The following is a 59,127-nucleotide window of genomic DNA, read 5'->3' as shown; positions in this document are numbered from 1 at the left end:
TTTAAATTTCATATATGTTCTTGATCATAATGTAGAGAGCAAAATCACATAGAACATAATGTCTTGCCCTCAACCTTCAATAACTCGAGCAAGTATTCTCTAATCATTGTTAACAAATTACAAAATGAAAATTGTGTCTTTAAACATAAAAGGCTTATAAACATCCTGTAAGATTATCGATTTATAGTTAATAAGTGTACAAATTGATCTATCCAAATAAGAAAAATAGGCAGCATATCATTTTTTTTGTTACATAGTTATAGTTATGTTTATGTTAGAATTGAGCGGTGTGAGACATATATATATTGTACAATATTATTATAAATTGACACGTCTTATATTAGTTTAACTCTAACATAAACATAACTACGTGTAACATATTATGAACATGCAACTCCTTAATTTACAACATTCCTCAGTTCAACTAAAAACAACCACTTTTATGTTTATACAATTTATACAAACTACAATCAAGCTTTTCTTGCCTTAATCAAGTCCTATAAGTAGAAGAAATTAAGGTAGAAGAAGATTTCCTCTACAACTCTCACCACCTCAACTTTGATTCTTAAGAATCTAAGCTCCACAATCTTCATTAGGCTTTAAGATCTTCCCTAAAGCTAGACATTTGTTGATCTTAAAGCCTAAGGAAGATTGTGGAGCTTAGATTCTTAAGAATCAAAGTTGAGGAAGTTTTGGTGAGAGTAGTAGAGAAAGTCTTCTTCTACCTTAATTTCTTCTACTCATAGGGCTTGATTAAGGCAAGGCAAGCTTGATTGTAGTTTATATAGATTGAATAAGCATAAAAGTGGTTGTTTTTAATTTTTTTTCTAGAAATCTTGAGTTATGAATTTATATAGTTCACTTCTCAAAATTTGCTTTATATACCTCAACCTTCCTTAGTCCCACTCTTAGAAACTTAAGTTATATCACCTATAACTTAAGGTTAGGATCATTTCAACTCTAATCCTCGCCCGTAATACAGGAAAAATAACATATAACAACTCAAACAACTTAAAATGATATAAAAACATTAATATTAATTATATACATATAAATATAAATAATTAAGAAAATCATGGTGTTACAACTCTCTCAACAATAGAAATTTTCATCCAAAAAAATTTAGTTACCTGGGAAAAGGTCTGGATACTAATGTCTCATATTTTCCTCTAGCTCCCATGTGGCCTCACCCATGATGTCATTCCACGCCACCTTGACCAAACTAATGGACTTTCCTTGTAGTTCTTTTACTTTATGATATACCATCCTTACAAGCTTCTTCTCAAAGGTCAAAGTCTCTTTGACTTGCACAACATCTGATTCCACCACATGGTTGAATCAAACATGTACTTCCTCAACTTGATAATGTGAAACAGATCATGTAGGTTGGACAAAAAAGGTGGTAAAGTGACCCTATATGCCACTAGATCAACACACTAAAGGATTTGATAAGGTCTAATAAACTAAGGAGATTGTTTCTTAAACTTTATTGCCCTCCCCACCCCAACCGTAGGTGTCACCTTCATGAAAACATGATCTTCCTCATCAAACTCTAAGGGCTTCCTCCTCTTATCAACATATAATTTATGTCTACCCTAGGCATTCTTAATCTTTTCTTAAATTTGTTTCACTTTCTCAATTCTTTGCAATACCAACTCTAGTCTCACTAGCAAACTCTCACCTTCCTTGTACCAACACAAAAAAGTTTGACATCTCTTATCATATAAGGCCTCAAAAGGAGTCATACCTAAAAGTGACACACACAAACATATAAACAGTGACAAGTCTCAAAATTTTAAGTTGTGGGACTTATACATAAATTTGAAATATTAAATATATTACATATCACTTTCAAAAGTATAAATATACATCATAATTATTTTGTACAAGTTTTCACATCTATTAATACGACTAAAATCAATATAATCATAATTTAATTTCATATTATAATTTAATTACTTTCATTTTATCTGAATTAATATTATTTATTTTATTAATCATTTTAATACTAAACTAACTAGAGTTATTAATAATAAGAACTAAAAAAGAACAATAAAAAATGTCAAGGACCTAAAAATGATAATTTATTTTATAAGGAATAAAACAAGACAAAATGATATTTGTTGGAACTTAAAATATATTTAAGTTTATTTCTTTTAAGAATAGAAATAGAAAACAATATATTTATTTTTAAAAAAAATATTTTAACTTTTAACTAATCTAACTAATAAAAAATAAAAACAATAAAAAATAAAATTAATTTATATTTTATATCAAGTTTTAATGATTCAATCGATGAATTAAAAAAAATTCTTCATAGATCAATTCTGCAAATTTTTTTAAAAATTTGAAAACTGTTTGATATTTAGTTTCATTAATTCAAATTAACGGATAATCATAAAAATATTTTATACATTAATTTGAATTAATGAAACGAAGTACAAAATAGTTTTAAAATTAAAAAAAATGACTTAATTTATACATTAAGAACTTTTAATTTAACGGTTGAATCATAAAAAATTGATGTAAATTGTAACGACTCAACTTGATCCCTACATGATACAACATAGCAATTAGCAGTAGAAAACACCTAACTTAAGGCTATGGATATATAAATACCAGAACTTGTATTATATTGCAAGTATATAAGGAAAAACAACTAAATAAATAGATGCAATATAAATATATTAATCCAGTAATGTAAATTATACATACTAAGTTATCAATTAAGCAACTACATTGTCTATACAAGACTACCACTGATGGAAATCTAATCCCCAAGGATCCCTTTGAAAGAGGTAAGACCAAGAAGGATGAAGGTTGACCCATAGGATAGCTCACACTCAAAGACCATTGGGCCTTTAATTAGGTCCATGGTTAGGAGGCTAGAGGAGGCTTCTATAGAGGAGGTGCTTCTTTGACCTATGCTCAATATGAGCATTGAGTATGATTCCTCTTTTTAGTCTCATAGTCTCTATTATACATACCTTGTATAGTTTGAATTCTTGTACCTTGTATATAGTAGATACTTGTATAGGTAATTGCCATTGTATTTGTGAGGCACTTTCTTTCTTTTCTTATAGGATTTTAGGGTATGTTACATGGAGATTTTTTCTCCATTTGACCTTGTATTAAGGGTCATTGATTTTCATTTTTTTAGTAGTAGAAGTGGGATGACAAATAGTAGAGTGTGTAGGTGTAGCTAGTAATTGGGCCTTTGGTGGGCCTAGGCAAATTTTTACATATTGGGCTTGTTTTGTTCCATTTAATCCAAGGAATTGATTTAGCTAGGTCTCACCCTCATTAGGTGAACCTAACCAAACCAATTCCAACATTTTTGGATTGGATTAAGTGAAGGAAAACAAGCTTGGCCGCCTAGCTCACCTTCCTTGGCCGAAATTACCTTAGCTTCTCCCACACACTTGGATGACTTATGCTACAAGCTTCTAGCTTAGCCTGCTTCCCAAGCTTCTAAGTTAGAAGCTTGTTCCACAAGCTTCCAAGTAACTAGACCGGTTAGATTGAGTGTAAGAAGGCTAACCATGGTTCTCCTTCAACCATAGTTAGTCTAGCTTGCACCACAAGCTTCTCCCTCACTATATAAGTTTTTTCCTTCACTTTGTAAACACTTTTGAAGCATATATTGAGAGAATTTTGAAAAATTGTTCAGATTTTCTCTCTTCCAAAAGTCTTAACCTCTTTGATTTTAATCCATTTCTCTTACCATCTTCATACAAGAGTGTGGTGAGATTTGAAGTGTCTAATCTTCCTCCAAGGAGTGGCACCACTTGAGAGTGTTCTTCACCATTGAAGGTGAAATCCGAAGCTTCTTCATCCATTGGAAGCTTTGGAGAAGCTTAAGGAGAACCAAGGAGCCAAAGGTCTAGGGAGAACTTGAAGAGGAATCAACATCAATCTGGTTCCAAAGCAAGTTTTCATCAACCACCAATAGGTAGTCATCAAAATGCCCTCCAACTTGAACGCCACTAGGTGGCCTCCACAGCTACTCTCCAATCTTATCCCTACCCTACTCCCATACCACTATGATCATCATTGTCCACAACACATGGAAACATGCAAGGATAAACTAGAATAAAAAGGAAATAACATAAATACATCATAGAAACATCACATCATCATTTCATCTTGAACAACACAACTGAACAACATAATATACAACACAAATCAACACAGTGCAACTTTGATTATCAATAGAACATCATAGATCATCTCAACTTAACATAGCATATGAACAACACTGTCAACTCAACACATCATATTATCAACATGACAACTCATATACATCATCACGTATTTCAACTAGGAGATCTCCTACAACACAAGGTGACCAATTTAAGTTGCTTGATTCTACTGATTTGACAACATAGAGTGATCTTTTTGGGCTTGCTAGATTAACAAGAAATTGGATATAAATTTACAACACAACAATTCAACTTCTCAGATGGAACTACTTAAACAAGGAAGTATAGTACTAATGTTAGGATAAAACAATTGGGTATGGGCCTACCACAAAATTAGCTAACTTAACCAAGCCTTCTATAGGATTATCCCACTAATTACCCTCTAAATTCTACAACCTTCTAATACTTGATTAGGAACTAAGTTCTTGACTTCGTACTTTACTTGATTGGTTACTTGTAATTGGTATAACTTGACTTGACCCCTATACTATGGTCACTTTATACACATGTGTCTTGACCTTGTCCCACACATGGTACCAAAAAATTCCTAGAGGAGAACAACAAGCATTCACTTTAGGGGTCAACATCCCAAGAAGAGTTTTTCAACAAATTGGACTCTTTGAGCACCATAACTTAATATGCACACAATGGGATATGCAACTTTCGAAAAAATCTCCTCTAGTTCTAAGTGGTCAACACAACATCTCATTATATTTTCAACACAATCAACATACAACTTTTCAACTTATATCTCTATCATCACAACTCATTTAAAACTCTATAATCAACATATATTTCAACAACACATCATACTTTCAACATAACTACGCGATCAACACACAACATGGTCAACACACAATGCCCAACTCATAATTAACTCATCATATTGTATTTCATCTCTACAACTCATTCATCATATTATCATATAACAACTCAAACCAATAGGAAATCAAAACTTTATCAACCAAAGCTTCATGTTTTACTTCAACAACTCACACTCGATAATACTCACCTAGCGCCTGGCGTCATCCAAGCAGGGAATTATCTGCCTCACCCATGCCTAGTGCTATACGACTTGTGCCCAACATGGGTAAGGTAGAGGCCCTTGAGAGCTCACGTTTGGTGTAGTAAAACACCACACCTAACTCCATCTAAGGTAGAAAGTCTTTGCCTAAGTCTCACCCGTCATCACCACCTTGACGCCTAGTGAAATCCAAAAAAGAAAAGGTTTGGCTCAGCCACATTAGGTACCACACAACCTTAGGTCTAGAGTCACCAAGCCATAGAGCTCTCAAGGCATCCACATTTGGCGCCATATAACTGTTAAGTCTCAATTATACTTCTTTTTGGACAACACTTAGTGAACAATTCCACTCATTCTTTAGACCATTGCAATATAATTGTTCTCTTTTTGATTCATTTTGTGTGCAGATATAGCTAACCCATAATTTAGCTAACAATACCCTAATACACCTTATTTTTTGTGCAGGTATTGAGCTAGAGAATTGAGGATTGAAGACCCTTAGGATTGGAAATCTAAGGAGTTAAGGAGCAGAGCAGAGTGGCTGCGCCAGGCGCAAGATGACCCGCGCCGGGCTTGAGAAGAACGGAGTGTTTCACCTCTGCAAGTCACACCTGCGCCGGGCGCGAGACTACCCTCGCCGGGTGTGATCGAGACAGAGAGTACCTTAAACTCTCTGGAAGGTATTGCGCTGGGCATAAAAGGAATTGCACTGGGCGTGTTTTGAGGCAGAGAGTAACTGACCTCACTGAAAGGCCCTGCGCTGGGCATAAAGACTTATGCGCCAGGCGCGTAACCCTAATTTGACTCCCCCAAGCTCGTATTTGAAGACATTTTCGAGGGCTTCTTCCTTGTCGCAACCCGAAAATTTCCGATCTTGCGACCTATGGTTTAGACATCCTTTTAAAGATCTCATCAATTAAGGAATGCCCATACACCAGACTAATCCTTAATCAATGGTTTTGAAAATAGGTTCTATGGAGTCGCCACCAATGTTTTACTCAAAACATTGGAAAAAGAAAAGGTTTTTAAAAGTCCAATAATGGCCTTGATAACCAGAATTGGGTTCGGGGGTCGGTTACGTGTAGGGAAGGTATTAAGCACCCCTACAGCGCCCTAAATCGGTACCCTATGATGAAGTTAACGTAATAAGAAATAATAAATTAAATATTAGATCCCTTTTTATTAATAATTATTTACATGCTTAAAAAATTAAATTACACAATTAATCCTAAAATATCTACATGATTGCTTTTATTATAAACAATATTTATTAAAAATAAGAAATAAAATAAAGAGAAGAAAATTGACTGAAATACCTCTTGAATGAGCTCTATTGGATCTTCAAAAAAAAGGTGCTTTGTGGCAACCCTTCACACTACAATGCCTCACAAAATCTCAAGAAATACAAAAGAGAGGGGAAGAGAGAAAAAGAGAGAAATTTCGAGCTATAGGAAGCCTGGATGAAATTTCGGAGTCCGGAGAAATGAGCCCCAGCTGTCTATTTATAGACTTCAGGAAGGGGGTCCAGAACGGCCCGTTCCAAAACTGGAACGGCCGTTCTGGATATGGCCGTTGTGCCTAAATTTTGTACCCCAGAACGGCCCGTTTTGAAATCGGAACGGCCTGTTCCGGGGGGGACCAGAACGGCCCGTTCTGGATTCAGAACGGCCCGTTCCGGGGCCAGAACGGCCCGTTCCAAAATCGAAACGGCCCGTTCCGGGGTAACCAGAACGTCCCGTTCTGAAATCGGAACGGCCCGTTCCGGGCCCCTAAAAAAATCCCTAATTTGTCTTTTGGGTCCCTGACGTCCTATATTGTTGTTTTGTACCTCCCGGACGAAATTGGGTGTCTACAGCTGCCCCTCTTTACTTGTCCTTTGGAATAATTGTGTTGCTTTTCCAAAGGCAAGTAAAGACGTAGACATTTCGTACGGGTCTTCTCTTTGTCTCTTTGTGTGATGCTTCTACGTTGCTTCCCTTGGATAGATGTATTTGCTCGTATCATCACCCTTTAGAGCAGTTGCATACTCTTGGGTAACAAGGCTGACAAATTGTACACCTTATCTTCATTCTTCGAGTAGAAGCTCCATTGTTTTTCTTGTGATAGTGAGGTGAAAATTCGGATCTTCACTCTTGCTTTGACAATGGATACCTTCACATTGTTTCCTTTGGGTAGACGGTGTTCCCTATATCCCTGCCCCTTGAAGCAACTAAGTGTTAGGTTGTATGCTCCGTTGGGTGTTAAGGATGGTAAACCGAAACATCCAGCCTTCAAGATCCATGTGAATGCCCCATGCCGCTTTCTGTGTCCGAATCCTCTCCTTTACTTCAGCAGTATAGATGCTCCCACATCATTCCTTTCGGGTAGATGGTGTTTACCTGTATCCTTGTCCCTAAGAGTAACTGAGTGTTGGTTTATGCTCTGTCGGGTGATAAGGATGGTAAACCGAAACATCTAGGCTTCTGGTCTTGATATAGACGCTTCTTACTGCTTCTGCTTGTCTCATGGTAGTGTGTCTCTTTATTTGTGGCTTGTTAACGAGGGAGTATATTCTGAGCTCAGCCTCTCCAAGCTGGACTGATATTTAGGGCTTCAGTCGGCCCACTCTAAGGTCAGGTAACCCACTTTGTACTAGTTTTGGGGATCTAGCAACCCTTTCACTAAGGTCAGGTAACCCAATTTGTACTAGTTTTGGGGATCTAGCAACCCTTTCACTAAGGTCAGGTAACCCAATTTGTACTAGTTTTGGGGATCTAGCAACCCTTTCGCTAAGGTCAGGTAACCCAATTTGTACTAGTTTTGGGGATCTAGCAACCCTTTCACTAAGGTCAGGTAACCCAATTTGTACTAGTTTTGGGGATCTAGCAACCCTTTCGCTAAGGTCAGGTAACCCACTTTGTACTAGTTTTGGGGATCTAGCAACCCTTTCACTAAGGTCAGGTAACCCAGCTTGTACTAGTTTTGGGGATCTAGCAACCCTTTCACTAAGGTCAGGTAACCCAATTTGTACTAGTTTTGGGGATCTAGCAACCCTTTCGCTAAGGTCAGGTAACCCAATTTGTACTAGTTTTGGGGATCTAGCAACCCTTTTGCTAAGGTCAGGTAACCCAATTTGTACTAGTTTTGGGGATCTAGCAACCCTTTCACTAAGGTCAGGTAACCCATTTTGTTCTTGTACTTGATGTCTTCTTATTGGTGTTGTGAGATGAAAGACTGCCCCCAGGTTGATGGGCAGACGACGTTTGATGTGCCCCTGTGTTGGTGGGCAGGAGAAGTAGATGGTTGACAGGGATTCCAATGTTGCCCCTGCCACTTGAGTATTGTGATGCCTCTCCAGGCGCCTGCTTGCGGTAGGGTTTTTTCTAAATTTCATTTTTTTAGCTTCGGCTTTTTCATGTTTGAAGCTTGCCTTTTCTGCTATTTTTCTAAATGCTTCGGCTTTTTTCAACATTTACGAAGCTCGCCTTTTTCTCATGTTTTTTGCTCTTTTTTTGTGTCATCATTGATGGAGGGATCTATTCCCACGATGATGTTATTTGCTGAATCTTGATTGATGAGTATTATTTTGGAAGCCACTCCTGGCTTTGGTTAGGGAACCATTTCTAGTCTTGGCATTCTCTTAGATCATCCTCCATTCAGTTGAGGAGTAGGACGCGATGGCCTCTTCATGCTTATGAGTCTGCTTATTTGGTTGATTCTATTCCACTATTGATATGTCTTTGCTTAGTGGGCACATAGAATCACTTCATGTTGTCGTTTGCTACTGCTTGGCTCATGCTCGGCTATTTTGCTTTGACGAGTGTTTTGTCCTGATGGCTCCTTCTGACCCATAATAAGTAGAATGCATGGATGCATGGATGTAATGAAAATGCAAGACAGAATTATTCTTTTATTTATATTTTTGTGTAACGTCCTTCCATATGCCCATAACTCATATGCATGCGATGCAGTTTAAGCTCATGTGTTTATTCCTAAAGATGCAATTCCTCTTTTTTTTTTTAATGTCGGGAAATTAACCTGTACGCATTAAGGTTAATGTTGACGATTGCTTTCTATCCATGTCAATCTTGATTACTATCGGGATATGTTCTTCTGAGTCCAAGCTTGAGTGGCTCCTTGACTATCTAGTCGACGTGTGGTCAAGCGTCTCTAACCTCTATTTGAGGACATCTCGGCCTTCCTTCTGTGAGTATTCACTGTGCATTTTCCGTGTATCTTTTCAGTGTTATTTTAATGCCATAAGGGTCAAGAGAAAAGAAGAAAAGGGATGTTTGTTTTTTTTTTTTTTCAAAAGGTTGTTAGAAGGGATTTTTTTTTCAAAAGGGGTTTTTAGAAGAATGGCTGGCCAAGGTAGGCTTTGGTGTTTAGGGTTATTAAACAAAACGTATTTGCTACAAAGAAGCTATCATTGTGTTTAGCCTTTTTGGAAAGTGGAGTGATGACTCGGGGTCGTACTTTAATTGGATGATTCTTCTGAGCCGCCTTTGAGTTTTCAACTCAGGTTGCTGTTTTAACGTCCTAACTTTTGCCTAGGTCACTTGAGATGTGTTTCCTAGCGGACATTTTTCTTTTGATCTTTTTCTTTTGCCTAGGTTACCCATTTTTACTTGTGGATTGCCTAGCAGATCTTGCCCTAACTTTTGCGCAGCCCCCTTAGTGGGTTTCCTGCCGGGCCTTCTTTTTCGCAGCATTTGTGTGGGACGACTTTATTTTTATTGAACCCTAGTCATGTCCGATTTTCTGATTGTTCTTTTGTTATCCTTTCCATGCTATTTTCGAGTAACATCTTTGTCGCAAATATATTTTGTTTATTAAGGGTTGATGGATGAGGCCTAGAGTGAATATTTTAAAGGGAGAAGAGAAATGAAAGAATGTTATGACATTTAAAACAGTACTTCCAATTTACACGTGCCCCTTTAGCAAAGCTCGGAGGCCCGGGCATGCCCCGAGTTCGTGATTCATACACAGAGAGATTAACCGAGGTTGCCCCCTAGAGAGGCATGGTTGACGATTGGTTGAACTGCATTATGAATGCATTCCCATTTGCTTGAATGTGGGTGTTTCGACTTCGGAGTGCAACCTTCATGAATTCTTTCTTTCTAAAGGGAATACTCAAGCCGCCTTTCGTTTTTTTAACTCAAGTAGGCATTACTTTTTTTTTTTTTATGTATCCCTAACTTTTGCATAGGACGTATCGTATCGGGATTTTGATTTTTTTCTTTACCCTAATTTTTGCCTAGGACACCCTTTATAGGTTTTCATCCTAGTGGGTTTTTGTCATGCAATGCCTTTATTCTTCAATTGAGTTGTTGTAATTCCCTAGAAGCAAGAATTCATTCATTCTTGATTGTTCCTCCTATCCCAACAGTTGTCATTTCGTCATGGGAAAGTCTCGCTGTTTGAATCGTCGATTTGGGCGTGTGATGCCCCTAATTACTGATAAGTGTTTCCCGATTTGATGTATCAGGTTCGCATTTGATTACAGTAATTTCCATTATCCGGCTAACACGCACAAATTAGATTTCCCTTTTTATTCGTATTTATTATTTACAAGGAAGACGTGTTATCTATATGAAACGTAAAATAGGATGCAAAGACATATGAGAAATTCAACGGATATCATTCTCATTGATTTTTGTTTAGGGAACATTCTTTGCATACTATTACATGAGTCTTCCATTTCTAATGAATGTATGCTAATGTACTATCCTAGGAGATGCATGATATTTATTTTTTGCCTAAATTTTATCATGTTTTTTTTTTTAACTAAGAGTTATGATGCATGATTTTTTTGCTATATATATATATTTTTTTTTTTTTGAAATAAACTACCCTATATGATGCTTTAGAGTTAGGGTATACAGAAGGGAATTAAAATTTTTATCATAATTTTTTTTTAATATTTACTTGTTTGTAATTCTTGTCTATTTGAAGTAAATAAACACAAACAAATGCAACACGCATATGCTCAAACAAATGTACACCCGCGAACAGTCACGTTTAAATTCTTGGTCTGTGGTCCCTGCGAGAAAAGTGCATTGTATAGGACGGTTCTAATCTCACTGGTCTTAAGGCCCCCAAGGTGCCCCCATTATAGGGACCCAGTATCTCTGTCGCCATCACCAGGCAAACTCTAAGGTTTGTCGCAGTATTTCGGGCTAGAGTAACCGGTTATCACCTTGAGTGTGATTTCCGACAAGGCTCGCAGGCTCCAAGGCCAAACTTGGGCCGGTCGTACGTCAACCACTCCCTATGTTTATTACCCTCATGCCCCCGGGTGTAGGGGGAACTGTTGTGTGCAAAGGTTTGTGTACAATTTTTATTCAAAAAGATGTAGAATTTAAACAGGCAACAGATATTAAAGCCAAACAAATAAAATAAACAAATTAAAGTAAAGGGGAAAATATTTAAATTATTATTTTTATTTTATTAACTTCATCAATTAAATGGGTCTGACCCTCTTTAAACCTCCCCAGTGGAGTCGCCATCTGTCGCAACCCGAAAATTTCCGATCTTGCGACCTATGGTTTAGACATCCTTTTAAAGATCTCATCAATTAAGGAATGCCCATACACCAGACTAATCCTTAATCAATGGTTTTGAAAATAGGTTCTATGGAGTCGCTACCAATGTTTTACTCAAAACATTGGAAAAAGAGAAGGTTTTTAAAAGTCCAATAATGGCCTTGATAACCAGAATTGGGTTCGGGGGTCGGTTACGTGTAGGGAAGGTATTAAGCACCCCTACAGCGCCCTAAATCGGTACCCTATGATGAAGTTAACGTAATAAGAAATAATAAATTAAATATTAGATCCCTTTTTATTAATAATTATTTACATGCTTAAAAAATTAAATTACACAATTAATCCTAAAATATCTACATGATTGCTTTTATTATAAACAATATTTATTAAAAATAAGAAATAAAATAAAGAGAAGAAAATTGACTGAAATACCTCTTGAATGAGCTCTATTGGATCTTCAAAAAAAAGGTGCTTTGTGGCAACCCTTCACACTACAATGCCTCACAAAATCTCAAGAAATACAAAAGAGAGGGGAAGAGAGAAAAAGAGAGAAATTTCGAGCTATAGGAAGCCTGGACGAAATTTCGGAGTCCGGAGAAATGAGCCCCAGCTGTCTATTTATAGACTTCAGGAAGGGGGTCCAGAACGGCCCGTTCCAAAACTGGAACGGCCGTCCTGGATATGGCCGTTGTGCCTAAATTTTGTACCCCAGAACGGCCCGTTTTGAAATCGGAACGGCCTGTTCCGGGGGGGACCAGAACGGCCCGTTCTGGATTCAGAACGGCCCGTTCCGGGGTAACCAGAACGTCCCGTTCTGAAATCGGAACGGCCCGTTCCGGGGGAACCAGAACAGCCCGTTCTGAATTCGGAACGGCCCGTTCCGGGCCCCTAAAAAAATCCCTAATTTGTCTTTTGGGTCCCTGACGTCCTATATTGTTGTTTTGTACCTCCCGGACGAAATTGGGTGTCTACATTCCTCATTCACACATTGGGTGCTTTTTGGGAGCTGAGGAAGGGATTCCCGGAGCTTGGAGCCGTTCGTGTGTGGGTCTTTCCTTCGGTTCTTCATTCTCTCTTCATCTCTATTTTGTATTTACCCTCATTGTTTTGAGTGGTTCTACCCATTATTTTGTGGGGTTAGATGTAACCAATGAATTCTATTGTAATACTTACGTTTTCAATGATATATATATATATATATGTTGTTCATTCATTGTTGTGTATGTTTCTATTCTTAATGCTTGCTTTGGATTGAATCTCCTTGCATGATATAGGTTCCATTGGGTATTGGAAAATAACCATTGAAACTAGCTCTGAAACAAATACCTAGTGGGAAATGTATCTAGGAATAGAGCTTAGCCCATTAGTAGTCTTAAACCCTAGCCCGTAATGCGGGTGTAGGTATTGGATACTCAAGGAATTGATATTCAATATCCGCACCTAGGCTCTTGCTCTAAGGGATTAGGTTTGAGTAAACTTATGGGTTGACTAAGCAATGTTTGTTACAAGAGATTAAGGATTCATTAGTGTAACGTTTGTTGAAATCTGACCCCACAATCTCACAAAACCATAATACCATTTCTACCCCTTTTCCACAAAAAAATCAATATTTTTATAGCTTAACATTCCAGTAGTCATACTCTTCAATTCACATTTGCATGACAAACTACAAAATTAGAATTATTCTTTAGTCACGAATAGTCAATAAATGCTTATTTTACTTACTAATCCCTGTGGATACGATAATTTTACTACTTGAACGGCCAGTATACTTGTCGTGTTTGAGACCGATGATAGAACAAAAGTGATTTAAAGTGATAACAAAAAAGATAGTTTTAAGGGAAATCTCAACAATAACCACACCCGACCTAGTTTTAACTTAAGATGAGTTTCTCTCCTCACACTTGGCACCACCAATCCTACACTGGACATTATCGAGACAAATAGCCTCAAATTAGAACAATGCCTAGCGCCTTAAAGGCATGCATGGTGCGACATCAGAATTGTGCATTTGTAGAAACCGATTTTGAGCTACAACTTGAAATCCAACACATGCAAAAATAGATAATGTCTATACTCAACTCAAACAACTCAAATCATGCACAAAAAGCAACATACAAAAACAACATAAGAAAATCATCATATCTTCCCCCTTCATGCAATTCAACCTCAACCCTTACACATTTTTTCAAGATTTTCATGAATTCAACAATTGTAGTTTGCAATCCACACAACATTCAACACAAAAATCACCCAACAACTTCATCACACAACAAGGAAAATAGAAATCTAACTTCTCTTACGTCAGGTGACTTAAGTATGTGGTAGAAGAAGAACAACTAGCTCCATAATGAATTCAACAGTCTAATTTGAGGTTTCCTTCACCTGAATCACAACAATGCAACTTAGTAAAGAATCGAGAAGAAGAAGAGAAAGAGATTGATAGAAAACGAGCTTATGAACCAGAGACCTTCTCCTAGAATCCTCTCTTTGAGAACCTGAGGAAAATGAGTTTATGAAGTTTTGTTCAAAATAAAAACTTTATATACTTTTCCCTCTAGGTGAAATTGGGTGTCTACCCAAATAACCATCTTCCAACACTACTGAAGCTCAATAGGGATCCTCAGACTCCTGAGCTTCTCAACACTAAACAACTCAACTCAACATCATAATACAACTATGAGTAATTTAACACTATTGTAACTCACATTATTACATAAATCATAAGTTAGAGTGGAATAAATATAAGTAGACTTGCTCTTGTGAATCCTTCCTTTCTCTATATATAATAATTGGTAAAAGTTACACTAATATCGTTTAAACCCTCCTGTATATGAGAAAAGTTCAAACGATAGTGGTGTAACTTTTACTGACTATTAAACTGCTCAATAATTTTAAATTAAATGTGAATTTTTCAAAATTTACCATTAGATTAAAAGTTCCTTACTTTTAAATTATATATACAAAATTTTATATTATCCAATGTTATTTGATACTTCATTCTTATAGAACAAAATTGATATACTATATCCATTTCAAAATATACTAAAATATGAATACTTTAATTACCTTCAAAGTGTTGTTCAATTTTAATAAAATTTGATATAAATATACAAGGTGATATAAAATTATAATTCAATAGTTGTGTTAACAAAATTCACATTTAATATTAAGTTATTATACCATCCTCGTATATATATATATATATATATATATATATATATATATATATATATATATATATATATATATATATATAGTATTTTAGTTATTATATATGATAAATTCTTTTTTTTATATAATTAAAAATTCAAATCAAAATTTTAATTTTTAATAGTTTATTAAAAAGTATTAAAATTCAATTAAAAATAGGATCAAAATAATAGATTAAAAAATTCATTTACACACATAAAGAGAAATTATAGAGAAATATAATTTGACATAAATAAGGGAGATTTGTATTAGTTAGATTAAAAAAAATAATATGTATAATCATATTTAAAGAAAAGAAGAAAAATAAAATTAAAAGTGTTTAATGTGCTTAATAGAAATAATAAAACTAAAATAAATTCATATAGAAATATTTATGTTCTAAATTACTTTCTCATATTTTAAATTATAAAACAATTGTAATTATAGTATTTATAAATAAAAAAATATTAGTAGGGATATCTTGCTTCAAGAGTAAGTATACTTAGATTTACTCTGTTTAATACTTTATGTTCTACATCAAACTTTAATGATTCAATTGTTAAATAAAAGATTTTTAATGCATAAATCAAGTTTGTAAATTTTTTAAAACTTTGAAAATTATTTGATACTTTATTTTGTTAATTCAAATTGATGGATTATCATAAAAGAATTTATGTTGATTTGAATTAGTAAAATAAAGTATCAAATAGTTTTCAATTTAAAAAAAAATTGTAGACTTAATTTATGCATTAAGAAATTTTAATTGAAATGTGATGTAGAACATGGATTATTGTTGGATTACAAAGTAGACATTTGGAGCTATAGTTTAGACTCAAGAATAATTTAAAAATGTTAAGGAATAACTGAGTTATGTGAGTTAAAAGATGAGTCGTATATTCTGTGAGTGAAATATAACATGCGTACATTGTAAGCTTTTTGAGTAGACTTAAATGACATAATTAGGTTTTGTGATCTGAATGAAAATTGTAGCCTTGGATGTTAGCTTTTAAATTCCGTTGGAATCACCTAAAAAAGAGGTCTAAAAATCAAGTTATGATCAAATTAGTGAGAAAAGGTCAAACAAATAGATTTAGGCTGAAACGTTGTGATTTTATATTTATTTAAAATAGTATATGGAATATTTAGCTCTTAAGGTTAACATATAAGTTGGAGATAATTGTATTAGCTTTCTAATAAAATTAAGATCAACTTGATATCATGTGTGTGTGTGTGTATAGGACGTTTGGATCACACGATGTCTTAAAAGGTTAAGTTGTGGAAATGTAGTTTGTAATGAGGATGATAAATAGCTTTACCCTTTAAGTATTTGATCTTATGAATGATTTTAAGTACTTATATCAATGTTTAGGAAGGATGAATTATGATAGAAAATAATTGTTAATAGGTTAAGATGTAAGTTGATTGTTAATGACTTGAGGTGTTATAATGATAACAATATCTAAGGACTTCATGTGTGACAATGATAAAGTTGCAAGAAATTCTTAGTGACATTGATCTTAGTGACTATGCTTAAGGTGCTAATATATGATTAAACTATCTCGTAATGATTCTTGTTTGAGGTGTATTGGATGATGTTGTGTAATCATTGTATTACTTAATATCTGGTTATAGTGTATGAGTATGTCATTGATATGACATATTATGATTTATGTATGAATTGATTGATGTGCTTTGACATTTATGCATTTGATATGTATGGATCTTGTGAGGCTCATATGATGAGAAGTCCAAGTAAGACTTAATCATGATATGATATGATAAGATGTGTGATGTGTTATGGTATAAAACCATGTGAATGTAATGCATAGAGTTATTTTGACATGCATCATATGCATTAAATGTTTTTAAAGGGTACGATATGGAATACACCGCCAGAGAATGTCCCTTATGTAAAAGCTTGGGAACCAACCTTGGGGATAACTCGATTTGGAAGTCTTAGTCCTGCTCTCGTGAGCATAGGATGTATCTTATGCAGCTTAGTTATCCCAACCAGACCCAGTGGTATGTCCTTCTAGTGAGAGTGTAGAGGGTTTGACCTAGCATGTACTCCTAGACTACTCTACATATATTGCTAACAACAATGCACAAGTGTGATATGTGATGTTTTTAATGGCGCTACATGCATGATAACATATAGTTCATGTCCATTGCATATGCATTATAATCTTATTTGTTGTTGGTTACTACATTACGAATGAGTTAAATATGATGATATGTAACTATGTATACTATATCACGTTGTGTGTTTGTCTAGCCAATTTACATTCTTGCACCATGAGCTAGAGTGAGATATTTCTCACTCCTTCTATTGTGTTATCTTCTTGTGGTTTTTTGCAAGTAATCATTAACATGGTACTAAGGATGTCGCTGATGAGACTTAGTCCTCAATGTTGGGTTTTACTCTGACACATGATATGGAGAATTAATTAGGACTAGTTAGGATTTAATTTATATTATCTACTTTGAGTAGTTTAATTTTAATTCTTTCATAATTTAATATTTTCACTAAGTTTAGCTTATGTTAAAATATGATTCTCTCTACCTATATGAACTTTGAGTTTATTTATTATATTGAGTGATGGCATCCTTGCTTGCATTGATGGATTGGTGATCAATGTGAGGACACCTTGACTTCTTGGATCAAGTCCCTCAAGGGTGGTGTCAAGTTTGGAGAAGGAATATGGTGGAATGGGCGGAAATGGAGAGTGGGGTGAAGGTGTTTGATGAAAGGCTTGAACTCTAGGATTTGGCTCACTCCATGGATGATGAAGACCACTTCTAGGGTTTCTCTCAAGGTGAAGATAGGTAGGGTTTGGCCAAATATTAGCCAAGAGTTACTAAGGAAAATATCAAGGCACAAGGCTCACTCAATATTATAAATTCTAAAGTATTTACAAGGAGGCTAGCCTAGGGTATTTATAGAAGGGAGGATGCATTTAGGGTTACATTTGAGAGTGCATGGCCAAGTAATGCAATCCAAATGCACTTCAAATGAAACCTAAATTAATCCTAGATGCTACTTGGTGGCCAAGGATGGAATCTTTGGGTTTGGTTAAGCTACATCTAGGTGCATGTAAGACCATGCAACCTAGGTGCCCTCCACTTGGGCCTAAGCCTTGCCAAGTTCAAAAATAAATCCAATGCCACCAAAAAACATGTTTAGGCCTAGTTTCCAACCTTAATAAAATACCCTAGCTATAAAATAAAATCTTATAATCTAAGACACCCCATAATACAAGGGTAAAATGGGAAATACAAGTAAAAATAAATCCTATGACTAAGACACCCCAAAATACAAGGGTAAAATAGGAAATAAAAGAAAAATAAATCCTATGTCTAAGGTACCCAAAATACAAGGGTAAAATAGGAAATTAAAGACAAGGGCAAAAATAGGAATAAATCCTATACTAATAAAAACTTAGGAGCTAAGTGTAGACACCCAATTTCGTCCAGGGGCATACAAACAAGGACATGGACCTCTATTACGAAGGGAAGGAGCTCCCGAAGCATGCCAACAAGAAGACAGGACTTTAGAGGGCCCAAAAGCACAAATTAAATATTTTTATTGGCCCGAAACGGGCCGTTTCAAAATCGGAACGGACCGTTCCAAGGTCCAGAACGGGCCGTTCCGAGGCTCCCAAAAGGCCAAAAACCCTAATTTGGAACGGACTGTTCTGAAATTGGAACGGGCCGTTCCAAGATTGGAATAGGCCGTTCCAAACTCCTCAAAAAGGGCTAAAATGGTTATAACTGGAACGAGGCTGGAATGGGTCGTTCCTAAAACGAACGGGCCGTTCCTAAACCGGAACGGGCCGTTCCTAAATCTGGAACGGGCCGTTCCAAGGCCGTTCCGGTCTAAGAAATCACATGTTATTCTCAATACTGGAACGGGCCGTTCCGATTTCAGAACGGGTCGTTCCAGTATACGAATTTTACATGCAACGACCATATCCAGAACGGCCGTTCCGATTTTGGAACGGGCCGTTCTGGACCCCCTTCCCGAAGTCTATAAATAGACAGCTGGGGCTCATTTCTCAGGACGCCAAAATTTCGTCCAGACTCCCTAGAGCACGAAATTTCTCTCTTTTTCTCTCTCCCCTCTCTTTGTATTTCTTGAGATTTTTGTGAGGCATTGTAGTGTGAAGGGTTGCCAAAAAGCACCCAAATCTCCATCTTTGAAGATTAATAGAGCTCGTTCAAGAGGTATTTCAGCTAATTTTCTTCTCTCTCTTTTATTTCTTATTTTTAATAAATATTATTTATAATAAAAATAATCATGTAGACATTTTAGGGTCAATCGTATAATTTAAATTTCAAGCATGTAAATAATTATTAATAAAAAGGGATTTAATATTTCTATTATTATCATTTATAATGCTAACTTCATCATAGGGTACCAATTAAGGGCGTTGTAGGGGTGCTTAATACCTTCCCTACACGTAACCGACCCCCGAACCCAATTTTGGTTATCAAGGCCATTATTGGATTCTTTTTAAAAAACCTTTTCTTTTTCCAATGTTTTGAGTAAAACATTGGTGGCGACTCCATGAACCATTTTTCAAAACCATTAATTAAGGATTAGTCTGGTGTCCGGGCATTCCTTAATTGATGAGATCTTTAACAGGATGTCTAAACCATTAGTCGCAAGATCGGAAATTTTCGGGTTGCGACAGATGGCGACTTCACTGGGGACGTTTAAAGAGGGTCAGGCCCATTTAATTGATGAAGTTAATAAAATAAAAACAATAATTTAAATATTTTTCCCGTTTACTTTGTTTGCTTTATTTGTTTGGCTTTAATATTTGTTTGCATGTTTAAATTCAGCATTTGTTTGAAATAAAAATTGTACACAATCCTTTGCACACAACAATTCCCCCTACACCCGGGGGCACGAGGGTAATAAACATAGGGAGTGGTTGACGTACGACCGACCCAAGTTTGGCCTTGGAGCCTGCGAGCCTTGTCGGAAATCACACTCAAGGTGATAACCGGTTACTCTAGCCTGAAATACTGCGACAAACCTTAGAGTTTGCCAGGTGAAGGCGACAGAGATACTGGGTCCCTATAATGGTGGCACCTTGGGGGCCTTGAAACCAGTGAGATTAGAACCGTCTTATACAATGCACTTTTCTTGCAGGGACCACAGACCAAGTATTTGAACGTGACTGTCCGTGGGTGTACATTTGTTGTGTTCTCTCTTTGTTCATTTCAAATAGAAAGAAATTATAGACAAACAAACAGATATCAATAAATAAATAAAAACTAACGCTCTTCTGTATACCCTAACTCTAAAGCATCATATAGGGTAGTTTATTTAAAAAAAAACAAAAAATATAGCAAAAAAATCATGCATCATAACCCTTAGTAAAAAAAAAGAACATGATAAAATTTAGGTAAAAAAATAAATATCATGCATCTCCTAGGATATTGCATTAGCATACATTCATTAGAAATGGAAGGCAGATATAATAGTATGCAAAGAATGTTCTCTAAATAAAAATCAATGAGAATGATATCCGTTGAATTTCTCATGCGTCTTTGCATCCTATTTTATGTTTCATATAGATAATATGCCTTCCTTGTAAATAATAAATAAGAATAAAAAGGGAAATCTAATTTGTGCGTGATAGCCGAATAGTGGAAATTACTGTAATCAAATGCGAACCTTGACACATCAAATCGGGGAACACTTATCAGTAATTGGGGGCGTCACACGCCCAAATCAATGATTCAAACGTGAAGACTTCCCCATGCGGAAATGACAACTGTTGGGATATAAGGAATGATCAAGAATGAATGAATCCTTGCTTTTAGGGAATTACAAAAAACCCAATTGAAGAATAAAGGCATTGTAGGACAAAACTCGCTAGGACGAAAATCCATAAAGAGCGTCCTAGGCAAAAATTAGGGTAAAGAAAAAAGAATCAAAATCCCGATAGGATACGTCCTATGCAAAAGTTAGGGATACATAAAAAAAAGTAATGCCTGCTTGAGTCGAAAACCGAAAGGCGGCTTGAGTATTCCCTTTAGAAAGCAAGAATTCATAAAGGTTTCACTCCGAAGTCGAAACACCCACATTCAAGCAAGTGGGAATGCATTCCTAATATAGTTCAACCAATCATCAACCATGCCTCTCTAGGGGGCAACCTCGGTTACTCTCTCTGTGTACGAATCACAAACTCGGGGCATGCCCGGGCCTTCGAGCTTTGTTAAAGGGGCACGTGTAAATTGAAAGTACTATTTTAAATGCCATAACACTCTTTCGTTTCTCTTCTCCCTTTAAAATATTCACTCTAGGCCTCATCCATCAACCCTTAACAAACAAAATGTATTTGCAACAAAGATGTTACTCAATAATAACATGGAAAGGATAACAAAGGAACAATCAGGAATTCAAACATGACTAGGGTTTGATAAAATAAAGACACCCCATACCTCATGAGTGCTGCAAAAAAAAAAAATGAAGGCCCGGCAGGAAACCCCCTAAGGGGGCTGTGCAAAAGTTAGGGCAAGATCTGCTAGGCAACCCACAAGTAAAAATGGGTAACCTAGGCAAAAGAAAAGATCAAAAGAAAAATGTCCACTAGGAAACACATCTCAAGTGACCTAGGCAAAATTTAGGACGTTAAAGCAGCAACCTGAGTAGAAAATCGAAAGGTGGCTCAGAGAAATCATCCAATTAGAATACGACCCCGAGTCATCACTTCACTTTCCAAAAAAAAGCTAAACACAATGATAGCTTCTTTGTAGCAAATATGTTTTGTTTAATAGCCATAAACACTAAAGCCCACCTTGGCCAGCCATTCTTCTAAAAAAACCCTTTTGAAAAAAAAACACTCATTCTAACAACCCTTCTGAAAAAATACAAACATCACATTTCTTCTTTTATCTTGACCCTTATGGCATTAAAATGGTACTGAAAAGATACACAGAAAATGCACAGTGAATACCCACAGAGGGAAGGCCGAGATGTCCTCAAACAGAGGTTAGAGGCGCTTAACCACACTGTCCTCAAACAGAGGTTAGAGGCGCTTAACCACACATCGATTGGATAGTCAATGAGCCACTAAAAGCTTGGGTTCAAAGGAACACATCTCAACAATGATCAAAAATGACATGGATAAAAAGGAATCGTCATCATTAACCTTAACACGTACAGGTTAATTTCCCGAAAAAAAAAAATGAATTGCATCTTTAGGAACAAACACACGAGCATAAACTGCATCACATGCATATGAGTTAGGGGCATATGGAAGGACGTTACACAAAAAAAAAAAAAAAAGAATCATTCTTGTCTTGCATTTTCATTGCATCCATGCATCCATGCATTCTACTTGCGATGGGTCAGAAGGAGTCATCAGGACAAAGCACTTGTAAAAGCTCAAAAGCCAAGCATGAGTTGAAACGATGGCAAACAACAACCCCACGTGATTCTATGTGCCCACTAAGCAAAGACATATCAACAGTGGAATAGAATGGAATCGACCAAGCAAGCAAACCCATAAGCATGAAGAGGCCATCGCCCCCTACTCCTCAAATGAATGAAAGATGATCCAAGAAAATACCAAGACCAGGAATGATTACCTAACCAAAGCCAGGAGTGGCTTCCAAAATAACACTCATCAATAAAGATTCAACAAATAACATCATGGGATGTGATCCCTCCACCAATGATGACAACACAAAATAAAACAGAAAAAAGGTAAGCTTCGTACATATAGAAAAAGCCGAAGCATCCAAAAATAGCAGAAAAAGGCAAGCTTCAAATGTGAAAAAGCCGAATCTAAACAAATAAATGAAAAGAAAAAAACCTACAACAAGAAGACGCCTGGAGAGGCATTACAATACTCACCTTGACAAGAACAACACCAAACTCTTACCAACCATACCACAAACAGCTCCTGGAGAGGCATCATAATACTCACATGGCAGGGACAACACTAGAATCCCTGTCATTCAACATCTCCTGCCCATTCACTTAGGGGCAATCTTTCATCCCACAACACTAACAAGGAGACATCAAGTACAAGATCAGTAAGGGTTGCTAGATCCCCAAAACTAGTACAAGATCAGTAAGGGTTGCTAGATCCCTAAAACTAGTACAAGATCGGAAAAGGTTGCTAGATCCTCAAAACTAGTACAAGATCGGTAAGGGTTGCTAGATCCCCAAAACTAGTACATGATCAGAAAAGGTTGCTAGATCCTCAAAACTAGTACAAGATCAGTAAGGGTTGCTAGATCCCTAAAACTAGTACAAGATTAGTAAGGGTTGCTAGGTCCCTAAAACTAGTACAAGATCAGTAAGGGTTGCTAGATCCCTAAAACTAGTACAAGATCAGTAAGGGTTGCTAGATCCCTAAAACTAGTACAAGATCAGAAAAGGTTGCTAGATCCTCAAAACTAGTATAAGATCAGTAAGGGTTGCTAGATCCCTAAAACTAGTACAAGATCAGTAAGGGTTGCTAGATCCCTAAAACTTGTACAAGATCGGTAAGGGTTGCTAGACCCCAAAACTAGTAGTAGGCCGGCTGAAGCCCTAAATATCAGTCCATCCTGGAGAGGCTGAGCTCATAATATACTCCCTCTTTAACAAGCCACAAATAAAGAAACACACTACCATGAGACAAGCAGAAGTAGTAGGAAGCATCTAAATCAAGACTAGAAGCCTAGATGTTTTGGTTTACCATCCTTATCACCCGACGAAGCATATAAACCAACACTCAGTTCTCTTAAGGACAAGGATACGGGCAAACACCATCTACCCGAAAGAAATGGTGTGGGGGCATCTACACTGCTGAAGCAAAGGAGAAGATTCAGGACACAGGAAGCGACATGGGGCATTCACATGGTTCTTGAAGCCTAGATGTTTCGGTTCACCATCCTTGACACCTAATAGAGCATACAATCCAACACTCAGTTGCTCCATGGGACAAGGATATAGGGAACACCGTCTACCCGAAGGAAACAACGTGAAGGTATCTATTGTCAAAACAAGAGTGAAGATCTGAATTTTCACCTCACTATCACAAGGGAAACAATGCAGAAGCACCAAAGAGACGAAGAGAAGACCCGGACGAAATGTCTACGTCTTTCCTTGCCTTTGGAAAAGCAACACATTACTATTTCAAAGGACAAGTAAAGAGGGGCAGCTGTAGACACCCAATTTCGTCCGGGGGCATACAAACAAGGACATGGACCTCTGTTACGAAGGGAAGGAGCTCCCGAAGCATGCCAACAAGAAGACAGGACTTTAGAGGGCCCAAAAGCACAAATTAAATATTTTTATTGGCCCGGAACGGGCCGTTCCAAAATCGGAACGGGCCGTTCCAAGGTCCAGAACGGGCCGTTCCAAGGCTCCCAAAAGGCCAAAAACCCTAATTTGGAACGGGCCGTTCCAAGATTGGAACAGGCCGTTCCAAACTCCTCAAAAAGGGGTAAAATGGTTAACTGGAACGGGGCTGGAACGGGTCGTTCCTAAAAAGGAACAGGTCGTTCCTAAAAAGGAACGGGTCGTTCCTAAATCGGAACGGGCCGTTCCTAAATCTGGAACGGGCCGTTCCAAGGCCGTTCCGGTCTAAGAAATCACATGTTATTCTCACTACTGGAACGGGCCGTTCCGATTTCAGAACGGGTCGTTCCAGTATACGAATTTTACATGCAACGACCATATCCAGAACGGCCGTTCCGATTTTGGAACGGGCCGTTCTGGACCCCCTTCCCGAAGTCTATAAATAGACAGCTGGGGCTCATTTCTCAGGACGCCAAAATTTCGTCCAGACTCCCTAGAGCACGAAATTTCTCTCTTTTTCTCTCTCCCCTCTCTTTGTATTTCTTGAGATTTTTGTGAGGCATTGTAGTGTGAAGGGTTGCCAAAAAGCACCCAAATCTCCATCTTTGAAGATTAATAGAGCTCGTTCAAGAGGTATTTCAGCTAATTTTCTTCTCTTTCTTTTATTTCTTATTTTTAATAAATATTATTTATAATAAAAATAATCACGTAGACATTTTAGGGTCAATCGTATAATTTAAATTTCAAGTATGTAAATAATTATTAATAAAAGGGGATTTAATATTTCTATTATTATCATTTATAATGCTAACTTCATCATAGGGTACCAATTAAGGGCGTTGTAGGGGTGCTTAATACCTTCCCTACACGTAACCGACCCCCAAACCCAATTTTGGTTATCAAGGCCATTATTGGATTCTTTTTAAAAAACCTTTTCTTTTTCCAATGTTTTGAATAAAACATTGGTGGTGACTCCATGAACCATTTTTCAAAACCATTAATTAAGGATTAGTCTAGTGTCCGGGCATTCCTTAATTGATGAGATCTTTAACAGGATGTCTAAACCATTAGTCGCAAGATCGGAAATTTTCGGGTTGCGATACTAAGGCCCAAAAATAGTCCCACTTCTCTCATGGTTTTCAAAACTAACCATTCCTCCTGCCTCCTTCAATATATCACCTCTTGTTCTTCTTGGCCTTAGTGTGATTTCATTATTGAGGTCATTCAATTTTATATTAAATTATGGCATGCAAGGTAGAAAGTGTGACACACGTGGCCACTGATGTTGATCTATACTAGAAAATTGATTTTGGGTTCAATCTATTTGGGAGTAGGGGGAGCATTTTGGGTTGGAGCATGGGAGAATTAATTATATTGTTGAGTGGCGACACAACACTACATGACACCACTTGGCAAAGGGACATGCATGGGATTGAGAATTTGGGAATCAAGAAGGAGACGATTTTTCGTGAGAGTGAGAAAGTAGATGAGAATTTGGGAATCGAGCTTTTTGTGGGAAGGAGGGTTATGTGGCCTATGGGTGAGATTGAGAATTCGAGATGAGTGTGGGTGATGTGGTTGCTTTGATGAGGAATTTGGGATGAATTTTTTTGTTGGAAGGTTGTTGTTTATGGAGGGAGCATCGGGAGAGAAATTTTAGATTTTAGTTTTCATGTAAAAAAGAATAGGAAAAATTTAATTTGGAGGGATACTTTCACTTTTGATGAGGGAGGAAGTTTGTGAAAAACTAATTAACAAGTTTATAAAATAATTAAAAAGAATAAATTTTTTATTAGATATTAATTGATAAATTATGAATAAATATAAATACTCTGACTATATTAATATTTATTTATAATATATGTAAATAATTAATATTTATAAATACTTAGATTATATCAACATTTTTATATTTAAAATATATGAAAATGATTAGTATTAATTATGATAATTAAACTATTAATATTTTAATTTTATATTAGAATAGTATTTTTTTATAATACATGCAAATGATTATTAGAATACTTTTGTGATATTTTTATATATAATAATATGATTAGTCTATTTTTATGCATATTAATATTATCTTGTTTATATTTAGTTTTATTTTTATGTTAATTTATTTAATTATTGTTTTAAAATTTGAAATATAATTTAATTATTGAATGATATTATTTCTAAAATTCTATATATGTGTGTACATACACACACACACACTCAATTCCATCAAATGAAAAATTTCATGTAAAAAGACTAGAAGGTGCTCCAAGTAATGATATTGGATGACATTATGAAGTACCTATAGTAGGAAATCAAAATTGTGTCGAATGTAAACTTTGTCAAAAAATAATAAGGGGTAACATTACAAGATTGAAGAAACACATAGCACATGATAAATTTCAAGTAGTATGTTGTCCAAGAGTCACATCATTTGTCAAGAATAATATGATGATGCTTCTCAGAGATAAAAAAAATGACTCTGAAAAGAAAAGAAGAATTTGAATCACAATTAAGAAGAGACGATGAAGAAGATAATGATGAGGAGATAAAGATATAGTTGTATAACAAAGCATTAGATCACAAATTTATCAAATTCTCCTTGATTGTATAATTTGTTTGTTGTAGTGGTTTTGGTAGGCCCATTAGTTAAATGCCCTACACCTTATGAATTTTTTTTGTTAAAAAGGAATAAAAAATGTATAAATCCTTAAAAATAATAGATATATCAATAATTATAATTTTTAATATTTAGTGTAAATAATTAATAATTTCATGAAGCAACAACCACAATTTGCATCACAATAGTCACAATGCTCATAATCACAATGACAACAACCACAACTGCAATTTAAAACCATGCAAAATTGCAAGATATAAGCATATGAGGGTTGTTATGATGGACGATTAGGAGGTGTAGTGGCATAAGTAGCAACTAATGTGAAGAAAACTCTTGATAGTGGTGGTACGATTGTAGTTGCTAGTAAAGGTGCATGGGGTGTGAGAGATGAAAAGATAAATTGGAAAATGATTGAAAGAAGAAGAAAAGAAAAAAAATCTAGATCATTGATTTTAAGTCTATCATATCTAATAAACAAAAAAAAATACTTATGGTGGCAAACAAACCTCTAAAAATGGAATTTAGTTGGAAGGAAAAAAATTATCTGTAAAAATAATTGTTTGAAAGTGTGTATTTTGTAAGAAAAAAAAAAGAAGCATTGTTTATAAAATAAATAGAGACTCATTCAAAAATTTAAATATTTCTTTTCACAAGTTCAAGCTAGCATGTTGAATGTTAGTTCATAAAGAATTAATAAATTTCAACTTATTGATCAATTCGCACAATCATTCACCATCTTTTTCTCTCTAAAATTAAATTATGTATCATTTGAAGTTTGTCTAAAATATTTGCTTCGAAATATATGCCATACATGGTAGTTTATGTAGAAATGAAATTCATCAATTAATTTAGTAAACACTCACTTTATTTAGAAACATCTAAACCTAATGCAAGAAAATGAAGTTTGTGTTGTAAATGGAATTGAGAGAAATTTGCATTGGTTAAAGAGTAAACAGAGCATGTATTAATTTATGGATAAAAAATCCTATAGATGATTTAGGATGAAAATTCCTATATATAAAGAAAATTATTTTAAATTTGTATTAATATTCATATAAATTAACTTGTAGATATTAGTTAATTCAATATATTAAGACATATATCAAATATCTTAATACATATGCAACTCATATGCATATAAATTCATTAATACAACTAATATAAATGTAGTATAGATTTATACCATTATATAAAGGCAAGACTTCTTTTAATAATTGACATTGATTTTGACTTTTACATGGACGTTTATGTCCCTTATTTATATTATGCAACTCCAATTTTTTCTTTTTCATTTTATCCTAAAATTGCACATAAATAATTACTCATAAAAATAATAATTAACTTTTGTGGAGTAAATACATACACTAGAAGGGATTTGAATTGTGTCTATGAAAAAATTCAGCACTTTTTTGAAAGCAGTAAATTTAATATGAAGATTGAAAGGTGCAGATGAAGCAATGAATATAAAAGATTTATACTGATTCATCTCAATTACCGAGATTACATTTAGTTATTGATCAGTTGATCAAGTTCCACTTTTCTTTCTTAAAGATACAAAATATTATTTCACAAACTATTGTTGACTCAACTTAAGAGTTATTTGACTTGCTTCTTCAACAAAACCACCAAAGTATTATTTAAACAAAAAAGCCTCTCTAGGCTTTTTACAATAAGTATTCTTTAAACATTAAGCCTCTTTCAGTTGCAAGTTAAAACACAAAGTTTAAGTTGTGCAAACTAACAAAGATTCGTCTTATACATAAGACGAGATAAACAACAATTAGGTACATAATATGTTTTACAAAAGAGTATAAGAATAAAGAATGAAAATGTGTGTTCTTGTTCTTTTCTCTAAGTTTGTTCATGCTTCTAATATATGCAACACTAAAAAGTGATTGTTGCAAACCCCGAGGCTTTCTCATGAGTTTGCTTCATCTTGCTTCCTTATGTGAAAATGTGTTTATTGGTACATTTAATGCGTTTCACCAAAATGGTAACTTCTTATTTGATCAAGGATGCTACTTATCAACTTTTAGATATAAAAGGTTAGGAATTATAGCGTGTGTCACTCCAAAACAACTTTCAACTTACTTCACATACTTTGAGGGCTTCTTGTTCTTTCTTTAGTAAAAAGCAATCCTCATCCTTTTATAATTGTTCAAAGTACCTAAAGAACTTTTATTCCTTCAATTTGTTAACTTATACATTGAAAAAAAATTATAGAAAATTAGATATAATAAATATTGTAATAATTAAATTTGTTTGTCAATTAAGTCTAATTGTGGACATACACAAAATCTAATATGTTTTTATGCAATCTTAATCCATTGTCTTAAAACGAGTATATTTCTTTTTATGCCTTGCATAGTGTTTGTAATGCATTGTCTTATAATGAGTATATTTCTTTCTATGCCTTACATAGATTTTGGTTGGAGGAAAATGAAGATTTTTCTTAAAAAATTATCTTATTTGGTTCAAATTCTAGGTAGGGGGGAGAGCAAAATCCCTCCTAAATCAATTTAAGCTTCCTTTCAATATTGAGGAGATTTGGAGGGGAGGGAAGAGATTTTAAAATCCAATTTAGATTTGTATCCTTATAATTTCAAATTTAAAACATAAGTAAGAATTTACCTTTGTGTCCTTATAATTTTGAATTTAAAAACATAAGTAAGGATATTTTAGACATTATACTACAAGTGTTTTAAAATTTCTTCCCTTCTTAACCAAACAAGAAAAGAGTTACCTTTCTTCTCGTCTTCTCAACCAAACAAAATTTCAAACTCTTTCCTTCCTTTCCCCTTGATTCAAATTTCTCCCATCTCCTCCTTTGAAACAAACAAACCCCTACAAAAATCAATATGTTTATTATCATTAAAATATAAATTTTGAGAGGCTCTAATTCATCCTTTGATCTAACAATTTTTATAAATGTTGACAAAAAGTGTCTTTTTTTTATCATTATTTTAATAAAATTAATACATTAATATTAGGAGTAGAAATAGTTATGTATGACTGAACTTTGCTATAACAATAATAATAATAATAATATTTATTTTTATATAAATTAGGTTATGTTCTTACCGGAAATCTGTTATAGAGCTTATCCGCCGGGTAAGATTGATGAGCCTCCTTCGCTGGGTGTATTGGTGCTCCGAGATGGGGGAGGTACCTGCAAAAGAGACTCCGATGCTAAAGTTAGGGTTTGTATGAGTATGAGTCTCGTATATATGTAATGCACATACCTTTGTGTCAGTTAGGGTTGTCTTGGGCCTGAGATAAGATATGATATGATACGATATCCTATCATATGATATGATCACGTTGTGACATAATATGGCATAATTGGAGAACGGTTTTGGCCTGAGACGAGATCTCCGGGCTCGGGCGTGGTCTGTCCGGATTCCGGACTGACGTTGTTCAACGCGTGTCCGGGATGACCCTTATAATGTCAACCCGGGCTGAGAGCCCGGGTGTGAAATGCGGTCAGTACACTAGCCCCCCGAGCTCCGAAGGCCGTAGGCCGAGGAGTTAAGGTCGGGCTCGTGAGAGGAGAGGTGGCTTTGCGCGTACGCTAGCTGGAGGTTCGCCACGTGTCGCGACTGTTTATGCTCTGGAGACGTTTGATTGACGTATTGGGGGCAGTGACGGTTTTACAATGATGGTTTGGTAATAAGTGTGTCGTTGGGTGTGCCTTTCAACTGACACGTGTCGCGTCGGTTTTGAATTTCGGGGAGAGTTTTAGCCTTTTTCTCTTCTCGCGCCTCTTTCCTGTCTTTCTTCTGACTTCTCGAGTACGAGAGCTTTTCTTGGTTCCCTTTACCTCCTTTCTCTTTTGCGCTTCCATCGCCGTCGTCGTTTCCGGTAGTCCCTTCTTTGGTAGGGTTGTTTTCTAAGGAGGAGTACCAGGTACTTCCTTTTTATTTGCTTCTTCTCTTTTTTCATGGCCGGTGGAAGTGGTGCCGGATCCTCTGCGTCTGCCAGGGGCAAGGCGCGTGGCAAGGTGGTGGCCGCCGGAAGGGTCACTGTTGAGAAGAAAGATTCGCCGCCCCCTAGGGGTCCAAAGCCGGGCGTTCCTGGTTACGACTGGGTCAAACGCGAGGTGGCCGAGGCTCAGAGCATTTTTCGCTCTTTCCTCGAAGTGAATGCGTTTCGGAGGGCGCATAGGGTTTGCGATTCCTCCATTTCCCACATGATTCGGCTTGAGCCCTGTCAGGCTGATGAGGGCGTGTATATGGGGAGGTCTACTGATCCCCCTCATTTCTATGTATATCAATGCTTTTTTAGGGATTTGGGTGTCTGTCTTCCTTTTACCCAGTTTGAGTGCGATTTTTTGAATTTCATCAACGCGGCTCCTTGCCAGTTGCATCCCAATAGTTGGGGTTTTTTGAGGGCTTTTCAGGTCCTGTGTACAGTTCTAGGTATAGAGGTGTCTCTTCGCGTCTTTCTTCATTTTTATCAGTTGAAGATAGGCGTTCCGCCTTATGGCATTTTGTCCCTGAGCGGGAGTAGGGATGGGGACTTGTTTACTCCCTACTCCCAATCGTACAAAAATTTCAAGTAGGAGTTTTTCCGGGTCGCCCTTGTGGGTGTTGACCCTTTGGAAGACGAGGTGTTCTACTTCGGCGGTTTGCCGAGGTTTCCATTCTATTGGTGTCCCAAGCCGTCCCGGTTTCACGGTTTGGGGGATCTGAAGGTGACGGCCGCGGAGACGGCTGCCATCAAGAATCTTGTCGCGCTCCCTCTTCCGTTGGATTGCAAGCTCGTCTTGTCGCTTGCGAATTCGCCTTTCAGGGAGAGGGGCCTAGAGAGTGAGTATTATGTGCTCTGGTAGGTTTTTAGGACTTGTGTAGTTGCCGGTTATTGATGTGTTTCTGTTTCTTTTCTGCAGGCATTATGGGTAGAAACTTGTGGCGTCAACTTAAACATCGCTACAATGTTTCCGAGCTCGAGGTTCCCGAGCCTCCGGAGGAGGATGCTGTCTCCCTAAAGACCCACCGGAAGAGGAAGAGGGGGAAGGAGGAGGTCGGGGGGACCTCCGCTTCTCACGATATCGAGGAGGTGACCTCCCGGGTTGTGGACGCTATGGATCTCACCGACAGCCCTCCGGCCAAGGAGGCCTCGCCCGTGGCTGCGGCGGAGGTGGTGCAGGGTGTTGGGCTTACTGCACCGGACGCCGAGGTGAGTAGCTTATCATATGCACGCGTTTTCCGTGTTAATTCCCCGTCTTTGTTTCTTGAGGCGTTATGGATCCCTTTGCAGGGCGGGGTTGGCATTGCTGAGGTGGAGGTCTGCATTTCCGAGCAGACCGTCCGAGTTGCCAAGGTGGTAAGTATTATCTTTTCGGACTTTTCACTCTGGCTTTTTGCTATGTTGCCTGGCTTGTTTGATCTGGGTGATTTTTTGTAGGCAGGAAATGCCTCTGGGCCTGAGCTGCAGGCGGGGAAAGCCGCTGAGCCTGAGGTGCAGGCGGGAAAAGCCGCCGAGCCTGAGGTGCAGGCTTTCGGACTGGCCGCCCAGGCTGCTGGGGTGAGTCTAGTTTTTTTGTTTTGTTTTTGTTTTTGTGGCTTTCTCGCATGTCTCCTTATCTATTTGTGATGCGGGACTGGTGTTTGCAGGCGGGCTCATCGTAGGGGCCTTCCCGGACCCAATATCTGTCCCATCGCTTTGGGAAGGGGATAGATACGGTGCGGCTGGATCACGTGAGCGCGTCCGCCGGTATGGATTCATTATGGAGCGCGGGGGTGACCGCGGAGAGGTTCTTTCCTCAGGGTTCGTTGAGCTCCGATGACCAGGGATTGATTGACAGGGTCGGTCCCGAGGACAGTTTTGATGTTGCCCAGGTCATGCTGTAGAGGGTGATAGGCATAATGAGTCACTGGAAACCCAAGTGGGGCCAGCAGCGGGAAGACCTGGCCAAGCAGCAGCAGGAGCTGGCTAAGCGGGAGCAGGAGCTGGCTAAGCGGGAGCAGGAGCTGGCCAAGCAAGAGCAGGAGCTGGCTAAGGTGAAGGGCCGGCTTCAGCCATGGAAGGAGGCGAACAAGATCCTGAGGGAGGATAACAAGGCTCTCACCGCGGCTCTTGATGAGGCGAAGCGGCGGGAGGCTAAGCTCCGGACCGCGCGTAGCGACCTTGCGCGGGTGCAGAAATCTCTTGAGATTGCATTGCGGTCCAATGAGGCTTATGCTTCTCGAGTGGGGGAGCTGCAGGGGCTCGCCGCATTTTCTCGGGCGCGGGCTCGTTCTTTGGAGGACGAGGTGACGTCCTCCCGTGACCAGGTGCGGGTCTTAGAGGATGTTGTGGCCTCTCTAAAGGGGAAATTGGCAGCGGCGGGTGAGGAGCGTCCCCGCAGCGAGGCCATTCTGGGTGGTCGAGAGGATGAGATTGCTGCGCTGAGAGTAGAGCTCGTGGAGCTGGCAGTGGGGAAAGCGGCCGTGGAAGGACGCCTTATCGAGATGGAGCGCTCTGTCGTGGCAGAGCATAAGAGGGGCTTTCAAAAGGCTGCCCGTCAGGCAGGACTTCTTGCTCCCGGGTTCGACTTCTCCTCGATGCATGTGGAGAAGGTGGTCCGTCGTGGGAGGATTGTTTTGGAGGACGATGTTAACGACAGTTCCAGTGAAAATGCCTCCGCTTAGGTTTTCTTTGTAATTTTGGTTTCCTTTCCCTTTGGCGTGAATTGATGTACTGAATCTTGTGAACTTTGCTTGAATACATGTATGCGTGTTGCTCTATTTTGTTCGTTTTGGGTTTAATTTTGGCTGTTCGCGCTGTTTGAAGCGCATGTTTGGCTTTTGTATCGGGTGACACCCCTTATCTTGCGCTAGTGACGTCGAGATTCGAGGTCGGCCTTAGTTGCTTGCTCAGTAGGGTTTTTTGCGGAAGTTCGGACTCGGCCGTAGATGAATGTGTTAAGATTCGTATTCGATCTCAAATTGTGGCTTTGTAATTGTTGTGAGAGTTTATAAATGACCGCAGGCTGGAGTCATGGTCAGAATTCAATCCTAAGTTGGTCGTGCCGGGGTTCAAATTCGACCCCGGTATCGAGAGTGGGATGTGCTTTGCCAGGGTTCAAAGTTGACCTCAGGTTAGTGGTTTGGTATCGACCTTTAAGGGAGAATTTGTGTGTGTGTTGAGATTTGTATTCGACCTCGGATTTTGAGTTAGGCGACTTGGCTAGGTTCGGACTCGACCTTTAAGGGGGAGCATCGAGGCTCATACTCGACCTTGTATGCTGAACGAGGTTCGGGCGTGACTTCGAACTTCTGTTTAGGTGAGTGTCTCTGTAGAGGCTTGATGACCTTGATTTATTAGCGCCGAGGTATTGCGCCGACCTCAAGCCGGAGTGTAGTAGGTTGGATAAGTGGTCCACGTCCGCCCTTAAGTTTAGGGTCATGCATGTTTTGTCATAGATCGGACTCGTTTTCAGGTATGTGGTCGGGACTCGACCTCCGAATGAGTTACTAGGGTTCAACCTTGGCTTTTGACAAGAGCGTCGAGGTTTGCACTTGACTTCATAAATTGTGAGCGGGTTCTATTAAGGTTCGGACTCGACCTTTGAAGAAAGCGTTGGGGTTCGTGCTCGACCTCGGGTTTGCATTTTTAAGGTTCGAACTCGACCTTTTATCAAGGATACCGGGGTTCGTGCTCGACCTCGGGTTTGTATTTTTAAGGTTCGAACTCGATATTTTATCAAGGATATCGGGGTTCGTGCTCGACCCCGGGTTTGCCTTTTTAAGGTTCGAACTCGACTTTTATCGAGGATACCGGGGTTCGTGCTCGACCCCGGGTTTGTATTTTTAAGGTTCGAACTCGACCTTTTATCAAGGATACCGGGGTTCGTGCTCGACCCCGGGTTTGCCTTTTTAAGGTTCGAACTCGACCTTTTATCAAGGATACCGGGGTTCGTGCTCGACCTCGGGTTTGCATTTTTAAGGTTCGAACTCGACCTTTTATCAAGGATACCGGGGTTCGTGCTCGACCTCGGGTTTGTATTTTTAAGGTTCGAACTCGACCTTTTATCAAGGATACCGAGGTTCGTGCTCGACCCCGGGTTTGCCTTTTTAAGGTTCGAACTCGACTTTTATCGAGGATACCGGGGTTCGTGCTCGACCCCGGGTTTGTATTTTTAAGGTTCGAACTCGACCTTTTATCAAGGATACCGGGGTTCGTGCTCGACCCCGGGTTTTCCTTTTTAAGGTTCGAACTCGACCTTTTATCAAGGATACCGGGGTTCGTGCTCGACCTCGGGTTTGCATTTTTAAGGTTCGAACTCAACCTTTTATCAAGGATACCGGGGTTCGTGCTCGACCTCGGGTTTTACGCGCGTGATTGGATTACGGGGGTTCTATTTTCGTGTTTACAGTAATTGATGCGGTAACATTTAAGGAAATGCCATGAGTGAGCGAAAAGGAGAATAATATTAGATAATCCTGCCGTAGCTCATTAAAAACCCTCTCCGTTTAGGACGGAGGCGGGAAAAGAGTGCGCGGTTTCGCTTTTACAAATATGAAATTAGAGTTTAGGGGCATGTAGTGGGGGGACTCTTCTTGCCCTCCTTGCCGGTCGCGGAGATCCTCAGGCTTTCGGCGTAGCATTGCCGAGCTGTCTTCTGGTTTGCTCTGACGGAGATAATTTTTCCGTCCTTTCCTGGGAACTTCATGGTGAGGTGCGGGGTGGACACCACCGCGCCGAGATGATTTAAAGTCGGCCTCCCTATTATAATGTTATAGGAGGTGTTGGCCTCCACGAGGAGGTATCGGACCATGATTCTTCTAGCGTCTGGGGGTGTGCCAAAGGTTGTGAGTAGGTCCACGTATCCGCGGGTGTGGACCCGTTCACCGGCGAAGCCAACTAGGGGCTCTGTGTGCGGCCGGATGAGAGAGTGGGGGACGTCAAGCTTGAGGAAAGTTGGCCAATACAGGACGTCTTCCGAGCTCCCCTGATCGATGAGTGTCTTTTGGACTTCCTAGTTTGCGATTTCTACCCCGATGACCATGGGGTCATCCTGATTGGGGCTGATCCCTGCGTAGTCCTCATCGGAGAAAGAGATTGGTGGTGAGCTCTTGTAGGGGATCGAGGCAGTGGAATGGGCGCAGTTGATACTGTGGAGGTGTCTTTTTCGGGCTGAGCTGCTGGCACCTCCTCCGGCGAAGCCGCCTACAATTGTGTTGATTATTCCCCGCAGGGGGGCTGGTTCGGTCTCCTGGCTTATTTTAGCCTGTACTGCGCCATTGGCGTTTTGCTGAGGTCCTGTGGGTAGGTCCCCTCGAGTTCCTGATCCGCGGCCTCTCCCGCGTCCCCGGCCTCCGAAGCCACCTCGGGAGCCTGGCTGTCGCTGAATGTAGTGGCCGAGGTGTCCTGCCTAGATGAGTTCCTCGATGCGGTCCCGGAGTGTGCGGCACTCGTCTGTGGTATGGCCATAGTTTCTGTGATACCGACAGTGTTTGGACTTGTCAGCACTGTTTGGTGTGTGGCCGGGTGGGGGGAGGTCTAGCAGGTTGCTGTTACTGGCTTCCTCCAAAATGTGGACTCTTGGGGCGTTCAGAGGGGTGTAGAAGTCGTACCTCCCGGCTCTGTTTGTCCTGGCTGTCTTCTTGAATTGGCTGTCGTTGTTGACTTTAACCTTGTCTTTGTGGCCCTGTTCTGGTTTTGCGGGGCCCTTACCGCGAACCTGGTCGCGGAAGGCCGCGTGCTCCTCCATTTGAATGTAACCGGCGGCGCGGGCGCGCAGTTCGTCCATATCGCGAGGGGCGTCGCGACATAGGCTGTCGACGAACGATCCGGGTTTCAGTGCCATGAGCATGGCGTGTAGGGCGACTTCCGAGTTTAGATTTCGGATCCGGACTGATATGTTAGAGAAGCGCTCCATAAAGGCCCGTAGGGGCTCGTCGTCATTCTGTCTGAGGTTGGCCAAGGCGGCCGAGGTTGTGTGGTGAGGTCGGCTGGTGGCGTACTGTGCCGTGAACCGCCGCACCAAGGTGGCGAAACTGTCAATGGACCCTGCCGGCAGTTGGGTGTACCAATAGAGTGCGGGTCCTTTAAGCGAGGTCGGGAAGACCCTGCACAATATAGCGTCACTGTTAGTGTAAAGGTTTACCTGAGTCGTGTACGCGTCGACGTGTTCATCGGGATCCGTAGTGCCGTCGTAGCGGTCGAGGTGGAGGGGCTTCCACCCGCGAGGTAACGAAGTCTCCATGATGCCGTTCACAAAGGGATGACGGCGGAAAGGCTCTTGGCCCTCGGAGACGTGAGTGGGGGCCTTGCTGGTGCCCTGCCCTGATCTGTGTGTTGATGCATAAGACCGGTGCGTGGTGGGCTGCGAATGTGGTGCCCTGGTGGTTGCTTGGGAATGGGGGGCTGAATGCGCCTCCTCCTCATGATCACCGCTGTCGTGCGGTGGCTGGCCGTGGCGATGCCGAGGGAGCTGGGCGCGGATGCGCTCGTTCTCGGCGCGTAGCGCCGCTAGGTCTTCTTCGTTAGCGGTGCGCATCGCCGCGAGGTCATTCTCGTGCTGGGCACGCATATTCTAGAGGTCGGCGTCGTGTTGTCGCCGCATCTGCTCGACTTGTTCGACCAAACGCCTCAGGGTCGCGGTATCGCTGTCCATGGTAGTTGAGTTGCTCGTGTTATCTGTTGCTCATCTAATATGGCTTCTAGTAGAAACCATGCAGGTGGACGATGAGAGCTTGGTCTGATCGGCCCCACGGTGGGCGCCAAATGTTCTTACCGGAAATCTGCTGTAGAGCTGATCCGCCGGGTAAGATTGATGAGCCTCCTTCGCTGGGTGTATTGGTGCTCCGAGATGGGGGAGGTACCTGCAAAAGAGACTCCTATGCTAAAGTTAGGGTTTGTATGAGTATGAGTCTCGTATATATGTAATGCACATACCTTTGTGTCAGTTAGGGTTGTCTTGGGCCTGAGATAAGATATGATATGATACAATATCCTATCATATGATATGACCACGTTGTGACATAATATGGCATAATTGGAGAACGGTTTTGGCCTGGGACGAGATCTCCGGGCTCGGGCGTGGTCTGTCCGGATTCCGGGCTGACGTTGTTCAACGCGTGTCCAAGATGACCCTTATAATGTTAACTCGGGCTGAGAGCCCGAGTGCGAAATGCAGTCAGTACAGGTTACATTAACAAAGATGTAATACTAATAATAACAACGATAATAATAACAAATATTTATCTTTATTTAAATAGGTTAGTTTGTTAAACTTAAAAAGATTTTTAAATAACCAAGTCGTTTGATTAAAACTTATTTTGAAACACAATTATAATAATGCCTGGTCAAAAAAAATAATTTAATATTTAATTATCAACTTTGAAATATTACTAATTTAAGCTAAGTTACATGCTCTTTTCGAAAATGATTTATTTTGATGCCTATTAATATATATATATATATATATATATATATATATATATATATATATATATAAAAGCTAGATAATAATATTAAAAGAAAAAGTTAATACATCAATACATTTATCAAAAATTAAAATCATCAATGTATCATATATAAATACATATGATGTTTTTATTAATATCCTGTAATGTATAAATTTATATGAAAATGAATAAAGTTTCAAAATGATTGTTTACAATAGATAAATATAATATATAGTTAGAATGGACGAAATTCTCAAATGTAACTTAATATTCCATTTGAATTTTAAGGGACAATTTACAAAGAATTTTGGAACATAAAATTTGCGATTTTATACTAGAGAGGCTGAGACACTTTATATCTCTAATAATTATACATAGATAAATATTATAAGTTATAAAAGATTTTTTTCTTTTATATTTAAAGGGTATAAAGGTCCACTAAAAAGTGGAGACTAAAAAGGTGATTATTAAAATGTATCCCCTTTATAATAGGTATATATATATATGAGGAGGGTTCAAACGACACCGGTGTAACTTTTACTAAGTATTACACCGCTTAATAACTTTATATTAAATGTGAATTTTGAAAATCCAACCGTTAGAATGAAAGTTCATATCTCTTAGATCATATATACCAAATTTTATATTAATCTAAGATGATTTGATACTTCATTCTTATAAAACAAAATTGACGTAATATATACATTTCAAAATATACTAAAATATGAACACTTTGATTACCTTCAAGTTTTAGGGTTTAGGGTTTATAAGAATGAAGTATCAAATCATCTTAGATTAATATAAAATTTGATATATATGATCTAAGAGATATGAACTTTCAATCTAACGGTTGGATTTACAAAATTCACATTTAATATAAAGTTATTGAGCGGTGTAACACTTAGTAAAAGTTACACCGGTGTCGTTTGAACCCTTCTATATATATATATATAAGAGGGATCAAGAGGAAGTCTACCTAGACTTACTCCGTTCAATAACTCATGTTCTATATCATATTTCAACGATTCAACCGTTAAATTAAAATTTCTTAATGCATAGATCAAATCTGTAAATTTTTAAAAAATTTGAAAGTCATTTGATATTTCATTTCATAAATTCAAATAAAACGAAATATCAAATATCTTTCAAATTTTTTAAAAATTTACAAATTTGATCTATGTGTTAAGAACTTAATAATTTTCAAATTTTTAAAAAAATTGCAGATTTGATCTATGCATTAAAAATTTTAAATTGACTTGAATTTATAAAACAAAATATCAAATGATTTTTAAATTTTTTAAAAATTTACAAATTTTATCTATATAATTAGAACTTTAAATTTAATTGTTGGATTGTTAAAATATGATGTAGAATAAAAAAAGAAATCTAGGTAAACTTATTTTTGAAATAAATATATCTCTCTTCTTGTATATATATATATATATAAAATTTATTTATTTATTTATAAAATAAAAGGCGGATTATAAAATTTGAAAAGCGAAAGTTGAGTCGGAAGCAAAGTTGAAAACAAGAGTCCCTGAGTTGAACACGAGCGAGCAGCGCACGTTACTAACCATGGAGTCTCAGCCTAAGGCTTCTCCTCTTCCCCGTTTGCCAAACATCACCGACCTGGCACCGCAACACGTAGCCTTTCTGGATCAACACTTCCCAACCAAACACGCCCTATCTGGCGAATCCGCTAATCTACCCCTCTCCTCCTCGCTCTCGCAACACTGCTCTCAACTACAGTCCCTCCTCCTCCACCACGACACCAAACGCACCGTTTCGTGGATCTCTCGCTCCTTCAACGCCAAATCCTCCCTCCAACGACTCTCCCTCGCCCTCCGGAACCTCTCCCTCCGCACTTCTCCACGTCCGTGTAAAAATTTATGTTTATTTTTTATTTGTTATTTTACTATATTCCTTTTTTATTTTATTTTATTTTTTTAATTTTTGTTTTATGTTCAGAGGGGATTGGTTCGAAGAGGTTTCGGTGGGTGTTACTTGAGGAGATTCCTCGATTGGCCAACCAAATGAACCAAATTGAGTCTCTTCGGCGTTATCTCGGTGAGTTTGGAGTCTGCGTGATAGTATATTTTTCTGTATTTTTCAATTTGTTTTTATTTTTTTTTCTCTATAAATAAAAATGGTAGATTGGGGAAGGCGCCCTCTTGCATACTAAACAAGAAGTCAATGACATGTTGAAGATGCTCGCATCAAGCACATTTGTCCACTTAGTGTATATTTGAATACCGGTTTAAAATCAAGTTTTACGGAAAAACACGTGTTCCAATGTAAATAAAGGGAAAAACATGTGAGTGTAATTTTTTTTTTTTTTCAATCCATGTTGAATTCAACTTAACTGATTTCCAAACACACACTTAAGGATGTGGGAACCAGTTGAGTTCAATTCAACGAAAGTTGAATAAAAAGTTACACTCACAAATTTTTACTTTTTCTGTATTGGATTGTATATTTTTTTCATTGAATGTGGTTTCAAACAGGTAACGAAGCAGACACTTAGTGGTTAGCCGAAGCTTAGTAATTCCAAATTTGATTCAGGACTTTACTTGTTGAGGGTCAGTAGAGGTCCACCACAATTTACTTAGTGTGGATTCAACTAGTGATATTTTAAAAAAATTGAATTTGATAATAAAAATAAATTAATAATGCTTCTTGGTTGTTTTTCACTCGGAAGGAAATGTCGCATGCTATTGCCATTAAATTCAAAATTAGTAGGTTGATTGATATTTTAGTCAGATTTTTGCGATATTGAACGAGCTTGTGTTTTTATTAAACAACTATTTGATGAAATGAAGATTTTTGTCTTTTTCATCATTTTTGCCAAGATTTGTTTGTTATGCTCTTCTTTAGATCAATTCCTTTGATGTATGTATGTATGAATTGATGAAGCATGCATGGGTGCATGTGTGTATGCGAATACATGGTAATATTGCATATTTGCTATGTGTATTCTCCTGTATTAAGCTATGTTTGGTAAATGGTGATTGCAGTCTGCTCTGTAAAAAATGGAATTCATTGAGTGCTGCTATTTGCTTCATTCAAATGGTTGGTAGTTGGTACCTTTGGTTTTTCGTGCATCTTGACCTAGCTTGCTGTAAAATTTACCTTACTTATTATTGTATCAGAGACTGCTGTACAGTTGGAAGCTCTAGTTGGGGATCTTGAAGATGCTGCTCTCTTTGTCATGGCTTGCCACACTGGGAATATGTTTTCATTGAAGCTCTCGATTTCATCTATGACCGAAGTAATTATTGTTTCCATTTTTAGTTGGATGATAAATATATATTGGAATTGGAATATTAAAGTAATCACTGATTGAGCATTTTTATGTATGGATGTATTGTGCTGTAGGGTATGTCAAGTAAACACGACAAGTTGCTTCAGGCCATCAAAGCCATGAATGATATTGAAGAAGTATTGGTTGGGGTTGTGAAATTCCATCCAGAGTGGCATCGTCTTCTGAAGTCTGTTGACATTAGAGTAGATACAATCTTAGCTGCTCTTCGACCACAAGTTTTTGCAGATCATCGCGCTCTTCTTGTCTCTCTTGGGTGGCCACCAAAATTGCTTCTGTCAAAAAATGGAAGTGAACATATCACAGGCATTCCTAATCCATTAGTTCTTATGCAAGAAGATAAAAGAAGAAATTACTCTCGGAGTTTTATAGCCCTATGTGCTTTGCAGCATTTGCAAAATAAAAGGGAAGAAAGACAGGTTAATAATAATCTTATTAAAAGAGACACAAAGAATACACAGCTTTGGGCCATTGATGAATTAGTGTCTCCTATTGCATCAAGGATGGAATACCATTTCACTAAATGGTCTGAGCAGCCAGAATATATGTTTGCTTTGGCATATAAAGTTAGCGGAGATTTTATTACAGGAATAGATGATGTCTTGCAGCCACTTATTGACAAGGCTAGGCTTATCAATTGTAGTGCAAAGGAGGCATGGGTCTCTGCAATGGTCCAAATGCTTTCTGGCTTTCTAGAAAAAAAAGTTTTTTCTTTGCTTACCGAAAGATACAAAGTAAAGCATTTGAAGTCCGATATATTATCTTCATGGCTTCACCTCGTGGATCTAATCATTGCATTTGACAAAAAGATGCTATCCCTTCTCAATCTGGATACTTGTTTTCTGGCAGTGTCTGAAAGTTTTGAAGGTCTCTCTAGAGGCGTGTCAGTTCTATCAATATTTTGTAATAGGCCCCATTGGCTGAAGATTTGGGCAAAAATAGAGTTCAAAAATGCCTGGAAGAAACTTAATGCCGAACTGAAAGAGGAGGATGCGTGGGTGATTTCTAAGAAATCTAAATCTGGGATTGGCACTGTCACTGATCAGGAGTATCTACTATTTACTGTCCAAGATGACAAAGCTCCGCCTACTGCAGAGTTTTTTCTTAAAATTATCTGGGAAATGATTGAACGCTGCCAAACTATGCCATCCATGTTATCACGTGCACAATTTATTAGATTAACTGCAGGAAGATCCCTCTGGTATTTCTTTAAGCTATTACTTTGGCGGTTCAAGGCAACTAAATTATGTGTGGATAATTTTGATGATGTTGCCATAGTTAGAGTGTGTGGGTTAATAAATGCTGCCAGATATATATGGATTAAATTGCAAGAATGGAGTGATGCTGTAGATTTTTTGGAGATGAAAATTGCTGAAAATGATTCTAGCAAGCCCATTCAACATGATAAAATGGATAATGACTATTTTTTTGATGAAGAAATAAGAAGCTTGTCTGAAATGGAAACCAACTGGCTTATGGAAATTATTGCTGTTGTTCTTCGACAGTTTGAAATGCTCTCCTGGGAATATGTTCAAAACATTTGTAGTATTGAGGATTATCAAGATTGTACAAATCTAAGAGATGTTGATTTAGTAGTCTCCAATGATCTTGTTGAAGCTTTAGATGCTTTAAAAAGTTGGCTTCATATTGTGAAGATAAATCTCAATGCAAAAGATTTTTTGGATTTGTGGAGAAGCATTGCCGAGGGGCTAGATCATTACATTTCATGCAGCATTGTCGGCAGTGAGACTGGGTTCTCTAAGATGGGCGTCAATCAATTTGAAGCTGATATGCAAGCACTAATATTTATTTTTCAGCCTTATTGTGCTCGCCCACAAGCATTTTTCCCTTGTATTAATGAGATTCTTAAGCTTTTGAAACTGAAAAAAGAAGAGGTAAAGCAAATGCAAGCATTTTTGCCCAACAATGAAAATGGATCAGAGCGATTGCATCTTTACGGAATTTCTCATTTATCAGTTAATCAAATTCTTAAAGTTCTTAGACACAAAATCTAGGTTGGTTGATTTATACAATAAAGGTGTATTAACCCTTGGCAGAGCAAAAGAACTTTCTCTATATGTGGTTTATAGTATACATAAATTATTTAAAAGTTCTACAAATGTTCCTTGTGTAATTGGATGAGCAGATGGAACATTGAAACCTAGACTTTTACCTTAGATGACTGATGATTGATTGGGGATATGAGAAATTGAAATTTATGATGGATGCAGAGGGACAATTGTTTTCTGCGGTGAGCTCTCCTCCTCTTCCACTATCTCTTGCTTTCCCAGGAGCAGTGAGATTGCCTGTGACCACATATAAAGATATTGTCAACATTCGCCCCCTTCTCCCCGCCCCCCGCCCCCGGCCAAAATATTTATTTGATCTCTGATCCCCATCAAGTGAACAGTGCTCTGAAATCACTGAATGTGCTTACCATGCACTTGTTTCTTAGCTAAATAAGGATCTTGACAAAGATAGTATTTTTTTTAGCTTCGCAGCACACCCCAAATGTCATTCGCTCAAAGGAAAACAATTGTCAGAAAAGTGTATGCAGCATTGGCAAAAAAGTGAAAATTTATTACCAGCTGCAAAATCTCAGCTCTTAGTTTCTAAACGTCAGTGATTTATGTTTCTTTTTCTTTCTATTTTTTTAAAGCATTTTTAACGTATTATTTTTTATTTAATTTTTAATTTGGTAGATTGTAGATGGAATGGATTCAGCTGAAATTTCAAAAGATGTTGAAGAAAGATTTCCTGACTGACCAAGGAAATGAAGTATGAATATGTTGGTGAGTTAGGAGGCTGTCCAGTTTGAGATAATTGTTTCACAATTCAAACAATTTGAATTATTAATTCATGTTTTCTTTGCATAAAATTTAGTTTGTCCGTGCTAGAGTATTAGTTGAGGGGGAGCCTTGGTGCGACAGTAAGGTTGTTGCTTATGGGTTCAAATATGAGAAATAGCCTCTTCACGTTTGGGGATAAGGTTGCTTGTATATGTTCTAAGGTTGTCAAACTTGAAATTCAACATAAACTCGTGAAGTTTTTACGAACTTGACTTGGAAGAATTTACTTATTATAGAAATAATATTAAAAATTATTAATGACATTTATGCATAATATAATATATTAATATTGAATGGGATTAAATTACGTAAATGATCAAATTATATATAATTTCATAAAAACATTACTCCTAAAATGAAATTTAAAAAGTTGATTTCCTAAAATCATTTGAATCATAATAAAATACTAATAGTATGGAGTTAATTTGAGTAAAAATTGCATTTGATTTCAAACTAATTAACTCGTTTCTTGACCTGAGATATAAGAGTGTAAAGAATTTACTATAGAGTTAACTTGACCTGAGATATAAGAGTGTAAAGAATTTACTATAGAGTTAACTTGTTTTTATTACTTAGTATCACAAATCCCACCATGTGTTAGCCTCCTGCTCTTGGCTGTGCTTTTATTGCTAGAATATTAGCTCTTGGTCAAGTACAGGCATATTGATCATCCAATTATTACCTCTTGAATTTCTACATTGATTGATTGTAATCAAACTATGGAAAGATTGCAGTCGAGGCAAATATTTTTTCCAAACCTCTTCGACAAGAACTATTCTTTGTGGATCCTGAGCAGCTTATGATAGGACCCAAAACGAGTCACTTGGTCCAAAAGAGCAGCTTATTCACCATTTGTCACATGGGCCTATGATTTGGAAAGTATATATACTAAGAAAAATAGAGGGAGAATCGGGAAGGGGAAGGATACTGAGCTGGCTGTGAGAGAAGAAAAAAAGGAGGGTGGTTACTGAGTTTTTGGTTTAGTTATTAAAAAGGCTGGATCTGGATGCATGTTAGTGGGGGTGTCTTGGAAAAACAATTGCGTTGTTATGGATGGAGAGCAATGGCTCTTACAAGGGGCCTAAGCTCTGTGACAGTAGAATATTCCTCCTACTGTAATATCCTCATTTTAGAAATAATATACACATTTCTTTCCATTGTTGAGTTCATTGTTTAATTATAAAGAATTGGTTAAATTGGTTCATCCTAGCAGATGGGGTTCTTAAAAGAAGGGATCAACATTGAAAGGGGCGGGGTGGGGGGAGTGAGACAAATGCTGCCAAAGAAGATGGTGGTAATGATTGCATATAAAGAAAAAATGGCTATCATAAAAAATGCTCCAGCAGAGATGCAAATGCAAGTGGAACTGATAACAAAAAGCCTTGAACAAAGAACGATAATGGAAAGCAATAGAGATAGAGAATGAAGGAATGAGGTAACGTTCTTCATCTCGAAAACAATTTTAAAGTTTGGGTTTAAAGAAATTGCATGGGACTCATTGGAAGAGTTTTGCCAATTGGTAAAAAGAGTGGAGTTACGTAATACCTATGTTCAATGGAGATGACCTAGCCACATGCATTACTTGGGTAAAGATATTTTTCAATTACAAGAGATAATCTCGGAAGGGTGAGTGAATTTAGAGCAACTTTGCATGAAAGGACACAGGCCTACCATTCACTTGAGAGCAACTACAAATTGAGCTACTTGAATGTATGGAGTGTTCATGGATCTATTTTTGAAAAATCTAAATTGAATCGAATCAATCTGTTTTATAAAAGTGGGTCGGTTAACTGATCCGTTTTTTATAAAGTAGACCGGTTAATTGATCTGTTTTTGTATAAAGTGGATCAGTTTGATTTTTTTTATTTTTAAATATGGATCTGTTTTATTCAAATCGGATCGGTTTAATGTAGTGTAGTTAACTATTTTTTACTTATATATGGATCAATTTTTTTAAAAAATTGAACCGATCCACTTTGTAAAACTAGATCGGATAATTGAACTGATTTTGTAAAATGGATCGGTTCGAATTTTTTTATTATAAAAATGGATTAGATTTTTCTAATACAAATCAAATCGATTATGGATCCGATCAATTTGAATTTTTCGCACATTCTTAGACGAAGGAGATATCTGTAACTGTAAATAACTCTTCGTCAATGTGGTAGTGTTGACAAGTATATTTAAAATTTCAAAAGGATGGTGAAAAGGTTACATGATAGTCAATTCTTTGGGTATTTCCTCCATGGGTTAAAGGTCGGAAGTACAAGGTGATATTCTTAACCAAGATCTGAATTAGTTTATGCACATGAAAGTAGAGAATTCCTTCCTGCACCCAACAATTGCCCCATGCACCCAACCTTTTCTTAAAATGCCCAAACTACACTTAAATGGTTGTTTCGAAACTCCCGTTTTGTATAATTCCAAATGAGTGTTCCAAACGTTTTATATTGTGTTTGGGTTGGGTGTTTCAGACACCTTATATAGTGTCTGAATTGGGTTATCTTGACGTAATAGATTGTGTTCAAATTCGATGTTCTTGACATAATATATTGCATCCAAATTGTGTGTTACGCATACAACACATTGCGTCTGGATTGGGTGTTCTGGATATAATATATTGTCTTCAGGTTAGGTGTTTTGGAGCATGTACGGTCAATTGGAGTATTTAGCTTTACATGATATAAATAATAGTAATATGAATAAAAATATAATAGTAAACAATTCAAGACACTTAGTAAACAATATCATCATCCATCAAATGAATAAAATAAAACAAGTGCACACGTGAAAATGGGTGTAGATGTAGTTATCGGTTGACGACATTGGTCCTCTGCAGACCCACGTCCTATATATAAGCCATCATCTCTAGTATGTGCCATGTCTATATAATTCAAACAAAAAATTGTGACAAAATTAGAAAACATGCTTTAAGAACATGTGGATATATAAACCAACGATTTAGATTAATCAATCTAGAAGCAGTTTTGCAATCCGAATTGGATAATCTAAATGGATATATGCATTCGGAAAGGTTTATCTGGATTACCCAATTCAGATTGCAACAATGTTTTCAGAATTGAATAATTTGGATGGACACCATTGATCCAAATCAAATGTGACTGACTAATTGGATTATCTAATCCGAAACACATTTAAATTTGATTTAGATCTAACATTATTGGTCTGGATTAGGCAATTTGGATAAAGACTTAACCACAAATTAATTAATATGGAATAACCATATAAACACAAAAATAAAAATAAAAATAAAAAAGAATGAGCAAGGCTCTGCGTCAGAGAGGAGGGTTGGTGTGGGTTTAGGGTTTTTTGATTTAATAGAATGAGCAAGGGGAAGGGAAATGGATGTAATAGTTTGTTTGGCTACAAACTTAAAAATATTTTAAAGAATTTTTTTTATTAACGAGAACAATTTCCAAGCATCCAATAAGATTAGGTGCTATATTTCTATAGAGTTGAGCATGATTAGTGAATAATAGCATCTACACTTGCACTCTAATCTGATAGGAACTTTTAGTTAATTATGGTATTGGGCTGGGCCAATCTTTCTTGTACGTGTTATGTTTTTCGGTACAAAAATAATAGATCATTGAGATTGAGTTTGTCATTTCCATTCTTAACTTAGGGTATATTTGGTTTCACATCAAACATGTGTAGAACCAATTCCATTACATTCTAAGTGATTGAAATCACGACTATAGTATGTTTGACTATTAACAGAATTGATTTCAAGAAGTGAAAATTTACATCCACTAGAAAATAATTATTAGTAACTTTTCCAAGAAACAAAATCAATTATGGAGTTTTATTTATCTAGAATTATAATTATACATTCAAAATCAAATTTGATAACAAATTTTTAAACATTTAATATAATAAAAATTAAGTCCATATCCTTTACCGTACAAATGAAAATCACGTTACTTTTGACTCAAATTTACTCAAAATTAATTCTACAAATTCAGGTTTATTCTAAATCAATTATATGAACGCATTTTTAAAGTTACACTTAAAATTGAAAAATTGTTTGCTAAGGTCAAATTCATTTTTGATTCTAACTTTTCAGCAATGTAGTTTGCTTACTTTTATATTAACTTCTGCATGCTTACTCAAAAGTGATTATCTTGGTCTTACATCTCCCCCCCTGTATTAAAACATGCTTCATATGTGCATGGCTTAACTGAAAGCATTTTTTCTTTCAATTAAGTGGGCAATGCCTTTGTATATCGTTTTCTTTAATTTTGTTGGCTCTGATGCTTGTCTTCCGATAAATGTCAGATGCGTAATTGAATAGGAATTAGTCCTTTATGAATAATTTGAATTATTCCTTTAAATTCTTTAAAGGATTCCTCAAGATAGATTTTGTAGTGAGAAAATGTATGAAGAAAGCAAATAAAAGTATAATTATTATTGATTTCTCATACTTGATCAGAAATCATTCCGTAGTTAGTATGCTTTTCTTTTTAAAAAATAAAATGTATGCTTAATTAAGAGATTTAGCTATTCGTCAATTATATAAACCTTTTTTTTTGTTTTGTTTTTGGACCCTTGAATAATTTGCTTTTTATTTTTGTTTGTTTATTTGAGTTGGTCTTCTTTGTTTTTTATTTTTATTAAGAGATTTATTTATTTGTCAATTATATAAACCTTGTTAGTTCAATTATTGTAAATCCTTTATGAGATGGATTCAATGCTGATTAATTGGTGTGTTTTATCTACACTATTTTTAAGGATCCTTTTTATTATGTACTCGTGAAATACATTAAATATTTGATTAAATTAATTATTATGAATTCCTTGTAATAAATATTTTTTTATATTCTTGATATAATAAATATTTTTTTTAATAAAACCCTTTTATTTTTGTACGGCAATTTAGTGCAAAAATAATACGACAGTGGATCAGTTAAATGGCATGTAATTGCCATCAAGCTGAAAGAACCGGCCTTTATAGGATAAAAATATATTTAAATCAATCTAAGGTAAATTTTATATTTTATATTTTTAAAATTTAAAATTATTATTTTTAGTCTCTGTAATTTTCAAAAATTTTGTTTTAGTTCTTTAAATCACTAATAATATATTGGAAAGTGACCTATTGAGATATTTATACACTATTAACTATCTTTAATATAATATTTTTTTACTAATATGAGAATAATTGACAGATATTTTAACAAAATTTAAGTATAAGAACTAAAATAATATATATTTTTTAAAATTACAAGAATTAAAAAAATTAATTTTAAATTTAAGGGATTAAAAACCTTATACTTGAGAAATTAAGAATATATTTAAGCGATTTTCATTCTAAATGAAGAGATAGCTACTAAGCCTATTATGTATTTTTGAAGAGCATTTGCATCTTCATCTAAAAAGAAGCAGCAGCATTTGCATAACTACACTAACCAGCTAAATGCAGGTAATATTAAAAAGTATTAGCTGAATATTCCTTTTAATTTGCAATTGACTGCTTTTTGATATGTTAAAACACATTTAATATTATGTATTCTTAATTGACTGCTTTTTTTAATTTAATTTTTTTTAACTTTTGTAATTTCAAAAAGTTTTGTTTGAGTCTCTTGAATCATTAGTAACATATATGATAATGACTGATTAAAACAATTATACGACATTAACTATGTTAAATGTGATGATTACGTACACTAAATGCATTAGTAGGTAAATTTGTGCAACAATGTTTGACTGTTTCTCTAACGAAATTTAAGTAAAGACTGAAATAAGAGTTTTTTTTTTTGAAATTAGAGACTAATCAAAGATCATTTTTAAATTTGAGGATCAAAAATAAATTTTCCTTATATGATCTCGAGGTGCCTCATTAAACATTCTTAGTCAAAAATCCTTTTATGGGAAAAAAGGCTAAGGTAGGAAAAAAAGTACACATCTTGATTGAGGTGACATTAGCTAAAGTAGTGTTTCCGGTGAGTCACGTTTCATGTTCTAGGTAGTGGTTTGCTTTCGAGCTCTTTAAGTCAGTATGCTTTGTTGTGTAGATATTCGGTGATACAGAAGAGACCTTCTCAAGTAGGAGCGAGTTTTCTTGCTAGTTTGTCATGTCGTACTTCCATGGTAGCTGGCCATACGAGGTCCCTTGGTTGAAAAGTGTGGGGATTTAATTGGGAATTGTGGCGGTAGGATATCCTTTGCTTGCATGTTGCTTCATTGATTTTGGCCTTTTCTCTTGCTTTGTTGATAAGGTCAAGCTCAATATTCATGTTTTCCTTGTTCGTTGTAAGTTGAAAATGAGATCTTTGATAAGAGGGTTCGTTGAGTTTAACTGGTATCATGGTGTCAATGCTAAATGCTAAGCGAAAAAGTGTTTCCTTGGTAGTTGATTTGGGGGAGGGGGGTAGTGGTATGCCCAAAATATACTAGGGAGTTCATTTGGCCATGCTCCTCTGGATGGTCCAAGGCATTTCTTAAGGTCGTTTAGGATAACATTATTGCCTGCCTCTACATGACTGTTAGCTTATGGGTGCCTGACTAAGATAACTTATGTAAGATGTTGAGTTTTCTAAGGAAGTCTTTTAATTTGTTTTCTATGAATTATCGTCCATTGTTAGTGGTTATAGCGTTTGGAAGATTGTATCTACAAATGATGTTTTTCCATGTGAATTTTTGGACATTGTTTGCGGTTGTTGTTGCTAGTGGTTTGACTTCAATCCATTTGGTGAAGTAATCAATGGCGACTAAGAGAAATTTGACTTGTCCTTTGGCTATTAGGAAAGGTCCTAGAATGTCCATTCCCCACATTGCGAAGGGCCAATGGGAGTGAATGTTGTGGAGTTCTTCCTCCGATTGGCATGTGAGTGTGTCAAATTGTTAGTAGGTTGGACATTTCTTGGTTAAGGTTTGGTAGTCAACTCAGATAGTTGGCAAGTAGTATCCTGCTTAAAGTACCCTCATTGCTATTTTCCTAGTGTTCGAGTGCATTCTGCAGATGCCTTCATGTATCTCTTGTAGTACATATTTTGCTTGTTCTTTATTGAGACACTTTTGGAGGGGAAAAGTGTGTCCCCTTCTAAATAGATCATTGATTACGACAACGTACCAATAAAATTGTAGTTTTAGCTTATGAGACTAATTGGGTTGGCGGGAAGTTTACCTATTGAGGTAATCTCAAATCGATGTCATGCATTTTCTATTAATAGGCTCTATTGTGTGCATAGTGTTGATCGTGTTGATACTGGAGGAGGCGATAGTTTCTTGTATGATCTTTTTGTGCTATCCTAGCTTGTTTTGTGCTTGCTAGTTTAGAGAGGTGGTTAAACCTAGGTGTTCTGTTTGTGTGGCACATGAATGATTTTAAACTCTTCAAATTCAACAATGAGTGTCTTAGCAAGTAGGTAGTATTTTTGTAGTTGAAGATCTTTTGTCTAGTATGTCCTAGGTATTTGTCTGGTGACCAACTAGGAACCACTATAACATTTTAGTTTTCTAATATTGATTTCTCAAGCAAGGCGAAGATTGAAAAGTGGTGCTTCATACTCGAGTTGGTTGTTGGATGTTTTTAATTCGAACATGATGATTATTCGAGCATGACTCTGTCATCATTCTCCATAATAATACTTGTGCCATTATTGTTTCCATTGGATGAGCCATTCACTCTTAGGGTACTCCACTAGTCGTTCTTTACTAAGGGTGTGGGTGCAAGTTCTGCTAAGAAGTTGGTGAGGCACAATTGTTGAGATTGGGGGAGCCTGGGCTTGACAAGATCATCTCTGAAACTTGAAGATTTTTGATGATAATAAATGTGTGCCAAGGACAACAACAACTTAGAAGGCAAAAACAAAGTCAAAAGGAAGTGCTATGTAATAGGAATTAGTGTATAAATTGTTTTGATTGAGTTTATTTGTTGTGTGTGCTTTGTGCATAAGCTAAATCTATATCTAAACTGATTAGAGAGTGTATGATGATGAGTTAAAAGGATTAAGAAGTTATTTTGAGACTTAAAACGAAGTTTTGAAAACTAACTCAAAATAATCGATTATCATTAAATATAATCGATTATTCCAGTAACAGGCAAAATGGGATGCCTTGTTGCAATAATCGATTATTTGTGAAATAATCGATTATCCTAGAAATGACTCTATGGAATAATCGATTATCCAGTAAAATAATCGATTATATTGTTCTTGGTTGGTTTCCAGAAAACCTGAAGAACAAAATAATCGATTATTCTTTAAAATAATCGATTATCTGGTTCTGAAACTTTTATAAATAGTTTGAACTTTTTGAAACTTCAGAACAGAGTTAGAATTGAGAATCAAAATTAGAAACGCGTTTTTGTGAAGTCTTTGTGATAATCTTGGAGAGTTTTCTTTGTGAATCCAAGAGGAAAAACGTTTGAGAAAATCTTTGAGAAAGAATCATCATCATCATCACATTCTTGAAAGGGAAAAAGAGTAAGATTTGCTTCTGAATTCCAGGTGAATTCGTTCCTTAATTCTTTGTGAAATACTTGTAAAATCTTGATAGGGTTTCTCAAGTGGTAAGAAATTCTTATAGTGGGTTTCTACAAGGGGTGCTTTCTTGAGGTCAAGAAAGTGGTTATCTTGAATGTAGGAGTATATGCATGTGTGGTATACTTGTAAACCTTCTTCATTAAGATAGTGGAACAAATCTTGATCAGATTGTGATTGAGGACTGGATGTAGGTCACATGTGGAGTGGCTAAACCAGGATAAAAGACTTGTACAATCTTCTTCTTACCCTTATCTTTTACTTTGTGTAATTTCTTGATTGAGCATTAAAGAAGATTGTTCTTGGTTAATATGTGTGCATGAATGACATTGGTTTGAACTGATTCAAAGCATTACATATTGATATTAACTTTGAACCTCATTATTGATTAATCAAGAAAGCATATAGGATTCATTCTTCATTAACAAGTCTTTAAGAAACTTCATTAAAAATTCATTTTTAGAAAAGTTTAATTGAAATAATGATCCTAAATACTCTGAAATTTTTAAAGTGTCATACAATCCAATTCACCCCCCCTTTTGGATTGTGCCATTCTTTTTTAACAATTGGTATCTAGAGCAAGGTTCTTGAGAGTTATTCAAGATTTCAAAAATGGCCAACAGCAACCTACCCTATGGTGAGGGTGTGTCTATACATAGACCTCCTGTTTTCAATGGTGAAAACTATGTCTACTGGAAAATTAGGATGAGAATTTTCATTAAAGCAATTGATATTGTTGTATGGGATGCAATAGAAAATGGACCCTATATCCCTATGACAAAAGATGATGATGGGAAGAGAGAAAAACATTGGACTGAGTGGAGTGATGAGGAAAAGAAAAAAGCCCAATATGACTATAGAGCCAAAAACATTATCACATCTGCATTGTCTATTGATGAATTTTTTAAAATTTCACAATGCAAATCTGCTAAAGAAATGTGGGATACTTTGCAAGTCACTCATGAAGGAACAAGTGATGTAAAGAGATCTAGAAAGCATACTCTCATAAAAGAATATGAGTTGTTTAGAATGAACAATGGTGAATCTATTTCTGACTTTCAAAAGAGATTTACACACTTGATAAATCACCTTGTTGACCTTGGTAGGAAATTTGAGAAAGAAGAGCTAAATTTGAAAGTGCTGCAATGCTTGGACAGATTATGGCAAGCAAAGGTGACAGCCATAGAAGAATCAAAGGATTTGATGGAAAACTTGTTGGAGAAACCGGATTGATGTCGATTTCCCTTCAAGCTCCTCCCTAGATCTTTGGCTCCTTGATTCTTCCTAGGCTTTGTTAAGGTCTCCAATGGAGGAGGAGACCTTAGGACCACCACGGTTTGGTGGAGAAACTCTCCCAAGAGGCGCCACTCCTTGTTGAAGAAATAAGCCCCTTCAATTCTCACCACACTCTTCTATGAAGGGATAAGAGAATTGGATGCACTCAAAGAGGTTTAGGGACTTTTGGAAGAGAGAAATCTGATCTCAACTCAGAAAATACAATCTCTAATTCATCAAAAGTGTTTTACAATGAAGGAAAAACGAAAATATAGGAGTAGGAAGCTTGGAGAGCAAGCTAGTCTTAACCATGGTTCACTAGGAACCATGGTAAGGTCTAGCTAACCATCCATGGTCTAGAGGCTTGGAGAGCAAGCTACTCACTTAGCTTGCTTAGTAAGCAAGCTAAGGAGAAGCTTGTGCTTCAAGCTTCTAAGCTTGAGAAGAACCAAGCAATTTGGCCAAGTGTGAACACAAGTGTGAACACAAGTGTGAACACATCTAGGTGGGTGGCTCTTTGGAATTAATTTACTCCAACCGGTTTTGAAATTGTTAATTTGGTTTAGTTAGGTTCATCCAATGTGAATGGAACCTAGCTAAATCAAATCTATGAAAAATTAGGAGTAAAATGAGCCCAATATGTAAATTTTAGCCTAGGACCACCTTTTGGCTAAATTGCTAGTAACACTCTCTAGCTTGCTAATGGCACTCTCTAGCTTGCTAATGCCACTCCCAATCCTACTACTAGAAAACTAAGAAAAGAATGTATTTCTAGGTTAGGTTAAATGGAGTCCAAGTGTCCAAGTAACCTACCCTAGAAACAATATACAATAGCTACTAAAAAGGAAATAAAGTGCCTCACAAATACAAAGACAAAAATACACCTATACAAGTATCTACTATATACAAGGTACAAGAAAACCACTATACAAGTATGTACAATGGAAACTTAAGAGACTAATAAGAGGAACTATAATCAATGCTCATGATGAGCAAAGGTCTTTGAGCACCTCCTCTTTAGAAGTCTCCTCTAGCTTCCTAACCATGGACCTAATTAAAGGCCCAATGGTCTTCATGGGTGAACCTTCTTGGATCATCCTTCACCTTTCTTGGTCTTACCTCTTCCAAATGGATCCTTGGGGATTAGATTTCCATCATACCCTCCCCCTTCGAAAGGATTTGTCCTCAAATCCCGTGGTCCTTCCACAAGGATAGCATCACCTACAAAAATAAGAAGCAAAGCATTAGTAATAAAATATGCATATAATACATGTGGAAAGTGCACCCTATGAGGAATCCCTTCTATAGTCCTACCAAGGGTTCTTAGACTTGGATGGATGGGTTCTCTAAGCATAAGAATAGGATCCTCACTATAGTGTAGTCTAAGTGTAAAACTAAATCCTAAAAATGTTAAAGTACTAAAACTATAAGAAACTAGTGAAGTACTCCTACATACTAAGGTATCTTGCCTAAAGTACCCTATGTAGTAACCTAGGCTTCTACAAGAAAACAAAGTGAATATAATAAGGAAACTACCTAGACAACCCTTGATCATATTATATGTTAGATACATCATGGAAGAGGGTGTAAAGAGTTTAGAAAAGTCATAGAATCTAATTTGGTCTTGAAGGGAAGTAGTAAAATTAAGTTCAAAGAAGTTTGAACTTCCCTTAAGATCAAAAGTAGAAAATAAGACACTATGAGATGTATCTAATAAACAATATAAACCAAAGGTTGGGTGCTTTATTAGAACAACTAAAGTAAGAGAAGTCCTAAATAGACAATGGCTGTCTACTTTGGGCACCACCAAAGTAGTAGCATAAGAAGTAGAACTAGGTGAAGTCCACTTCTTCTTCACAAGACTAAGAACTTGAGATCCATTATTTTCAAAAATATTTAGGTTGTGGATCTTAAGCTCTAAGGTTGTGGCAGCAGTAGGAAAAGAGCTAAAATCTTTATGAAGAAGAAAAGTCTTTTTGCAATCATTTTGAATTAAAAAGTGACTTTCCTTTTGCATAAAATTTTTGGAGGAGACACCATCCTCCTTACTCTTTTCCAAGAGTAGTGTCTTTTTTGTATTGAGAAGGTAAAGAGGTTGTTCATGATTTATTGAAAATTGACTTCTAGGAACAACTTCTTTGGAAGGGACACTTCCTTCCAACTCTATAACCTTCCCTCCCTCCTTCTCAAGACTTAAGAGGTTTTGTTTTTTTTCTAATTTTTCCTTTCTTTTTTCTTCCTCAAATTTATTTTTCATGACTTTTTGATCCTCTAACACTTGGGAAGGTGTAAGAGGAATCAAAGTATGTTTCTTGCCTAGATGGACTAGGCGAATTTTGTTGCTAACACCATCATGAATGGCTTTTCTATCATGTTGCCATGGCCTTCCAAGTAGAATGTGACTTGCATCCATTGGAATGACATCACAAAAAACTTCATCTTGGTATTTTCCAATGGAGAAAGGCACACTTACTTGTTCCTTAACTTCTATAGGTCCATCCTTATTAAGCCATTGAAGTTTATAAGATTTAGGATGGGCTATAGTAGTTAAGTTAAGTTTATCAACCAACCGTTGACTTACAAAATTGTTACAAGACTCACTATCAACAATGAGAGAACATGTTTTCTTGAAAATTTTGCATCTAGAATGAAAAAGGTTCTATCCTTGTGATTGATCTTGTTCTTTTAATTGGTTGGTTAATAACCTTTGGGCATTTAATAGATCACCCTCACATGGTGTTTCATATTTATGTTTATGGGACCTAGAAGGTCCATGACCCTTATTGGCATGGGGTTTGCTAGTCTCACCCCCCACCATAAGCTTATTCAACAACTCTTTTATGGTTTCATTGTTTTTTTCTTTTTTGATTTCTTTTCTCCTAATATATTCCCTAAGTTTTCTAAGCTCATCTTTAGTGCTTTTATGACTCTTAGGAGAATATTTACCATGCACACTACTATCATGAGAATGATCACTCATTTTTGCAAGAGAAAAGGTTTTCACAAATTTTAAAAGAATTTGCAAAGTGAGTGATAAAGATTTTCACAAAGAGTTTTTCTTTTTGGTGTAATACTAAGTACTTTGGAGGTCTAAGTATACAAGTTGCACTATCAAGGGAGGTGAGCTACAAGGAGCCACTTAATAACCAAGCCTTTTCAAGTGGAAATTACTAAACCCCCTTATACTTTTCTTACAAAACAAATTTTCACACAAGTAAGCAAAGTAGTTGTGTGTGTGTGCACGAAACCCCTAGTAGGCAAGGAAGCCTTCTAAAACGAACTTAGTAGCTAAACAAGTAAAAATGAAAGCAAGTAAAGCATATACTAGTCGTAGGGTCCTAATGTGGAAGTCCAAGTGGCACGTGAAGCTTTTTTGGGACACTCCCACAAATCTAAACGAATTATGAAAGCAATAAAACTAAGCGTGTCCTAATGGAAGCCCAAATGGCACTTAAAGCCTTTGGGGACCCTTCCACAAGTACTAAACGAAGCTATGAGTCTTTATTTAGAACTATTTAGGAAGTGGTGGAACTTAAACAATGTCCCAAACAACCACTCCTAAATGTAGGTTTGTATACAATAGCAAATTTAAACAAAACTAACCCAAGGTAGGGTTAATGAGTTACAAGACAAGGAAACTAAACCAAATCAAAATCTTCTTGAAGAATTTCCTCCAAGGGTAGTTAGGACAGGTCTGGAACAGCCTTGAAGTCAAGAGAAAACGTCCCAAGTTGGTCTCCACCAAGCCTTCACCAAGCCCTCCAAATTCGTCACTAATTTCCTCAAAATCCGTCACTAATTTGTCTCCAAATCCGTCTCTAATTGTAACCTAAAAATCAAAATAATTCTTGGCTGCAAAAACAACAAACAAGTGAGCCTATCCAAGGTGTATACTCCTTTGAGATTAGCCAATATGTCTCAATTATTCCTTCAAGTATATACTTCTTTGAGATTAGCCAATATGTCTCAATTATTCCTTCCTTCCAAGTGTGATGGCTTGAAAAAGGATTATGTCTCACCAAGGCTTAACAACCATACAAGAAAGAGTAGAGGCCAAGGAATGAAAACTGAAAAGCACAATTTAGAAAGGCTACACTCTAATAGGAATTTGATATGACAAAACAAAAGAGAGCCAAGAAGACACAAAGCAACAATTAAGGCAAATTTTAAAAAGCTAGCACACAAAAGATTATACCTAGGAATGGTACTAGAATGGATTACAAAAACCAAAATAAAATTTGTGCTAATGTTTTGAAGGTTTTGAAGTCTTTTTCCAACCACTGGACAGCAAGCTAACCTCACACAAATTCACACAAAAATTCAAGGCCAAGTGCTACAAAATTTGTTTTGTTTTCACTTTGATTTTTCTAGGTTTTCTCTTTTGTTTTCTTTTCTTTTTCTTTTCTTTTTGTCTCTTTTCTTTCAATACAGAGAGTAAGCACTTCAAAAAGAGGCCAAACAATTAATAAAGAGGTTTCCAAGTGGTGGAGAAAAGAAGAACAAGAAGAGTAGAAGTGTAAGTGTACTAGTCAAAAATTTCAACACAAAATGTTACTAGTTTTAGTACTAGTTTGTTCACTTCTTTTGTACACTTTAATTTTCATTTTCAATACACTTCTACCTCTGTTTTCTTTTGTCAAAACAAGCACAAGACACACAAGGAATTGCTGGTCACAAATTGCTAAGAAACTATTAGCAAAAGAAGTTCACAAAAATTGACTCTAGAACATGTTAGGTCTAATAACATGCATTGGAATATTTATGAGCACACTAAGATTTATTTAATGTTCAACCAGCAATGACACAATATAGGAACAGAGATTAACACATTAAGATTCAAAAAGAAAAAGGCACAACAAGGATTTAATGACAAGAAAAACAACTACACATGACTCTAAGACAAAACTAGTAGATT

General features: G+C 36.9%; 2 protein-coding genes across 4 annotated transcripts; one reads left to right on the top strand and one right to left on the bottom strand.

Annotated features, from left to right (window-relative positions):
• Window positions 1-36,227: 36,227 nt before the first annotated feature.
• Window positions 36,228-37,388, bottom strand: LOC145954931 (uncharacterized). Its single transcript, XM_083069624.1, has one exon. The coding sequence runs from the start codon at window positions 37,386-37,388 to the stop codon at window positions 36,228-36,230; it is 1,161 nt and encodes a 386-aa protein (XP_082925750.1).
• A 2,367-nt stretch (window positions 37,389-39,755) lies between these two features.
• On the top strand, window positions 39,756-44,206 carry LOC109806831 (RINT-1 / TIP-1 family). 3 transcript variants are annotated; one of them, XM_020369348.3, is made up of 5 exons: window positions 40,114-40,138; window positions 40,234-40,332; window positions 41,280-41,334; window positions 41,415-41,533; window positions 41,641-44,206. In XM_020369348.3, the coding sequence occupies exons 3-5, from the start codon at window positions 41,295-41,297 to the stop codon at window positions 43,597-43,599; spliced, it is 2,118 nt and encodes a 705-aa protein (XP_020224937.1). In that variant the 5' UTR covers window positions 40,114-40,138; window positions 40,234-40,332; window positions 41,280-41,294; the 3' UTR covers window positions 43,600-44,206. The 3 variants fall into 3 exon arrangements, with proteins under 3 accessions (XP_020224936.1, XP_020224938.1, XP_020224937.1); XM_020369347.3 differs by lacking the exon at window positions 41,280-41,334 and having other exon boundaries at window positions 39,756-40,138; XM_020369349.3 differs by lacking the exon at window positions 41,280-41,334 and having other exon boundaries at window positions 40,007-40,144.
• The last annotated feature ends 14,921 nt before the right edge of the window (window positions 44,207-59,127 follow it).

The sequence above is a fragment of the Cajanus cajan genome, chromosome 2, assembly GCF_000230855.2.
Source record: "Cajanus cajan strain Asha chromosome 2, NIPB_CcT2T_4, whole genome shotgun sequence".
Lineage (NCBI taxonomy): Eukaryota > Viridiplantae > Streptophyta > Magnoliopsida > Fabales > Fabaceae > Cajanus > Cajanus cajan.
This window is presented reverse-complemented; position numbering and strand designations above follow the sequence as displayed.

What these genes read in the sequence shown, in the direction of transcription:
- LOC145954931 (XM_083069624.1), bottom strand. Translation starts at nt 37,388, where the DNA reads ATGCGTGCCCAGCACGAGAATGACCTCGCGGCGATGCGCACCGCTAAC.
- LOC109806831 (XM_020369347.3), top strand. Translation starts at nt 39,841, where the DNA reads ATGGAGTCTCAGCCTAAGGCTTCTCCTCTTCCCCGTTTGCCAAACATC. An exon ending in GTCTCTTCGGCGTTATCTCG is followed by an intron (nt 40,333 to 41,414) that starts GTGAGTTTGGAG and finishes TTATTGTATCAG; the next exon opens with AGACTGCTGTACAGTTGGAA. An exon ending in CGATTTCATCTATGACCGAA is followed by an intron (nt 41,534 to 41,640) that starts GTAATTATTGTT and finishes ATTGTGCTGTAG; the next exon opens with GGTATGTCAAGTAAACACGA.